The sequence below is a fragment of the Corylus avellana genome, chromosome 7 (genome assembly GCF_965113065.1).
Source record: "Corylus avellana chromosome 7, dhCorAvel1.hap1.2, whole genome shotgun sequence".
Lineage (NCBI taxonomy): Eukaryota > Viridiplantae > Streptophyta > Magnoliopsida > Fagales > Betulaceae > Corylus > Corylus avellana.
The window spans coordinates 13,613,710-13,685,798 of NC_142496.1; the positions used below are offsets into that span (position 1 = coordinate 13,613,710).

A 72,089-nucleotide genomic window follows, 5' to 3' on the forward strand; every position below is an offset into this window, starting at 1 on the left:
TGGAAGTTGGACGTCAACTGCAAACAACTGCTCATCTAGGAAATTTTCGTTCAATGGAAGTTCCTCTCCTTCTTCTTCATGAGGTAGCCGAGATAGGTGATCTGCCACCACATTGTCACTGTCCTTCTTGTCTCTAATCTCAAGGTCAAATTATTGCAGTAATAGTACCCATTTGATCAATCTAGGCTTTGCATCTTTCTTGGCAAACAAATATCTCAAAGCAGCATGGTCAATGAATACTAACCTTAGAACCAGTCAGGTATAATCTAAACTTCTTCAAAGCAAATATGACAGGTAATAATTCTTTCTCAATAGTAGAATAATTTAGCTGAGCATCATTCAATGTTCTAGAAGCATAATAAATAGCATGAGTTACCTTATTGATTCTTTGACCTAGAACAACTCCTAAGGCAAAGTCGCTGGCATCGCACATGAGCTCAAATGGAAGGCTCCAATCAGGTGCCATCATTATTGGTGCAGATGTGAGCTGCTTTTTCAATGTGTTAAAAGCAGTCATACATTCTTTAGTCCATTAAAATTTGGCATCCTTGGCTAGCAATGTACAAAGGAGTTTAGAGATCTTGGAGAAATCCTTAATGAATCTTCTATAAAACCCGGCATGTCCAAGAAAACTTCTTGCACCCTTTGCTGTCGTAGGAGGAGGGAGTTTGAAGATGATGTCAATCTTGGCCTTATCCACCTCAACGCCCTTACTGGAAATAGAATGACCCAACACAATGCCTTGTTGAACCACGAAGTGGCATTTTTCTCAGTTGAGCACTAAGTTGCATTCTTCACATCTCTTGAGGACACTCTTCAGATGATTGAGTTATTCATCAAAATTAGAACAAAAAAGACTAAAATCATCCATAAATACCTCAATGAATTTTTCCACCATATTTGAGAAAATGCTCATCATGCATCTTTGAAAGGTGGCTGGTGCATTGCATAATCCAAATGGCATCCTTCTGTAGGAGAATGTGCCAAAAGGACATGTGAATGTGGTCTTCTCTTGGTCCTTTGGTTCTATTGCAATCTAGTTGTAACCACTGTACCCATCCAAGTAGCAGTAATATATATGGCCAGCCAACCTCTCTAGCATCTGATCAATGAAGGGTAGGAAAAAATGAACTTTTCTGGTCACCTTGTTCAGCCTTCGGTAATCGATGCATACCCTCCAACCAATGGTTATTCGTGTAGGTATCAGCTCATCATCTTCATTCTTCACCACTGTGATCCCACTCTTCTTTGGAACAACTTGAACTGGACTTACCCATTTACTGTCTGAGATGGGGTAGATAATGCCAACATCCAACAGTTTCAATATCTCCTCCATGACTACCTCCTTCATGTGTGGGTTGAGTCTTCTTTGTGCATCCATGGTTGGCTGTGCTTCATCTTCAAGGAAGATTTGATGCATGCGTTTGGCTGGACTTATCCCCTTGATGTCAGCATTGGACAATCCTAAAGCTGTTTTATGCTTTGTATGAATTTTCAACATCTTGTTCCCCAAAACTTAGATTGGCGGCAATTATCACAAGTAGTGTCTGATTCTCTCCCAAATAAGCATATGTCAGATGCTCTGGCAACTGTCTTAATTTCAAATTTGGTGCCTAGACAATAGGAGAGACAAGAGTAGTATTAGTAGGCACAAGAGTCTCAAAGGGAGTGGATGCTTTGGAGAGGCCTCAAGAAGGTGCACGGTTTCAATGATGTCATCAGTAACATCTTTAGATTTTGGCTCAATGTCCTGCCTTGTGAAACTATGGGTGAGGGTGGCCTCCAATGGATCATTGTGATGGACCAGAAATACTTTATCAACAACACCATGAATCGTACAGACATTAAAGCATTCCATATCATTTTGAGGTAACTCCAATGCATCAAATATTCTAAATTCTACCTTCGCACCATTTAACTTCATATTTACAGTACCCTTTTTCAAACAAATTTTTGTATCAGCAGGTTTCATAAAGGGTCTTCCTAAGATGATGGGTAAGGGCAATGGCATAGGAGATTCTTCCATATCTGTTGTGCAAATTTATTTAACTCGCAAGTGCACGAATCGATTGTAGTTTAATGGATTGCAAGTGCGAGGTCGAACCCACAAGGAATTGTGTTTTTGAAAGAGCAATTTATATCTAAACAAATTAAATCCTAACATAGTTCCAAAAAGGTTTTGAATTTTGAAATTAAAAGACAAACATAAACTAATTAAAATAAACTAAGAGATAAAATACTAAGGTTTGGGAATTCACACTCACCAAATCATAACAACATACTTCTATGTTTATCAATATTAATCTGAAGTTTTCACAATTAAAATCTTAGATATGTTTTACTATGCTTCAAACAATTAATCAAAACCATCACATGTATCCATTCATTGCACAAGTCACAAAAGGAATCCAATATCAATTAAATCATCAGATGTATCCGTAAATCACAAAAGATATCAAATCTTAATTGAAACACCAAATGTATCCTTAGAACAAATCACAAGGGATATCCAATTATTTAGGCAAATAAAATCAAGCAATCAATTTTGTGAAATTATCTTAAATTATCAAGTGTATCCTTGAATCACAAAAGATATCCAAGAATCACTCCACACATTGAAAAGAAGTAAAAAAGTTGAAATATTAAACCCAATAAAATCAGATAAATAAAGACTTACAAAAAAGTATTGATGTTCTTCATCGGTGATGCTTCATCCCCAACCTTAGTTGGGAATTGAGCTACACATAAAAATAAAATCTAAATCTAAAGAAAATCTAAACTAAAAAGAGAAAAACTTTAGAATTTTGCTTTCTGGACTTCTATATCTTTTCTTGAATGCAAAGAAGTCTATTTATAGGCCTAGGGAAGTCCTAGAAGCGCAAGTAAACCTAGATAATTCAGAGGTCTGTCTCCCAGTCAAAATAGAGGTCTGAAATCGGAATAAGATTCGTCCAGATTTCTGTTCTTATATTGCGAGGCTATTTTGGCATAGTAACCATTCGAATTAGGAAAATCTTATTTCCCAACTAATTGTAGTATTTTGAGTTAGCTTTCCAATGCCGTTTGAATCACTTCAATCCAACGTTTGAATAGAAAGTTATGGTCAAAATACTGAGATGTGTGCAGAATCTTAATTTGAATCCAATTCGAAATTTTATCCAATTTAAACTTTAATCCAATCTGATCTTTAATCCGTTTTAACCTTTTCTTGGATTTGGTTAGACGTAACCACATAATCTAGGTCTTCTCAAAGTATGCTTTCTTCCAAACTTTGCATTTTTCCCTTTAAAGCTGTAGTTTTTCTTTAATGACCTACAAAACATTAAAAACACAAAACTAACACAAAATATTAAGTAACGACACAGCTAAAGAATTAACTAATATAAATAAAAGGGTCCAAATATGCAATATTTGACACTTATCAATATCGAATACAGTAAAATTAGCAGGTAAAATAAATTCACCTACCTTTACCAAGACATCCTCAAGTATACCTCTTGGTCGTTTGATGCTTCTGTTTGCCAATTGCAAGGTAATAGAAGTTGATTGAAGCTCCCCTAAACCTAATGTCTCAGATATAGTGTATGGCAGCAAATTGACCCCTTCTCGTAGATCCAACAATGCATGCTCAAAAAGATGGTTTCCTATCCTACAAGGGATTGTAAAACTTCGTGGATCTTTTAACTTTGTTGGTAGTTTTCTTAACAACACCGCACTTACCTCCTCTATTAAAGCCACTATTTCATGCTCTTGAAACTTCCTTTTATGAGTGCAACAATCCTTTAAAAAGTTAGCATATGAGAGAATTTGTTTAATTGCGTCTAATAAAGGAATGTTAATCTCAACTTTTCTCAAGGTCTCAAAAATTTCCAGAAGTTGTTTTTCTTTCTTTGGCTTTACTAACTTTTGAGGGAAGGGTGGTGCATTCACCTTCTCTATTTTACTTACCTCAGATGTTGAGGCTTCCTCTGGAGATGCTTGAGCTGTCTCTTCTCTTCCTATGATCTTGCCATTTCTGAGAGTTGTGACAGCTTTCAATTGCTGGTGACCACTTGAATTAGGTATTGTTTGGGATGGAAATTCACCCAGCTCTCTTTCACTCAGCTCCTTAGCCATTTGCCCCCTTTGTACTTCCAGTCTTTGAATAGCTTGCTCGTTCTTTGCATTAGCTTGTTGTTGCGCAAACACAAATTGTTGTACAAGACTTTCCAGGTCATTCTTCTTCAGCTCCTGAACTGGTTGGACTGCTTGTTGGGGAGTCCTCTACTGCCCTTGAGGGTTTTGAGCATTTCGATTGTTACTCCATGAGAAATTGGGGTGGTTACGCCACCCTGGATTGTAGGTGTTGGAGTATGGATTATTCTTGGGAGGATAATTGTTTTGTCCCACATAGTTCGCTTGCTCTTGATCTACAAATGGATACAAAGGACATGTCTCAGTGGTGTGATCAAAATGAGAACGTATGGCACATACCTGGAGTTCTACATCTTGTTGACTAGGTGAGATGTTTTGATCAGTCATGGGTTTGACAATCATATCTAGCTTTCTTTCCATAGCAGCCATCTGATTTGGTGATCCACCATTTAGGTTCACTTCATACATGCCTTTACTTTTTACTCCTCGCCTTCCTTCGGAGTAGAATTGTTGGGAGTACTCACTTAGTGTTTCGAAGAGCTGCATGGCTTCCTCACTGCTCTTTTCCATAAGTGCACCTCCACAAGCTGAATCAATCATTCCTTTGTTAGTGTCATCTAACCCTTCATAAAAAATTTGTACCTGATCATCTTGAGGGATGTTGTGATGTTGGCACTTCAAAAGCAGCGCATTGAAGTGGTCCCAATCTTTAAAGAAAAGATCTCCATCTCTCTGTTGGAACGTTTGAAGTTTCCTTTTAAGCTGCCTTGTCTTTTGAGCTGGGAAAAACTTCTTTAGGAAGTAAGTGGCTAACTCTTCCAAAGTATGAATGGAATCTACAAGCAAGGAATTGTACAACAATTTTGCATTATCTTTCAAAGAAAAAGAAAAGAGGACTAACCTGAGTCTCTCCAGAGTTAGGCCCTGTATGTGCTGAAGCTTGCATAGATCAAAGAATTCCTTAAGATGCAAGTTAGGGTCCTCAGTAGCTATGGCCTTGAAGTGGGTCAACGCATTGAGTATTTATGGGGATATATAGTAATTGCCTTCCACCTCTGGTTGATAAGCAATGCGTGATGGCTGGTTCTGTTGTGCTAGGCGCTAGATCGCAGGTGCCTTGCGCTCGTGGTCTTCGTCTGTAGTGCGCTCGATCATAGCTCCCCTGCGATCGATCGCATTACCAGAGCCTTCAATATTTGTCAAAATCCCTCTTTAAGTCCGAAACTTCTAAGATTGCTTCATTTTCTTCCAAGGACCTACAAAATCAAGGAAAACACATAAAAGAACTACAATGGCATAAATTAACCAAAACTAACGGATTAACACATGTAAGTTAAGGGATAAAATATAAATATTTTGACACTTAACAATGCCTCAATAGTACTGAACGCACTCTACTTTTGGGTTGATCTCTGGATAATACCTGGATGTACGCTACAGGCTTTGGAGTGCTGGGTAAATAGATCGGACATACACCCCTATAGTACCAAAAGTCCATTACTTTTCAAAGTAATTGGTGAGCATCTCCAGCTTTTTTTCTCTATAAATACTAACCCTACCCTCGCCCTTTTCTCATTCAAACTCGCCCCCAGGCTCCCAGAAACCCTTTTGTGAGTGTGTTCTTGTGAGATTGTGTGTTTTGTGGAGAAGGAGAGGCATTTTTTTGAAGGTTGCTTATAGGAGGTAACCCTCTGCGCTTAACTTTTCTTTCTAAGTTGTTATGCTCTTTTAATGCTTTCTAGAGTAGCTTAGACGTTAGTTTGAAACTTTAGACATGTTATACCATTGATCTTGCTTAGAGTTGGGCTTAGCATTCCATTGTGTTTTCTATTGCATGGAGACCTTATTTGGAGATAGGAGGTCTTAGAAATCTATTTAGATGGGTTTAGAAGCAGTTTGGGAGGATAGGTGGACGTTTGGAACAAACAAGGTTCTACCTGAAACTTTTTGGGCGGATGGACGGCCTCGAGCCCAAACTTATGGTTAGAAGCATTTTCGGGGAAACGACGTTTTGACCGTTATGCAAATATCTACCTAAATTAATAGGCAAATAATTGTACGTTTTACCTGCAAGTGCACATGGTCAACATAGTAGTATATGGTGCAAGTACGGGATCATTTCCACGAGGATTGCTAAATTTTGTTTAAAATAAATTGCATAAGTAAAACAAAACAAAGATTGATTTTGAGTTGATAATAATAAAAGATAGGGCTTTGATATCCACCACTAATTGTACTTAGATAATATAACAATATGCCAATGCTTTGATCATGTTATGCATACTTAATGTTTGTCAACCTAAGGGTATGGATGTCTACTCCTTAAGCTATTGATTTTCCTAATCAATGAATTAGGCATGGGTGTCTACTCTAATTCTTTTCTTTCTTAAAGGATTTATTGCTCCTCCATGCATTCTTGGTATTGTTGAGGCCAATTGATGGGAGATGCACTCAGCTCTTTGGCCAATTGTCCCATTTGTACTTCTAGCCTTTGAATAGCTTGATCGATCCTTGTATTGATTTGTTTTTGATCAGTCATAAGTTGCTGTTGCGAAATCACTAGGGTGCAAAGCATACTCTCCAGGTTATCTAGCCTTGGCTCTTGCTCCTAAGCTGCAGATGAATACAAAGGACAAGTTTCAATAGCACGATCAGAATGAGAACATATGGCACAAACCTGGAGTTGGGTGGCTAGCTGAATGGGAGAGATGTTCTGAGTAATCATGGAGTTTACAATTATATTTAATGTCTTCTGCATGGCAGCCATCTGATCATAGAACTGCGGATATGATTTATTATGCAGTTCATTAAATTGTGGAGTATGATTTCTAGGAGCTTAAGCTTGCCATGAGAATTTTGACCGTTGGCTCCAGGTTGGGTTGTTGGAATCAAGATAGTTGTCATTCCCTGGTCTAAAGAACAATATGTTTTTATGCCCATTAATTTTGTTAGAAATTTGTCTCACTGTAAAACATTTTCTAACATGGTGATAAGGGTCATAACATAATGAACATGGTCCATAGGGTGTCGGAATACCTCCCTACATGTGTGAAATTAAAAATAAAATAACAAAAAGTTAAAATTAGAAGGAAAAATAAAAACAAAATTAAAAATAAAACTTATGAAGATCCTGACTCAACTGACCCTGCATGAAATAAAAGAAAAAAAAAATCAGATCTATAATTAGTGCAGTAACTGTGCTGTTCTATGGATGTGCGATCGATCGCACCGTGAGGTATGCTCGATCGCCCTGGTTGGGCACTCTAGCGCACCTTCAGAGGTAGAACAAGAACTGCGGAAAAAAACTAGAAAAACAGAAAAAGAAAATAAATAAATAAATAAAATAAAATAAATAAATAAATGAATTAATTAAATTAAATTAAAAGAAAAAAAATTCCAAACAAAATCAAACAATCCCCGGCAACGGCGCTGAAAACTTGTTGTACTAAATACTAGGGTAAAGTCCAAATAACCCCCTCAAACTACCACCTAATTAACAATGTCTCTCACAAACTTTTAATTGTGACAATGACCCCCCTAAACTACCAAAACATTGTTAATGTCCTCCCCAAGAATAACAAAAAGATCAAAATGCTTTTATATATTTCTTAATAAGACAAAAATACCCTTCTAAATTAAAATAATAATAATAATAATAATAATAATTAAATTTAAAAAAAACAAAAAATTTTAATTTCAAAAGAACATTTTTTTAAAAAAAAATTAGTTTTTAAACTAAATTTTTTAAATTTTTTATCATAATATTTTTTTAAAAAAAATGAATATATTTTTTTAAAAAACTGAAATTTTATTTTAAAAAACAAAATAAAAAACGAAATTTTTATAACAAAAAAAATCGAAAATCGAAATTTTTTTTTTATAAAAAGGATTTTTTAAAAAAAAAAAATTAATTTTCTACCATTTGGATTTTTTTTATTATTAGTTTTAGGTTTTTTTTCTAGAAGTTTTATTATTTTTTGTTTTTATTTTAGTAAGGGTAGTTTCGTCATCGGGGGGAACATTGACAATTTTTTGTAGTTTAAGAGGGACATTGTCACAATTGAAAGTTTTTTTTTTGGGGGGGTGGGGACATTGTCAATTTGGTGATAGTTTGAGGGGGTTATATGGACTTTTCCCTAAATACTATCTAAATTAATAGATAATATTTAGTATGTTTTACTCGCAAGTGCACAAAATCAAATGATAGTATAGTGCAACAAGTACGAAATCGATTCCACGAGGATTGTTGAATTTGTTTTAGAATTGATAAAAGTATCAATTTGTCACTAAATTGATATTGTGAAAAAGAAATAAAAAGATATAAAGATAAATGAAAAGCTAAAGGTATGGCTTTGATATCCACCACTAATCATACTTCGATAATATAACAATATGCCAATAATCCAATCATATTGTAAATACTTAATGTTTGCCAACCTAAGGGTATGAATGTCTACTCCTTAAGCTATTGATTTTCTTAAGTAATGAATTAGGTATGGGTGCTTAAAGGATTTAGCATGGGTGTCTACTAAGTTGTTCTTTAAGAAAACATAAATCTGTGAAAATTGACAAACACATGAGGCCTAGGGCATGGTGTCTATTCCCGGTTCCCCATGTTGATTAACCCAAGAACCCGGTGTGGATTTCTTTTGTTACTCTTATTAAACCCAGGACTCGATCATCCAAAGTGATTTAATTAACTAATCTATACCACATGCATATGTTGATCAGACAAACACATATAAGGAATTCAAGAAAACAGGAATTAATCAAGCTAAGCAACACAATATGAATATCACAAAGGCACCAATATTAAAATATTAAATAAGCATAATTAGGGCTTCAATCTAACCCTGCTAAAGAGTTAGTTACACATAATAAAAATAAAACTAAAAAGAAAATGGAAAGAAAGAACCGAAAACTGCTCATAGAAGTAGCCTCCAAATTCCTTCCCCAAAGTTGTGTCTATTCAAGGATGATTATTCTCAAGGTTTAGAAGTTTATTTATAGGGCTTTAGAAGTCCTTGTTACACTAGTAAACCTAGAAAATTCGTAGGGTTTAGTTCTAATACAAGTGAGACTTGAAAAACCCTAATATGGAAGGAAAAGAAGCCTGGTCGTAGCTCTTTGTTCTCTAGCGCACGGGTGCGATCGATCGTAACCCATGTGCGCTCGATCTACGGTCGATCCTATGTGTGAGGCGCTCAGTCACAGATGCGATCGAGGCTGTTGCTTGCGCGCATGAGCGCATGCCTTGCGCTCGTCTGGTCCTCTTGCTTGTAGTGCGCTTGATAGCAGGTCTCCTACGATAGATCGCACTACCTGAAACTCCAGCTTTTCTCAATTTCTCTTTTTGAGCCCAAATATTCTAGATTTACTTCATTCTCTTCCAAAAGCTTACAAAAGCATGAAAAACACATAAAAGAACTAAAATAACATAAATTAACAACACTTAAGGAATTAACACATATAAGTTTAAGGACTAAAATATGAATATTTTGGCACTTAACAAGAATTGTATTCTTGAAAGAGCAATTTTATATCTAAACTAATTAAAATAAACTAAGAGATAAAATACTGAGGTTTGAGAATTCACACTCACCGAATCATAATAACATACTTCCGTGTTTATCAATATTAATCTGAAGTTCTCACAATTAAAATATTAGATATATTTTACTATGCGTCAAACAATTAATCAAAATCATCACATGTATCCATTCATTGCACAAATTACAAAATAAATCCAATATCAATTAAATCATCAGATATATCCGTAAATCACAAAAGATATCCAATCTTAATTGAAACACCAAATGTATCTGTAGAACAAATCACAAGGGATATCCAATTATTTAGGCAAATCAAATCAAGCAATTAATTATGTGAAATTATGTGAAATTATCAAGTGTATCATTGAATCACAAAAGATATCTAAGAATCACTCCACACATTGAAAAGAAGTAAAACAATTGAAAAATTAAACCCAATAAAATCATATAAATAAAGACTTACATAAAAGTATTGATGTTCTTCATTGGTGATACTTCATCCTCAACCTTAGTTGGGAATTAGCTCCACATAAAAATAAAACCTAAACTAAAGAAAAACTAAACTACAAAGAAAAGCCGTGGATTACATTCTGTCTCCAGACTTGTCTCCCAAAACTAGTCTTTGGAATTCTCTTCTTTTCTTGAATGCAAAGATGTCTATTTATAGGCTTAGGAGAGTCCTAGAAGCCCTAGTAAACCTAGATAATTCGGAGGTATGTCTCCCAATCCAAATAAAAGCCTGAAATCAGAATAGGATTCATCCAGATTTGTATCCTTCTATTGAGAGACGATTTTGACATAGTAAACGTCCTAATTAGGAAAATCCTATTTCACAATTAATTGTATCATTTTGAGTTTCCTTTCCAATGCCGTTTGAATCATCTCAATCCGATACTTGAGCTGAAATTTATGATCAAAATACTGAGACGTATGTAGAATCTGAATTTGAAAATTTTATCCAATCTGAACTTAAACTAATTTAGTCTTTTCTAGGATTTGGTTAAACTTAATCACATCATCTATATCTATTCAAAGTGTGCTTTCTTCCAAATTTTGCATTTTTCTCTTTTAAACTGTAGTTTTTCTTCAACAACCTATAAAACATTAAAAACTCAAAACTAAAACAAAACATTAGATAACGATACAGTTAAAGAATTAACTAATATAAATGAAGGGGGTCTAAATATGCAATATTTGGCACTCAGCACTTAATAACCGGGCTTTGGATTAGTAGTCTTTTGTGGGCTAGCGTCAATGGGGCCTCTTTATCTGGCAATGTTCAGTTGAGTGGGTTTATTCCCAAATTTAGGAATATAAAAAGATGCACGTCCATTTGGTGTACATTTGTTGTACATCTCCTTACATCAAATATGCAAATCAATTATGTGGGTCTCACAAATTCAATAATTATCAGCAGAACATATGTACGTAAAAAAAAATTGAAAAAATTGACAAAAAAAAAAAAAAAAAAGAGGTAATTCTCATATGAAAATGTATTTACTATATAAAATATCTTGACATAATCTGTAAATGTTTTGTAATTTTTGACCCTATATGTAGTGAACCATCCAGCAACCAAGGCGCACACAGCCCAAGTTTGTTGTAAATCTGTAGCCTAAAAAGTGGTAAACTGAAAACCAGGGTAGGGCACAGAAATGCGACTCTTGTGGAACAGACACGGGCACGTGACTTGACAGTGTTCGGTGACTTTGGTGTGCTTAAAAAAAAAAGGAGAGCTATAAAAGTATAGGCTATGTCCTATGTTGCTACTGCCGGACGAAGAAGAGGAGCGTGCGCGCGCGTGTGAGAAAGAGATGTGCAGTTATTTTCAGGCTTTGTTCTCTCACTCACAGGCGCAGAGGGTGGGCCATGGGAGTAGACCCCCCAACTCACGTGCAAAACAACAAAAGTACGTGCGTGATTACATAGACAGTGCTTGCGATGGGCCAGCCAACCAACCAACCAACCAAATTCTATCAGCCCCCCGGCTGGGTCCCTTTCAATGTCTGGAAGGCCCAACTACCTCGGGGAAAATGGAATAAACCCAGAGTGAGCCAGGAACCAAAAATCTGATTATCAATTTCCTTTTTTTTTTCTTTTTTTCTTTTTTTTTTATATATATATATATATTTTACAAAATATTATTTATATCATATTATTACCTTCAGTAGACACAGTAGATTGTTGTACTATTACATGAGTCAATGCTGCACTATCGTTCGCTACATAGTTGTGTTCATCCATCATTATTAAAAAAAAATTGAAAAGTTGTTAGTCACTGTTACAATAGTTAAATGAAATAAAGGTGAGATGAAAACATAATATTTAGCATTTATTTCTCTTAACTAGATTCCTAGAAGTCAAACCTTATCTAGCTAAATTTTTGGATTTTAGTATTGGGTTTTAACATCTTTTTTTTTTTTCTTATCTATATTCTGTATTTACCTATAAAACATGTATTATATATCTATGATACAAAATGAAACTTAGGTTGAAAATATATATATATATATATATATATATATATATATATATATATTAAAACCCATATACTAAAAAAGTATTTAACCCATGTGATTCAATGGATTGACGTGGTTGTGTTCATTGATCATTATTTAAAAAAAAAAAAAAAAAAAGAGTTAATGGGCACACTGCTACATCAGCCTAGTAAAATAAAAGTGAGATGATAATATAATATGTAGCATTTCTTTCTCCAAACTAGATTACTGGAAGTCAATCCATATCTAGCTAATTAATATAATATATATGGTTTATTTTGTTCTCAAATCGCCAAACTATGAGGCAGCCGTTGAAAGTTTCAATCTTTCGTAGACCTTGCAGAAGAGAGTTTAACTAAGAATGGAACTGAAAACGAATCTTGTTGTTGAAACACAAGCTCTTTTGAACAAATTTTAATATTGTTTTGTTTTTTCTAAGTGCCCATATATATAACATTGCGTTTGATAGGTTAACGTTTGTCCATTATCCCATCACCAATTATAAAATTACCTACTAACAATTATTAAAACTCCAGAGTTTCTGAGAATGGCAACGTATACTATATAGTACATTTTTCTAGGCCCTACATACAGAAAAAAACAACCTAGAATAAAGTAATAGAAGATTCCAGTACACATACAGAGACAGCACGCTAGGTTCATGCACACAGGTAGCACTGCTTTTCCAATTAATGATTTCTTAATTTCCTAAGTTGTTCGTGTTTGATTGTTGATATCTTTTTTTAAATATAAATTAAACATGACAAGCTTTTTCCTATTAAAATCATCAAGGCTTTACATATTTCCAAGTACGATGAACTAATTAATCCGTTCCTTCTCACTCTGAGGCACGATAAAAATAAATTTAAAAAATATATAAATATTTATATATCGTCTCACAAAATGATTGAAATAGGTTGCGCAAGTCTCACGTCTGAATTAAGTGGGACAGCTTGACAATATATAGCCAACTCATGTTTGGGATTTAATTAAACACATGCCCTTTTCAAATTCAAAGTCTTGCTTTCTCCAAAATTACGTTAGTGGTTTGTGGGTTTATGATTATCGACTCATGGATCACCACATGGCCCTTCTTTGGTTATTATAGGATGTTACTCCTACGTACCTACGTGAAAAAAAATAATAAATAAATAAATAAAAGCTGAAAATAGGAGTGTTGCTTTATTGGTGAGGACAATGGAAAAAAAAAGTTACCTGTTTTGTGAAGAAGCAAAAGCGAGCGCGGAAATAGCGGAACCCAACAGTGCCAAGAGATGTCTTTAATGATTATGGTTTATCCCCCTGTGCGCTGTAAACATGGACATTCCCTGCCTAAAAGGAATCCGTTTAGGGATCAGTTAACTAATCCTATATTTTTGCGTGCCTTAATTTGGATAATACATATTATTAATTTTTATTTTATTTATTCTAAAGACGCGCACTAATTAAATTATATATATATATATATATATCGTGCATTGAAAATGAGACACGTGTCAGTGTCTCCGCGGAATCCGCACGTATCACGTGATTAAAAATGTCTGCCTACCACTTCGTCACCCTCCCGAATCACGTGGCCAACTCACGTCGTGATGTTGGTGGCCCCCACCAGCAGTAACCCATCTCCTTTCTTTGGGTGATTTTTTTTTGTTTTCTGGTGCGCGGTTGGTTGGTATTCTTCACTTAAATTTCATCAATTCGACCATTTTGAAAGGGATAGATGGCGATGTGACAATACATTATCAATTTTGTATTTATCGCTTTTCACTTTTATTTTCTAAACAAACTACCTTCTGCTTCTCCTTGTGAATTATATATATATATTATTCATCTCTCTTAAAATATTCTGTCTTACACATTTTAATTTTCTTTGAAAAATTATACTTCTTTATATGCTTTATTTAAGTTCTAATTAAAGAGGATGGTTTTTTGTTTTTTTTTTTATTATTATTATTTATTAGTCCACAACCTACAATAAAAGAATTATTTTCATTTTTGAATTGGAAAATGCATGCATTTTTGTCAAATAATTTTTAAAAATAAATGTAATAGAATAGCTTAAGAAGGATGCTATTGCTAACCCAATTGTCAAATGAACTTTTTTCTTTTTTCTTTTTTAAAAAAAAAAAAAAAAAAGTAGATGAGAGAGAAGCCTTCAGTTGGGAGGTGGTGGCCATGTGATACGCAAACGTCTATGGCATAATGACGTGACGGGACCCCCTTCCCATGAGTGAGAGAGAGAGATTGGTTATTAAAATACTTGGCCCGTGGGCGTAGTACGCAGGGCACGTGAGGGGGCAGCACTCACGTGCGCCCATCCCCTACCGTTCATCTGCCACACAGCCTGCCGGCTCGCGTGCGGTGGGGACCCCTCCCTCTTTCCCTACGCTTTCAACTCTTTCCTCTATTCTATGTTCCGTTTAATGTTAACGTCGTTAGTTGTCGTTAACGCTTCGCCGTTTACGGGCGTGCGAGTCCGTTGAATAATGCTGCCAATATGAAATGCCTAAAATCTCCTTGTTATTTTTCGCACATCATCAGTCTCGTGTGTTTAGGTGTCATCCTGGTGGACTTCGGGCGGTTCCCGAAAACTGTACCAACTCCACATCCAAGAGAAATGTTTCGTCAGCTTTCAACTCTTTATCTTCGAATAGGGAAAAAGAAAAAAGAAAAAAAAAAAAAAAAAAAAATTCTTTTATCTTCAATTGCAAATTTCTGTTAAAAACTAAAAAGTGTGCATGTAAAATATTTTTACGTCCAACCTCAACCGACCATAACCATTTCATTGTTCGAGGGATTTTCGTACTCTTTAGTCTATATTTAGATTAATATTTTGTTGGGGCCTGATTTTTTGGGACTTAAAAAGGGGGCCCACATTTGCTTGAAGAACGAAATGGGCCCAATACTAAAGGAGGGTTCTCAAGCTATGTCAACGAGCTAGTAAGAGCACTTCTTGTAGTTTCACCAAAATCACTTTTCAGTTATTTTAGTGAAGTAATTTAATTAAAATGACATAAATATCTACTTTTCAGCCTCACTATTTTAACAAAATAATAATAATAATAATAATAATAATGTGAACAGTACTAATCAAATTTAAAAATTACTAAATACTCATCTATTGATTAAACAACTCATTTCTCTCTCTTCTTTTTGGTTTTTCGTTTCTCTCTCTTCCTTTAATAGTTAAAAAAAGAGAATAAACAAATCTTTAAAAAATAATATTTAAATGGAATAGTGAAAATAGATTGTTAAAATAGTGAGGCTGCTGAGGTGCTCTAAAATGTGATTTGTTAAAATAACTAAAAGAGTGTTTTTTGTTATTTTTGTGAGTAAAATTTGGTGAGGCTGCTAAGAATGCTCTAAAAGAGGGGCTTACGTACGTGGACTATTTTCAATAAAAAAATCATTAATATATTGTTGTTGCAAGGCCACAAGGTTGCAGGACGAGCACAATCCCATAGAGTAGCATTGAAGAAAGCTTAAGGGATTGATGTTGCACAATCGAAAGGCTATTGAACGACCATAGTTCCGCCAAACAACACAGGCAGAGGCCTACTATGATCCGGGTTGAAAACATGATTTTGGGTCTACAAATACGAAAAGCTACATGATCAATTTTCCTAAATTTACCTATCTTGACAAAGTGAAAAAGAAAATAGAGTATTCGAGGTAACCTTTACCTCCCAAATTGATGAGAATGCAAAATGTTAAACTTTTCTCCCTTAATGTTTAGTCTTTTATACTTATTTGGTGCCTAAATGTACTCATTATTCTTTTATTTTGATTTAGGATGCAAATGGAGGCATTAAATGCAAAAGAAAGCTAATTGGGCGGTTTTGGACAGTTTCGACATCGCTTCGTAATCTGGGCCTAACTCTCTCATCCAAGCTCCGATTAAGATGATTCAAGATTCTATGGAACACCAAGAAAAAGTTATACAACTTTCATGTTTTGAGTTTTGAGAGGTACTGACCACATCAAGGTCGAAATCGGGCTTGAAGTTGCGGCATCTACACTGTTGACGTTCTGGAATGTTCCTTAGCATGCAAATCTAATATGTGGATCTGATGCAGTTTATTTGCGGAAGTTTTGATCTGGTGCACGAAAATTCCAGCTGCAAATACCACCTTCTTAGTTATATTAGTACTTTATTTTATTTTTAATATTTTCTTTAATTAGTCAAATTTGGACATTGTTATTTTAGGATAATATTTAGAATATTTTTCTAGGAGATTTTGGAAGCTTCTAGTATAGGGCATAAACGTGTATAAATAGGGGAATCATTAGACTAGAAGAGCATCTTCTCCCCTCTTCTCTAACTTCTCCTTTGAGTTTTAATCATGGCCTTGCGCGGCTAAACTTTCATAATTGGTCGAAGGAAACGGAAGCCTCGGAATCAATAAAACTGTGAGATCTAATTTGTTTTTGTTGTTCAATTTATGCTTTGAGTATTTGATGTTCTTCTGTGCCTATTTTTATGATTGTCTCGTTTAATTACTAGGAGGCCTACTAGTTTATTATTCGTTGCAATCTACTGCTAGGTTAGATATCAAATCCGTAATTGTTTGATCCCTCCAATTTATGAAGCAACTAAGATTTAATGATTTGCTGCGTCAGAAATTATTAGATTTTAGGAAGAACGTTCGACGAAATTAAATGCAACCGCTTGTGCTTGTGCTTGTGTTGTTTAGCTTCATCGATCTCTCTAATTCTTAAAGCTGCTACTAGATTAAACCCTTAGCGCTTGTCTTGGGTTGTTTAGTAGTTAAGGTTAATTAGATCGTTTATTTTCTAATTAATTGCGACTAAGGAGAGATAGGAAAATAGTTCCAACGGTGAATATTCAAAGTATGAATTGATATATATTTGCATCGATGATCAGTTGTAAAATTCCGATGGTGGATGTTGACTTAGACCAATGTTTGTTCTTTTGATTGATTTCAATATTTTAATTTGAATTGTTCCTTAGTTGTTCTTCTTAAAATTGTTTTCGTTATACTAAAACCCCCCATCCTTGTTCACGTAGCATAAAATTAGGCTAAATACTCTCCGTGGGATCGACCCTTACTCGCACTACTACATGTATTTTTAGAAGTATAGGTTTTATTTTTGGGTGCCTACGACAGCACACCACAAATCAACTAAATTAGTTGAGCAAAATGCTTAACATGTTGGATTGGATGACCGAAATTTAGGTGTTTTGGGATTGGATTGTGATGATGCTGATGGGTTTTTTTTGGGGGTGTTGATTCTCTGATGAGGATGGATTCTGGCTGATGTTTCGGTTTGTTTTGGTTAGTCATGATGACCAAATCAAATTTAGGTGCTGTTTGTTGATTGTTGGTGGAGTGGGCCCTGGGAAAGGCCCACAAAGAAGTGCCCAACCCGCTAGACCAGACCTGCGGAGAAGAGCCCAAAAACCACACAACCCAGCGCAACCATACTCTTAGCTTGGCCAAACCCGTAGAGTAAGGAGCAAGCATCGTTCCCTCCAAATATGCCATTCAAACAGGTATCTCTCAAAGGCAATCCAGCGTGAGATCCTGCCCAATATGGCAAACACATCTCTAATCTCGCCCCAAGAAAGGAAAATCAAGGGGCCCAGAGATCAAGGAGGCAAGTGCCATCTGTTGTGCTAAATACTACCTAAATTAATAGATAATAATTGGTATGTTTTAACTCGCAAGTGCACAAGATCAAAATAGTAATATAGTGCAACAAGTACGAGATCGTTCCCACGGAGATTGTTGATTTCGCTTAGAATTGATTAAAATATCATCAACTTTGTCACTAAATTGATATTGATATATTGAGAAGAAATAAAGATAAATGAAAAGGTATGGCTTTGATATCCACCACTAATCATGCTCAAATAGTATAACAATATGCCAATACTCTAATCATATTATGAATACTTAAAGTTTGCCAACCTAAGGGTATGGGTGTCTACTCCTTAAGCTATTGATTTCCCTAAGCAACGAATTAGGCATGGATATCTACTCTAATTCTTTTATTTCTTAAAGAATTTAGCATGAATGTCTACTTAGTTGTTCTTTATGAAAGCATAAATCTGTGAAAATCGACAAACACATGAAGCCTAGGGCATTGGTGTCTACTCCCAGTTTCCCATGTTGATTAACCCAAGAACCCGTGGTGAGGTTCTTTTGTTACTCTATTATGCCCAAGACTCGATCATCCAAATTGACTTAAATAACTAATCCGTACACATGCATAGAATGGCCAATCACACGTATATGAGGAATTCAATAAAACAAGAATAAATCAAGTTAATCATCATAATAAAATTATCACAAAGGCGCCAATATTAAAATATTAAATAAACATAATTAGGGCTTCAATCTAGCCCTACTAAAGGTTTAGTTACACATAATTAAAATAAAACTAAAAAGAAAAGGGAAAGAAAGAGCCAAAAACGATTCCTTGAAGTAGCCTCCAATTCCTTTCTTCAAGAGTTATCTCTAAAGATGCTCTCCCGAATTATGAGGCTTATAGGTCTATTTATAAGCTTAGGAATACTCTAGAAATCCTAGAAACCCTACTAAACTCGTAGTGTTTTGTCCTAGTGCAACTAGGACTAGAAAAACCCTAATATGGAAAGCAAAAAAAGTTTGGCCGCAGCTTCTGAAATTCTCCAACGCACGGGTGTGATCGATCGCAGCTTGTGTGTACTCGATCGCATGTCTACGATCGAGTCTCCTCTTGTGCGCATGAGCGCATGCCTTGCTCGCTCGCCTGGACCTCTCTAGAAGTGCGCTTGATCGCAGGTCCCCTGTGATCAATCGCACTGTCAGAACCTCAAGCTTTTTCCAATTTTGTCCTTTAAGTCCGATACTTCCAAGAATGCTTCCTTTTCTTCCAGCAGCCTACAAAAACACAAAAAACACATAAAAGAAATAAAATAGCACAAACTAACAAAACTAAGGAATTAACAAATATAAGTTAAAGGCTACAATATGAATATTTTGGCACTTAACACCATCCTCAAAAAGAAAATAAGATAATATCTTTCTCCCTCAATCACGCCCTCACAGTACGGTGGGGCACTCCCCTCTAACCCTAGCCCTAGCGATAAAGCACTTTGGGCTAGGGGAAGGTGGACATGTGCTACTATTTTGTTATGATACTATTTATGTCATCTAACTTAGGCATCAGAGATAGAGTGTGTTGTGCAAGGTTTGTGTCCTGCATTGAGAAAGTATGAAGAATAAGAGTGGTTAATATACCTAACTGGACTCAAGCCCGTTAGTTTAGGCATTAGGGCAAGAAGTGGTGTTCTAATATATGTATATTAATTTACTCTTGTTTGACTCCCTTAGTGTTTCTCTCCCAACAATTAGTATCAGAGCCCATAATTAGCTTCCACTACTGCTAATATGAGTGTCTTGGTTTGACTCTGGTAAAAAGTGTGTCATTTCTCTAGGAGTACGCATGACACTCTTGTGTGAGAGAGAGTTTGGTCAATGTGGTAGAGACTCACAAGTGAGGGGAGATTTGTTGTGCGTGCACTTGTGGGGTTTGTCTCCCACATTGAGAAAGTATAAAGAATAAGAGTGGTTAATATACTTGTTGAGAAAATATACTTCCCATTCTAGCCCCATAAGCCAAGGGCCCACATCCTAGTAACAAAGCCGGGGGTTAAGTCCTAACAAATGTAATATGTAGTTGATAAAGGTCCGGCCCACAAAGGTTGGCAATGGGGAGAGAAGAAAGATATCACAGAGGCTAGGTCACCCAAGGATTAGTCACCTGAGGATTGATTCCTCGAGGCTGTCAATCCCTTTAGCTTATCGGGGGTGGGGATTATCTTATTACTATGATAAAGCATAATTGTTGAGCCAACTTCTAGTAATCAATGGTTGACTCCCATTGAGTTAGGGACTCCTTTCATGATTATCCAATATCATAAGGATAGTGTTAGAGTGTAACACCCCATAAATTAATTAACTAGTAATTAACTCCACGGTTCATGTAATACTCCAAAAATAAATTAGGGTTAAGTACAATCTAATTATGATGCTAGGGTTGGTTCTTATTTGGTTAAGTGTAGGACCTTCGACTTTTTAAGAATCTATTGTTGCACCGAACGTTCAACAGAGGCACTGATGCCTGTAGTACTATAGAATCAGCTTATACATGGTAACCAATGAGTATGTGACCAATTACGGTGTGAAGGTTAAGGAATAATTTCTAAAGGACGAGAAAGCATTGGAAACACCATCTTAAGAGAGAAATCTTATATTTTCAAATCCCAATAAGACACTCAAAATATTAGAATGGATACCATGACATTCGTATCGGAAAGAGCTTTTCGGAATGGGGTCGCATGCGCAATTCCGAGACCCATATCAAAAGTTATGACTGTTTTACTAATCACTGCATTCTAACTGAACATTCACTGAAGGACTCAACGTTCGGACAGAAGTACTGAACGTTCATTGACTCTATGTTAGGAAAGTACAGACAAGATCTGCAGGCGTAAGTCCAAAACTACACCAAACATTCGGTGGGAACCACAGAACATTCATTGACCAATTTTTGGACCGTTGGATAAGGACCGAACGCCTGACAAAAGCTAGAAATAGTACCCGAACGTTCGGCCTATAGTACCAAACGTTTGCTACTTTACAGGACAGCTCTTGCAATGCCCAAAGACTTTCTAACCTTATAAATACCCCTCCCCACTCGACCCTTAAGCCTCATTATGTCCTTGTTACCCTCTAGAACCTCTTCTTGAGTGATTTTGTGAATTGTGAGAGTTCTTGAAGGAGAATGAGAGATTTCTTGAAGGTTTTGCTTCAAGGAGGTAATCTTTTAAGCCTAGCTTGTTCCTTACTTATTTTTTATGTTGTTTAAGTGCTTTTCATAGTTAGCTTAGTTGGTAGTTTTTAGCTTCTAGTTATGTTCTTGGCCTTAATTTTGGTTTAAGCATGGGTTAGCGTTTCATTCTTGTTAGGCATATTTCATTTTGTATGTAGATGTTATTTTGGGCTAGGAGTACATTAAGAACCTTGTTGTAGCCTTAGAACTTGCTTAGGAGTGATTAGAAGGCTATTCAGTTTGAAATGGATTTCTGGGAGAACGTTTGCACTTTCTGGCCAAATGTTCGCTAGGTTGGAAAAACGTTTAGGCAAAACCTCAGATCGGACATTTTTAGGTTTATGACTCGTTTTGGTCTTTTCTCAGTATTCGAGGTTATGGAGCCTCAAGGAGATTTTATGGAGGAGCCTTACTGTAGTGACCCAAATAATTAACTAAGCTTAGGTAGCTTAGTTAGAAGGTTAATTTGGACTTTGGGTTACTAGGAATAGCTGGGAGGGCATTTTGAAAATTTTAAACTTTCTGACCGAACGTACGCATGGGGCACAACACGGACATACGCCTACAAATAGTACGCGGACGTACACATGGGCGACCACGTGGAAAGAAGAAACCAAAAATGACTCCTAGAAGTAGCTCTAAATTCTCCTCTCTTAAGTTTTCTGTTTTTCTGTGAGGCTTAGAGGTCTATTTATAGGCTTATGAAAACCCTAGAAGCTCTAGAAAACCTAATAAACTTGGAGTTCAGACTCCTAATACAATTAGGATTTGGAAAACCTAACTTAAGGTAAAAAAAGGAGTCTTGCCGCATTTGAGCCGCGCAAGTGCGCTCGATCCCAAGGTGGTGCGCTCAAACGCATGTCTATGCTCGATCCTAGCTTTAATGCACTTGAGCGCTGCTGCGCTCGAGCCTAACTTGCATGCGATCGATCCCAGGCCTCCATCTTTTCCCAAATTGCCCTTTAAGCTTATAGCTTTCAAAAAATGCTTCATTTTCTTCAAAAACCTATAAAAAGACAGTAAACACAAAGAGGAAATAAAATAGCACATAATTACAAGACTAAGAGATTAGCAAATGTAAATTAAGGAGCTAAAATATGTATATTTTAGGGTATATTTTAGCCCTTATTACACCCCAAAACTTACATATTGCTAATCCTTTAGTAATACGAAACTAAAAATAAAAAGAAATAAAACCAAAACACTCTATCTCCACTGTCGTAGGAAACATGATTGCATTTAGCATATGTAACAAGCCTTTTAAACCCCTAGGCATCCCTAGTAGGACGAGTGAAGTCTCGTGAGGGTTTAATAGAAATGTTACCCACAAAGATTATGCAAAGTTCATGTTATCCAAAATATTAAGGTATCACTCAAAAAACCATGATTTTCATTCATTAGCAAGCTTAAAAAGATAAACTCTATCTTCACAATGAATTGAAATTTTAAAATCAAATTACTTATAAAAGACAGACAGAGGCATCACAGGTTCAAAACAATGTAAGGTGAACTAGCACATAAATATGAAGCTTCCAATTATGTACAATGACTCAATATCTCAAAGTTCACTAGGATTCCCATCGGATTGAATAATCATGGCATAACAATAAGAGCAATTTTTTTCTTTTTCTTTTTTCTTTCTTTCTTCTTTTTGGTCAAGCTATGCAATGCTTAGTTTCCTTAAGCTTTCTAATTGTCACATGTAACGAGTGTTAAGCTAATGACTCCCAAATCAGATGGTTTTAGGGCACTAGGTATAACAACACTCCAAAGGACTTACTAACTCAAGTCAAAAGGGCTACGAAATCAAACTATCCATGACATCAATCAAATCAAAATTTTCATCTTTTGACGTGAACACTCATTTCTTAACGAGGCAAGAGGTGTGGTTACTTAGTAAAAAATCTCACAATGATCAACTTTTTTTTTTTTTTTTTTTTTTTTAAAAAAAAAAAAAAATTATTTTTTATATATATGCCAAAGTATCTATTCAACAAGTCACCCAGCTTCACCCAAGACATTGAAACATACATGATCAGATTCTCATGTCATACCTCACAAAATGTGTTAATGTGCTTGTGGCAAATCAAATCAAATAGGTGAATTCTCAATTGCCTAAAATAAGTAATCAAACTTAGAAACTCTATCATCAAATCATGTGTTCAAAATTTTAAGCTCACCAATGAAAATCAAATCACAATTTTCCAAATCAACCAAACTCTCAAGACAAACATGAACATTTTTCAAAAATTTAAAGAAATTAAGGATGTGTGTGTGTAAATTGTTTCAAATACCCCCAAACTTATATTACACATTGTCCTCAATGTGTATATAACATGGAAAGATCTTACCAGGAAGATAGGGATCTGGTTGGAACATGTATGGCTCATAGCATACCCCCAACCTTAAATGCAAGCACACTTATCCTTGAAAAACAAACTACTAAAATAACAAAGGAAAACAAAAATAAACTAAAAATAATCAACAGTAAAAAAATGAAATGACAAAAAAAAAAAAAAAAGAGGATATGATATGGGGTTGCCTCCCATCAATGCTAAGTTTAACGTCTTCAGCTAGATTGCTCTGACTTCTCTTGGTTTAAATTTGAAACTCCAATCTTTTCTTCTATTGCACTAAAGAGAATGAATTATTCCTACCGCAGGATGATTCCAACTGCCTTCAAATCTGGGCAGATCACTCTGAGTATTCTCAAACAGTTTCTCATCTGGAAGGGAATCGTGTACTGGAATAACATGAGAAGAATACTCAAGAGATTTTTCTACTTTGATGGTCTCTTTTTGCTCACCTAAAAGCTCTAATCGACTGCTCTCCTAACCCCTTGGTAATTCGGTAATAGGAGTTGGTGTTGAAGAAGCCTCAAGGAAGTGCCTGGTTTCCACGATGTCATCAGTAACATCCTCAAATTCTGGCCATGAAATATGTCCAACTCAAAACAACGTCTTCATACATAATGAAATATGTCCAACAACAATGAAATGCTAACCCATGCTTAAACCAAGATTAAGGGCAACAACATAATAATAAGCTCAAAACTATTCCAAATGAATGAAAACGTGACTGAATTGGTCCCAGTTACTCTTCGGGGCGGAGTGGAGAATTTTAGCAATTCCAATCGACTAGGCGTATTATGTCGATTCTTTTGAGTAATATATCTGGAAATACCAATACTCATTGATTCCTTATTAGCACTATTTCGATTAGCACTATTTCGAGTACAATTGGTACATTCCAAAATAACGGTTACTCGAACATCTTTACCCTTGGCCATGAACCTCCTTTGGATTTTTGAACTCTTTCATTCTTTTTATGTTAAATAAAAACAAAAAATGGGCAATTCTATAAGGTTGAATAAAAATTCAATTGGGCTTGGGTCTCTTTCTTGGGCGGGGCATCAAGTACATGTATCTTTACCTATTACCCAATTTCTAAATGCTGGAGTAGATCCTAAAGAGATCCCACTTCCTCATGAATTTATCTTGAATCGGGATCTTTTGGCTCAACTTTATCCCAGTTTTGCTGAGGGAGCAACCCCATTTTTCACCTTGAATTGGTCAAAATATGCGGATGCTACATAGTTGGTTCTCATCCTTCAGAGACTACGAGTGTAATAGGAGCATCCGTCGACAAAAGGATCACCCTAAGATGATCATCTCATGGCTATTGAGAACGAATCAAATCAGATGGTTCTATTTCTCAATCTTTCTGACTTGCTCCTACGGAACCAAGGTCGAAAAGATTAAGAAAAATAGGTCATTCAATCGAATTGGTATGCCCTGGATCTGACATGTCTCTTGGTAGAAAGAACATGAAGCTCAGAATTATGGGTGTATTCAATACTCCCAAATAAAAAGGGGAATTGGTCTATGGTCTATTCACTAACAAATAAATAGGAATTTATAGTTGTACCTCGTGAAAAAAGAGGCTCAGAAAGCAAGGAGAGTAGAAAAGCCAAGCACAGATATAAGATCCTTTTAGCATTAAAAGGATTTCCGTACTTGTAAAGAACTCAAACGTGACAACGGTATGATACTACGATATGATGACAATGCTGCGGTTCTTATTGATCAAGAGGGAAATCCAAAAGGAGAGAGATACTATTTCACCAATCGAGTCACAGGTCTCTAACATATTCATACCTAACGATTTTCCACTCTTAACGGTCAAAGCGAACCCTTTCATTCCGAATTAAAGAATTCGCTTAAAAGATAGAACTTGACCAACTCTTTCTTTTAACCAACCAGCAAAAAGCATTAAAGCTGCAAAGACCAATGCCATTAAGCTGAGCTATCCCGGTCCAGTTGCCCATATCTTTATTCCGAATCCAGTCAATCCTTTCCATCAATCGATCAGAGGTAAGCACTAGAGGCGAACTATTCATCTCTTCCAACCGGTTCAATAGTAAAATAGAAAGAATTTGGAGGGGGTCCCTATGAGAATTTAGAAATCCGATACTTTGATAGAGAAAGGTATCCAGAATGGCATGATTTTGAAAAACTGGTGAAAGAAGAAAATTCCCCGACAAGCTTTATCGGGAAATAGTCCTGATATTGGTGTTTATGATACCTCGCCCTAGAAGCTCCAGGAAAGTCGAATTATATATTTTATTTGATACATACCCTTTTTTTTTTAGGATCCGCTGTAATAATGAGAAAGATTTTTGCATATACGCACAAATCGATTGATAATATCAAAATCCGATAAATCGGCCCAAGTCGGCTTACTAACGGGATGCCCTAATGCGTTACAAAATTTCGCTTTAGCCAATGATTCAATCAGAGGAATAATTGGAACTATTGTATCGAGTTTCTTAGGAGCATTATTTATTACAAATGAATTTTCTAGCATTTGACTCGGCACCATTGAAGGATTTAGTGGCACACTTGAAAAATAACCCAAAAAGTCGAGGGAATGCTTGGATAATTGGTTTATATAGATCCTTCCTGGGTGAGACCATACATAAAAATGACATTGCCATAAACTGACAAGGTAATATTTCCATTTATTCATCAGAAGAGGCGCCTTAGGCACGGCCATACATAACATAGAAATCACACTTGGAAAGGGTGGACAATTAGTTGTACCATCCATTCCAGTGTGGTTGGATTCTGTTCAACAGCCCAAGGACTTGGAGCACATCTTTCCCCTTTCTGATCTGGCGGACCAATCACTCCCCAAAAGAAGCTAATTATGAAAAGCACTTAAACAACATAAAAACTAAGTAAGGAACAAGCTAAGCTTAGAAGATTAACTCGTTGAAGCAAAATCTCCAATAAATCTCTCATTCTCCTCCAAGAACTCTCACAACTCACAAAATAACGAAAGCAGAGCTTTTAAAGGGCAACATAGGCAGAATGAGGCTTAAGGGTCGAGTAGGGAGGGATATTTATAGGGTAGGAAAAGTTGTGGGTGCTGCAAAAGCTGCCCTGTAAAGTAGCGAGTGCTCGGTAGTACAGTGCCGAGCGTTTGTGTACTGTGCACAGCTTTTGTTAAGCATTTGGTCCTTATCCAACTGTCCAAAAATTGGTCAGCGAGCGCTCGGGTGGTCCCCATTGAGCGTTTGGTGTACTTTTTGGATTTACGCCTGAAAAGCATGTCTGTACCTTTCTAGCACACTAATAGCGTGCGTTCGGCCAAAACCACCGAGCGTTCAGCTAGGAATAGTAGCGAGCACTTGGCCAACTCTTGCGAGCTTTCGTAGTTGACTTTTCAGCAATTAACCGATTGCGTAGTGTTCAGTAAAATGGGCATAACTCTTGCTACAGGTCTCAGAATTGCGCATGCGACCCTATGCCAGAAAGCTCTTTCCGAGATGAATGTCATGGTATCCATTACAATATTTTTGAGTGCCTTCTTGGGATTCTAAAATCTAAGATTTCTCTCTTAAGACGGTGTTTCCAGTGCTTCGTCGTCCTTTAGGAATTATTTCTTAACCGTCACACTGTAATTGATCCTATACTCATTGGTTGTCATGTATAAGCTGATTCTTCAGTATTATAGGCATCGATACCTCTGTTGAACATTCGGTGTAACAGTAATTTATTAAAGAGTCCAAGGTCTTACATTTCACCCAATGAAAACCAACCCTAGCGTCATAATTAGAGTGTACGTAACCCTAATTTATTTTCGGGGCAGTACACTCTCCCCTCCTTATAAGAATTTTGTCCTCAAAATTCTCCAAAACACAAGAAGGAATAGTAACATCACCTTAACGTCCGTAGTCTTATAAGGTTCATGCTCAGGCCATCCTTGAGAAAATCTTATCCCATCAATTCTTCTGGCACTGAGCTCCTTTGTCCAATCTAAAGCGATCCACGTCGGCATCCTCAAAGTTGTAGCAAATTAACTTACAAGTCACCAAAGAAGTCGTAGTCGATGTTACCCACACTGTATCAACCATCGTCAAACTTGAAGACTCCTAAATTCATCAAAACAAGTAGCTCCACATGTGGTTTATTAAATACCACCACTTATGACTTTTTGTAAAAGTTGGGGTGTCAACTCAACCCAAATCCATCATGATAGCTACATAACGTCTTCTTGACAAAACGTCATAGAGACTCCAAGGTTTTATCAAGTACACTTCATCGTTAGAGCCTTCTAATTAGGGCTGAAATAGCCTCTCAAGACGGTGCGGTTAGCGATTTTAGGATTTGAAAAAATCACTAATCGTTAACCTCTAACCTTTTAAATAGAGGTTATCGATCGGTTAACCGCCTTGGTAGTTAACGGAGGTGGTTAACCGATTTTACTAATTGTCTAGGTGGTTGCAGTTAACGGTTTTAACCAATAACTGCTAATCGTAACTGTCTTTCTGCCTGTACTCTTAACTGCTTCATGGCGGAATCGATCAAAACCCTCTAAACAGAACTTTTTTCGTACCAAAACTGTGATATGAAAAGTAACAAAGGGATTAGTTTTGTCACACGAATAAGTAACAAATTATTTTATTTTATTAAAATGGATGATCATAGAAATTTTACTTGAAAGGAAAAATAAAATATATTAACATTTGTTTCAAGGAATAAAACAATATAGATAATTTTTTATTAAAAAAAAGAAAAAAAAAAAAAGATTGGTGGATTTTTTTTCACGTCCTGTTACACGAAAGAGACAACTATTTATATCTTAATGAATCTATCCTAATTGAAAATTCTTAGATGGGCAATTTACCGAAAAGTGAAGAAAAAAAAACCTGAACTGGACAGAGGGGGCAGTTTTGGAATGAGGAAAAAAGAGTATGGGCGATTATGGCAACAGTACAGGAAAGCACGTGGGGTGCAAGAGAAGGCGGTGCGGCCTCTCGCTTTCTCGTGACGGTGTCACGTGGGGGGTGGGAGTCAAAAAGAAAAGAAAGGCAAACAATAGTGGGGGTATGTGCACAAGTGACCTGTCGTTTACGGGTCATTAAAATATGAAAGGGAAAGGGGCCTCTCCTGGCGTGGCAGACTCACGTGCGCTTTTGGGTGGTCCTAGCACATGGAACGTGGACCCACTTGTGGCGGGACAAGTGTCTCAATCAACTGTAGCAGCCCAGATTCGGAAAGGAGTTCCCCGTCCCCGTATGGACATAATGGACTAGGTTTCAACTTTTTGAGCCCCATTTTAGCCTATTGAATTTCGAGGTCCCCCATCGTCATTTGACACGCAGGACCACCTGTTCCAAGTTTTCAGTGCCTTCTTGGGCCCCTAATTGGGCTCACAAGCACTTTTTTTTAGATGGCTCATAAGCACATTAAACCCTAAATAATCTGGATTCCGCCAGGGAAACAAGGAAAAAACTCTCTTAAATATTTTATTATTGGAAACAATTAGATGATTCCTATTTATAACCGTTAACAGACTAAAATTTAGAGATCAAGTAGTTGGTTCGGAATACAAGGAGCTCGAATAAAATGATTATTCATTTTATTTAGTTTGATTACAAAACACGATTTTATACTGAAATTGAATCACAATTTTTTATAAAATGATTATTCATTTTATGTAGAAGGTGATCGGCTACCCATAAAATGTTTTGAGTTCTTTATTCATATATTTTTATTATAAATTTAAAAAAGTTTGCCAAAAAAATAAAAAATAAAAGTGTCTTATTGGAAAACCCATTTCTTTTTCTTAAGGAATAGCTATTCCCCTCTCCTTTTTTTTTTTTTTTTTTTTTTTTTTTTTTTTTAATTCTTTGAAAAACTCGATGGTTTTTAGTTGGGTATTAAATCATTAAAGTTTGTTTCTTTGTTGATTCAAACGTGGTTGCTTGAACAAAGTTGTGATCTGTTGGGTTAAATCACATGCAATGTCTGATTGTATAGACCTGCATGGGCCGAGCCCACAAGGCTCAAAAGTAACGGCCCAATTTCCAACAGAAGCGTTGATCGGGTTGTTTCAGTTGAGTAGCAAGCAATGAGAAGACTAAAACAAATAGAGTTACGTGATCCAACTGACGTTTTGCCAATTTCTTTCCACTTTATTCTGATTCTACTGCACGTCAATGGTTGTTGGACAAACTCAAGCTTCAACTGAATATTGAATTTATGTGTGAATAAGGCCATTTAAAATAATATATTAAAAAAAAAAGAAAAAAAGCCACTTCAAATAGGAAATATAATCGCCTTGGTTATTTATTTAACCAATTTTAGGCACTCTCTGAAGAAGAACTCAACTTATATATAGAAGGAATAGATGATCAGGTTGAAGTCTGCTCAGCGTCATCTTCTTCCTCTTTTACAAGCCAAGTAAAGCTTCCCTTCTCCCAAGATGCTCAAGATCCCTATGGTCTTGGAGAAGATTAAGTTGAGATTGAAAAGTTACTATTCATAGCACAGTGCTGACGGAGTAACCCAATAGGTTACTATTCATCTACAATGCAGTTGTCGCCGAAAGACGGTTTCTTTTCCGATATTATTCTTCAACAGCATAAAAGTAAAAGTTTTTCACCCCTCATTTCGGCTTACATCATCTTCCTCTTGCCTATTTATATGAACATTTTTAATGGAAACGGCATTCGGTTCTTCTGGAACTAGAATACCTCTCTTCTTTTCTCCCTCTCTTAATCTTGGCAATAACCCAAAATATCAAATTCAGAATTTTCTTCATGCATTATAGAATGTTGTTTCAAGTAATGAACTTTCAATCTTCAAGTTAATTCAATTTATTTTCGGCAAAATTCATTATGTTCATTTATGAATACATAATTTCTTTTTATTTAATTGCATCATTATACGTTGTATTATAAGTATACTTATTTATTTATCCTTGCAGAAGTCCTATCTATGTTAATCCTCATTTCTTTCGAGTATTCTAATGGTATCAAAGCCAGTTATTTATAATTCTCTTATCAAATATATATAGAATCGAATGGTATATATATAAAAGAAGCATATACTGTATAACTGTTGATAGTTTATTTACTTTTTAAATTTTTATATGACTCATTAACTACAATTATTACTTATATTAAGATGGTTCTTGAATTTTCTTTGCGTCATATATTTTTGTGCATTCTCAAATTGGTAGGGCTGGGCACTAGTCGGTAACGGTAGAAAATTTTTGCTTCCGCTCTAAAGTCAGTAAAGTTGGTAAATTCATTGACTTTTTCCGACCATGATTTGTACCGCCACCGACCATCACTGACAAAGTCGGTTCGGTGTCAGTCGGTAATTTTTGGTTCGGGCTGGGCCACAATTAATGATGGGCTATTGGAAAATCAAGTCCAAACAGCAAGAAAAACATTTTTTCTCCACTTTCTTGGCAACGAAACAGCAAGAAAAAGAATTCAAAATCAAATTAAAAACACAACTTGAACCAGAAAAGGTACAAAAACTCGAAGCAAATCACTGTCTAAAACATACTTAGCAAGAAAATACCTCTTTTCCTCCACTTTCTCGGCAATCAAACAACAAGAAAATACAATCAGAATTGTATAAAAAAACACAATCAAAGACCACAACGTGAACCAAAAAGGTAATCAAAACAGAGAGAGGTGGGGTCATGAGTGAGAGTGAGAGAGAGGCGGAAATGAGGGTGAAGAGAGAGATCCAGAGATAAGAGGCTCGCGGCTAGGGTTAGTGAAACAATGGAAGTATATATATATATATATATATATATATGGGCAATCAAAACGACGTCTTTTTGAGTATAAATATTATATAATAAAAAAATTAATATATATAATAATATATAAACATTAGGCACCCAGCATGGTGCTCAAACCCACGACCATAAGGCAAAGAGCCTTGCGCTCAACCAACTAAACTAGACGAGAATCTAGCTCCTATTTTTGTTAGGGAAATATAATGAATAATTGACTAATATTCAAAAAGTCATTCTGACATATCAATACGTCATTTTGAAAGTCGGTAAAAGTCGGTGTTGGTCGAAAACCAACGTTCCTAAAATTCCTTCCGCCTACCGAACCGACAATGTCGGAATAGAAAAATCCTTTCCGCCTACCGTTCATCATCTAGTCGGTCACGGTCGGTTATGGTCGGCCCACGGTCGGTACGCGGTGAATTTGCCCAGCCCTAATTGAGGGGGCCGGGGGTTGCGGAAGGAAATGATAGTCTTGCCTTCCATCTGCTGCATAACTAATAATAATAATAATAATAATAATAATAATAAAAAGAGACCACAAATGAAAGACTAATTTAAGAACAGGTTTGTAGAAAAGCTGCTGAATCAATTTATACAACTCATCCCAAAACTAATAAAATAAATATTACATATTCTTTCCATAAGAGAGGGTTCAAAAAATAATTGAGCAGCATTAACCCAAATTGGAAGAGACCTTAACTTGAGTTAACACAGGCTACTTTCTCAAGCATAACGGAGTTAACAACATCCATTACAAAAATACAAAAGCATTCTCTGCAAGAATTAGGCATCAGAGTGGACTTGTGGAGCTGCTGGATATGTTCAGTGTGGCTGCACACTGAGCTGACCGGGAAGGAGTGAACACCAAGCTTCCGGTGCTCTAAATCACATGCGGCCAGGATGGTATGAGTGGCAAGCCTTGCTATTTCCTTGAATGCTGATACTCCTGCATAAACGAAATTTCAAGTAATCTCTGGTCTTTATACAGTACCATTAAATGTATGGAATAGAAAACTAAGTTCATTACCTAACTTTTTGTCTCTGCTTAGGAGCTTCAAGTTCAGCTTGACAAGAGATTGGATCTCACTTTTGGCATCATCATCTTTTCTAGCATTGCTTTTAGTACAACCCTTGCCCATTCTCACCGTTTCCTTAGAAAAATCAACCTTCCTGGGAGGAGATGTTCTGAGCTCTGCTTTGGCATAAAGTGAATCAGAAGCTCCTGGTATTGACCCAACCAAATTAATCAAACAAGCAGATCCATATGATGAGGCCCCCTTTACATGTTTCTGTAACAGCCTAGAACTATTTTGATAATAGACATCACTTTGAATACTAGGCCATCCGTTGCTAGAGAATGAAGATTTGAAAAAAGATCCTGATGAATTAGTTGTGAGACCCTCACCAGACTCTACACTCCCCTTAGTACTAACACTACTCTTCTTTTGTTTTTCCAACTTAGGAGATCGATACTTTCCTATTTCACTATTACAAGAATAAAATTCATTATGTTTCTCCAGACCCTTGGCTCCAAATTGTTGATTTTTCACTGTACCGGTTGCATCTTTTGAAGCTCTTCCAGTCTTCAAAGGAAGTTTTGAAACCTGATTCCTACAGCTGGTACTTTCATGAGCACTCTCTATTGACTTTGCCTTAATCATCATTTTCCATGCCTTCTCAATATCATGTGAGCCTCTGTTCTGCACAGAACTTCCAGCAAAAGCATCTTCAGCTGTCGAGTGCTGACAACTAGTGGAGGATAAGGAATGTTGTTGACCTGATCTAGCATGCAATACTGCACTAACGTTCCGTTGGTACTTTTGGCTGCCAGATTTGAATGAACCAGAAGAGAAGCTCAGTGACCCATTACGAAAGGCATTCCAGTTCTTACGAAGCACCTGAATATGGCTGTGCACATCGCGACATCGTTGCAATGTTCTTGCACCCGATTGAGTTTCTCTTTCAGCAACATTACGAAGCATTCTTGCACCAGGAACATTTACTTCCTCTGCAACACTGTTTTCCACATCAGGGGCAACAGCAGGTGACAACTGGTTTGGATTTGAAGAGATTGCTCTAGCTTTTCTGTCAGCCACAGGGCTACTTGATTCTCGTACAATATCAAGGATGGTAACATGTTCCTCAGCGGTTGTCGTTACATTTTCAATGTCACAATCAGTATGCATTTCTCTATTCATATGTTCAGTTCTACAGACGGTACAGTCATGGCAAAACCAATCACCTTCAGGTACAGTAAAACCCAGGCCAATGCAGTATGTGTGAGAAGCTGAATCACAAAGATCACAAAGTAATAAAAGACTCTCATCTGTCATTTGATGACACACACTACATTGAACTTGTGAAAAAGGTTCAAAAGGCGCAGTTGTGTTTGCATAACAAGTATCAATCTGCAAAAGAAGCATAAGTAGGTTTATGACATTGGAGTTGAGTTGAGTACTATTAAAAATGAAAAAAAAGGAAGAACTAATCCTGCAATTTACCACGCAGAACAGTTGGCATAACCTCACTCAAGATCAAAGAAAACAAAGGTCTAACTTGTGATAGAGTTCTTAAAGCCTATAAATGAGGCTTCAGACGATAGGCCTCCCAAACCAATTAGGTTCCAATAAAGTGCACACCAACATCAAGTTTTAGGAAGTATGATACAATCACGTTATTACATATAATGTAGATATTTAGTTGTACAGTATACTTATGTTTATCTATATCATTATTGTGAGTATCAGTATCAAAATTATAAGAATTTTAGCCAATTCTCTGCATAAATAGTAAGCAATTAACCATAACTCCATGATCTCCTCTTCATTGGATGCTTCTGCAACATCTGATGCTGGTACAAAAGGAAATGAAGCTCCAAAAGGCAACTTCAGCTCCTTTACACGACAGCCTATTTCCAACCATCCAAGGAATGCAATAAGACCTTTATGGAAATTATCTCCTCTGCTCCTTTGTCCTCATGCTCCAGCTCATGTCAAGATATCAAAGGAAGGTGTAAACACCTACATGGCACTCCAATACCTGTGAATTGTGCGGTGAATATGTAATCCCAAGATTTATGTAATCATCCCTTGTAGAGCTATAGCCATGCGTGTATATAAAACGATCATGTATTATTGAAATTGCATTGAATAAAATCAATTTCCTCCTATCTTGCATTTTATTCTTTCAAAGTATCAGAGCGTTTCAGCTAACACTTCTTTGTTTTGATCCTGCTTTCTTCTTCAGTTCCTATTACCTTCTTCGTCAATTCTTGTTCTTCAAGCTCTACTGCTGCTACCTTTTCTGCCCCCAACATCGGTCCTCTTCTCCCTACTAAATTAGATGCTTCAAACCACCTCGTATGGTTTTCTCAATTCAGTCCTGTATTTTGTAGTCATGACTCGAAGGGTTTCATGGCTGGTTTGAAACCGTGCCCAATCAATTTTTTCACTGATGATCAAGGTAAAATCACCTCTATTTTCAATTCTACTGATATTCTCTGGAATAAAAAGGACCAGTCTGTTCTCATTTTGCTCAATGCTACTCTCACTTAGAAGATATTCTCTACTGTCTTTGGCCTCAACACTGCAAGATAGGTTTGGTTTTCTTTATGCAATTGCTTTGCCTCTCAATTCCAGTCTCGCATTACTCGTCTCAAACGTTAATTACAAACCTTACGTCAAGGTTCAACGAGCTACACTGACTTCCTTGAAACGGCAAAGCACTGGACAGCCCAGCTTGTTGCAGTAGGCATGCCAATTGAGGATGATGATTTAATTGGCTATGTTAAGGGAGGGTTGAATGCAGCTTTCAATTTATTTATTACCTCGATGTCCTCTGCTACCCAGGGCACTTCTTTCTCTTTTGAAGACTTTCAAGCGCTCTCCTATGAATTGCTGCTCGAAAATGAGAATCAATCTGTCACCTCAAAGGCTCATCAATTTCCCATGTTCTCTCCTAAGCAACCTTTGATAAATTCAAATGCTTAGCAAATTGCCATCTTCTCTCCTAAGCAGCCGAATTAGTCCGTTCACAGGAAGCCCAAGTATCCACCGAGACAGCCACAACGCGAGTTCCATTCCAACAATTTTGGTGGGCTCCTACCTACACCTTCAGCCAAGCCAAGTCAGCAACCTGTGCAGCATTCTTTTCCTACACCAAAGTGTCCATGCCAGATATGTGGTAAGTTGAGTCACAAAGCCCTTGGTTGCTTCATAGCATGGACTACTTGTATCAGGGTCGTCATCCACTGGTTCAACTCGCTGCCATGGTTGCTCAAACCAACTCTTTCCAGGGTGATGACACTTGGTTTCTTGATAATGGGGCTAATCAGCACATCACTTCTAATCTTGAACAACTCACCTTACAGCAACCTTACACCGGTTCTAATGTTGTTGCCATGGGTAATGGTGTGGGTCTGCAAATCAAGCATACTAGTTCTATTTCCTTTCGCACACCTCACTCCACACTTCATCATAACTGTGTTGTGTTCTTCATTGTCCCCAATCTTTTGCTAACTTGCTTTCTATAAATCAATTTTGCCATGATAATAATTGTTTTTTTTTTTTTTTATTCTAACGGATTCTCACTACTTTATCAAGGATTCAAGCACAGGGGTGACAATTCTGGAAGGGCAGAGTGAAGGCGGTCTTCACCCTCAACGGTTGCAGCATTTTTCTCTCAATAAACAACCTAGCTTGGTTGCTCTCATTGGAGTAAAGGTTCCTCTTCGCATCTGGTGAAGATTAGGCCACGCTTCTTCTTGCATTGTATCCTTAGTTATTAATTAAAATGTTGTCCCTCTTGTAGGATCCAAAGGCAAAGAGAGTGCTTGTGAGCTTTGCCAACTTGGCAAGAGTAAACAATTCACACTGATGTATGGTCTTGTTCAATAAAATCAAATGGTAATTGTCGTTAGAATGTGCTCTTTGTAGATGAAATTTTCCGTTTCTCGAGATTGTATACTCCATAAAAAATCTAAAGTACTTGCTATTTTTTTGTCAAATTAGATCTTTAGGGGAAAAAACTAATCTACCAAAATTAAGCAACTACAATCAGATGGTGGTGGGGAGTACATTTCCCAAAAATTCAAGTCTTTTCTTTCTCTTAACCACTGTATTACTAGTCCTTATACCGCTCAACAAAATGGGCTTGGCTGAGCATAAGCATATAATGGAAATGGGATTGACTCTTTCGGCTCAATCTCATCTTCCTCCCTCATTTTGGGCGGATGCCTTTCTTAACTCAATTTTTATCATCAATTGGTTGCCTACTCTCATTTTGGACAACCACACTCCATTTTCTAAATTATTTGGGTCTCCTCCTAGGGTAAATTTTATAGTGATTGCTTGTTGTTTGGTAGCTATTTCTTTAATTGTCTCCTCTAATTTTCGTGGGTTTAATAGAGGGGCCTGTTAGAGGGATGAAAAAGACCTAAAAAGTCGATATAGTTGAAGTCTAGGTCCTAGCAAAATCTGGCCAGCTGTCTTTTTCCCCCCAAAGGAAAGTTTTCTTGCTAAAACAAGTCCTAATTGTAAGTTAACAAGTCCCTATTTTGTAGGAGTTGTTTTCCCAAGTTATTTCAAATAGAAAAAGAAGTTTGGTTTGAAAAGGAAACCAAATTTTATTGCTACTAGTTTTATTGTCCCAAAAGAATAAGGAAAAGAAAGTGTTTTAAAACACGTGGTTTTTTATTGCTGCCCTAAAACCCTAGTTGTACTAAAACCATAAAATTCCCTTGCAGCTGGTTTACCTTTTTGCTGCCAGTCGATTAAAAACCCTAAAACAGCTATAAAACAGCTGCTTGTTTACTCCCAACAGTCTCATGTCAGATTTTGAAAATAAAGGAGATTTCAACGCAAGTCTCTCTCTCTCTCTCTCTCTCTATTCGTCCAAGCAAAAACCTTTTTTTGTTTTTTTTGATAGGTAATAGCAATTTATATAAAAGCGCAAAATGGCAAAACATACACAGGAAGTATACAATAGAGCCCCCATATACAAATACCCTTAAGCTGAAAATGAAGCACATAAGTCTAAGAATTCCATAAGCATTGAAGCTTGCGACAAATGCCACATTACTCTCCATGAGAACAATGTTTGGAGCACCATTTTCTTCAACTCTATGAGTCCAAGTTCACGATCTTCAAAACTCCTTGCATTCCTTTCTCTCCATAAGCACCACATTACACACAAATGAGTCATTCTCCAAATTTTCAGAACTGTACGATTACCCCTTTGTCCTCTCCAACTTCCCAAACGTTTCTTCATCCTACCCAGCATCACCCATGTAACACCAAACAACTGAAAAACCATGTTCCAAACCTCTATAGCAACCTCACAATGCAATAATAAATGATCAATTGATTCAGCACTATGCTTGCACATACAACACCACTCCGTCACTATAATGTTTTTTTTACATAAATTGTCCAATGTTAATATTTTCCCCAGCACCGCCGTCCACACAAAAAAAGCCACTCTCGTAGGAGCTTTACTCTTCTATGGACCAACCACCAGTGCCGAATTAACCCTTACCTAATAGTATGACTTCACCTCAAAATTCGTTCTCTTCGATGGAATCCAACCAATTTTATCCACCAGACATGCCTAATCTATTGGGAATACAATAACTCGAAAAATAGCGAAACCTCTTCCATTTCTCAATCATGAACAGGTAAAATAAACATTACATTCCAATGAATAGCACCATTTGCTATATCCATATTCTCGTCCACCCATGCCTCCTTTGCGCATGCTATATTGAACAAAGCTGGAAACATAATCTTCAATGGTGACTCCCCACACCACATCTTGCCAAAACAATACTCTAGAACCATCTCTTGCCTCAAACCGCATATGTTGCTTAAAATTATCCCACCCCCTTTGAATACATTTCCACACTCCCACCCATAGGGTCCCCCTACTTCCTTGGAGCACCAACGACCCCTCATCGTATCATATTTAACCTCCACTAATTTCCTTCACCAAGCATCACCCTCATTGGCAAACCTCCGCAACCATTTACCTAACAAAGCTCGATTGAACTAAATCAAATTCCTTACACCTAATTCCCCCACCTCCGTTGGCATGCAAACCTAGGACCAGTTTACCAAATGAAACTTGAATTTGTCACCTACATCTCCCCACAAGAAGTCTCTTTGTATTTTTTCTATACGCTTCGCCACTCTCGCTGGAATTTGAAACAGAGATAAATAGTATGTGGGAATGTTAGAGAGAGTGCTTTTTATCATCGTTAGCCTACCACCCTTAGATCAATACATCCACTTCCACCCTGCCAACTTAGTCTCCATCTTCTCAATGACATTGTTCCATATAGATGGGTCCTTATAATGAGCACCCAAAGGTAAACCCAAGTACGTAAATGGCACCAAATCCACGCCACACCCAAGTATTCTTGACAAGCCTTCCACATCTCCCACCTCACCTATAGGGACAATAACAGACTCTGACAAATTTATTTTCAACCTCGAAACCGCTTCAAAACACAGCAGCAAACATCTCAAATTACGAAGATGATCCACCTTTGGCTCGCAAAAGATAAGTGTGTCATCTGTGAATAATAAGTGCGACACTACCATTAAAACAGAATGTCGCGAACCCACCGAAAATCCAGATATAAGATCTCTCTCCACCGTTGCATTCATCATCTTGCTAAACGCTTCCATCAGGGGGGACAAAGGGTCCCCTTGTCTCACTCTTCGAGAGCTGCTAAAGAAGCCTGTAGGCGCTTCATTAATGAGAATGGAGAAACGTACCGTAGAAACACAATGGTAAATCCAACCTCGCCATCTATCCCCAAAACCACACCTCTCTAACATATATAGTACAAAGTCCCAGTTGACATGATCATAAGCCTTCTCCAAATCCAGCTCGCAAATAAGACCTGATTCCCCATATTGAATCCGATTATCCACACATTCATTCGCCATTAAAATAGAGTCCAGAATTTGCCTACTTGGAGTAAACGCATTTTGTGTATGTGACACAAGTTTCCCCAACATTGATTGTTTGAGTTCAACCGACTAACCAGTACCTTCGAAATGATTTTATACACCCCACTTACAAGACAAATAGGGCAAAAATCCTTGATCTCCATCGCTCTAGCTTTTTTTTGGAATAAGCACAACAAATGTAGCATTAATGCTCTTTTCAAAATTTTCACTCTCATGAAATTCCTTGAAAACTGCCATCATGTCCTCCTTTACCACCCCCCAACATTTCTGAAAGAAAGCCATAGTAAATCCATCAAGGCCAGGTGCTTTGTCGCCCTTCAACTTCCTCACCACCTCCCATACTTCATTTTCCTCAAATTCTCCCTCCATCCAAAGTCTCTCCCCTTCATCAATGGAACTAGAAGCCTGATTTACCATCAATGGAGCTAAAAGTCTTGTTGGTCTTCCCTAATACTGTTCAAAATACAGTGTTTTATAAAAATGTACAATATGATCCTGTATAAGTACTGGATCCTCTGGCTTGCTCCCACCCACCATCATGGCAGCAACTGTGTTATTTCGCTTATGCGAATTGGCCAACCTATAGAAAAATTTTGTATTCTAATCTCCCTCTTTCAACCACAATGCCTTAGATTTTTGCCTCGAACTCACTTCTTCTTGATAAAGAGTCTTCTCTAGGTTGTTAGAACACTTTTCTCGCTTAATTATCTCCTCCTCCGTTAAAGCTCTACTTTCTTCAATGCGATCCAGCTCACTCAATCCCTCCATCTCCTTTTTCCGTTTCCTTACATCTCCAAACACCTCCACATTCCATTTTTTGAGATCACCTTTCAAAGCTTTCAACTTCCGAGCCAACACATAACTCGAATTACCTTCAAAGTAATAAGAAGCCCACCACCTCTTTACTTGCTCCACGAAACCCTCTGCTTGTAACCACATATTCTCAAACCTAAAAGGTGTTTGACCCCTTCTTCCTGTTCCACACTCCAATACCACCGGAAAATGGTCCATTAGTACCCTATGAAGCCTTTTCTGACATACATCTGGAAAATATTCCTCCCATTCTATAGATATCAAAAATCTATCAAGTCTAGACCCCGCATGCCGATTAGACCATGTTATCCTCCCCCCTACCATTGGAAGATCGATAAGCCCTTGCTCAAAAATAAAATAAGAAAAATCAATCATTGCTTGCGTGTGTCTGGATGCACGAAATCGTTCTCCTAGGTTTTGAACTACATTAGAATCCCCTCCCATGCACTAAGACCTTTCCCACAGATTCATTAATCCACCCAGTTCATCCCAAAAATTGCTTCTAACGCTATCATAATTTGGCCCATAAACACCAGCAAAAGCCCATTCAAAATTTTCTGTAACACTTCTAAAGACATAGGCCACTACAAATCTCCCTATACATTCCTCAATCTTCTCCACCACTCGCCTATCCCACATGAATAAAATACCCTCGGATGCACCCGTAGATCCTAAGTACAGCCAATCAACATAAGTACACCCCCACACTCCGAATCACCTCTATATTAATGACCTCCATTTTTGTCTCCTGCAAACACACAATATCAGCCTTTTCCACTCTCGTAACCTCCTCCTAATCTTCATTCGTTTCTCAGGCTCATTCATACCTCTCACATTCCACGAAAAAGTTTTGGCTTCATTAACAATATTTACAAGCCCTCCCCTTTCAAGTCGATTTAGATGATCCCTTCACATCATAGTTCACCATGCATTCCAACTGCTTTAATTCGCGATTTCCTCAATTCCCCGATTTGTCACTCGCTTGTTGACTATTACCCATTACCCTGTTAGGTCTACCGGCCTCGATGGCAGTAAACAGAGCCAGCAACTCCTCCTCATGCCCATCACATGCTAGACCCAACGCATGATAGTATTCTAATACCCTCTCTAGCACCCAATTTGGAGACACTGGTTGAGCTCCAATTTCTCCCATAATGGCCAATGCAAAAACCTAAAATCCTACAAACAAAATCTTAATGTCACTGCTGTCCTAGAAGCTGCCATTGCTGCCCAATTTCCTTATGTAAGTATCTTCAATGATTTTTCAAGTCTTTTTGAGTTTCTTTCAATTAATTTGAAAAAAAGAAGTACCTCCTCATGTTTTCCTTAATCCCAACATCTGGAATATTTCAAAATCAATGCAAGAAACTGATTTTTTGCATCCATCAGTGTTGCTGCCCAGATTTCCATCTCTTTGTTTTCTCCCAAGTCACAGCTGGATTTTGCTAGGTACTAGTCCTAATAAGCCTTATAGTTGATGTATGGTTTTGTTATTATAAGAACCATAACAAAGACCTAATAATACGTTAATAACTGAATTATAGTTGAAGTTTAATCTTCCTATACATGTTGTCAACACTTAAAAAAAAAAAAAAATGGGGGCTGAATCCGATTTCTCTCTTAACTAACATGAACTTGGCTTTTACAACATGATTGAGTGTATTATTAGCATAACATGTGTATGGGCCATGGAGTGTGTTACATTGCATTGTAGGGACCAAACATTAGGATTAGGGTGCCACAGAATTTGCAGTCACCAAGAAAGGTGACTGTTGGGCCTTTTTTGAAAGGTATTTTGCTATAATTGGACCCTAAAATAAAACACTCTTTGAGTTGCCTTCCTAATGGTCCAAACCATGTGATCATTGGACACTTGTAGGGTTCACATTACTTCGCTAACATCTTGCTGGAATTACAACACACACAAACACATTAGTTCAACCTTGAGGCCTTAAAAACCTCTATTTTTGCCCAAGACCATACCGGTCTAGGGAACCTTGTGGTGACCTAAGGACCCTATTAAGACTAGTTATATCACCTACACTCTAAAGAGCATGAGAATAAACTCACTTTGCATGATTCATGTGTAGTAATTGAGCATACATGCATAGTATGATCATTCCATGACGATAATTGAACTTGAGATATGAAATAAGTGTCTTAAGAAGAGAAATCAGATCTGCCCCTTAGTGCGGAAAGTGATGCTTAGGAAGATAAAACAATGGAAAATAATAAAGAATTTATGAGAGCGTTAACAAGAATAATTATTGTTGAAAGATTACTAGGACCGTGTTCTACCTCTAATCACCAAATAATCAAAAACATGGAACTAAGCCATTTAACAAAATAAATCAAGTACAGCGGAATTTAAAAAAATCACAAACACAACACAAGATTTGTTTACGAAGTGAAAAACCTTTGTGAAAAATTACTAGGATTGAGTTCTACCTCCAATTGCCAAATAAACAAAATATGGAACTAAGCCATACAACAAACACAATACAAAGTGGAAAACCCTTTGAACACATCAAAGATAAAAACCACTCCGGGACAGCCAAACCCGAGAAATCATTATATGAAGATTCAGAGTTACAAACTAGACGATACTCACTCCTTAGAAGACCTCTAGACTTGGTAAGAATAAAAAGCTTCTTAGCTTGTCTCCATCCTGACCATCTTCAAGGGGTACATCTCCTCACCGACCCTTCGGTAGACTTCTTTCTTCAAGTACTCATAGTAGCAATATTTGTGTAGGTGAATGAATAGGCAACACGCCAAACAAGAGCAAAGGACAACCTAAAGCTTTATCACGTCCTGTCTTGAACAAACAACCCTAGAGACACAGCGCTCGTAGAGAACTTTGAGATTTCAGTGGACAGTGCACAGAGAAAATATTTTACCAAAAGTCTCAAAATGAATAGTGATAGGAAAATTATTTATAGGAGAAACATTTCACTCTTCGCGTCCTAACGGGATTCCTTTCTCGTTATGATGGGAAGAACAAATTCTCAAATCTAAGAATTCCACATCCTAACGAGAAAACAGTTCTGTTATGACGGGAAGAACAAATGTCTCCTCTTCGTCACATGCCCCATCCTAACGCACCTTCTGACAAGAAAACAGGGAGCTCAACATTGATCCCGTTACATGTCCCGTCCTGACGAGGAAACAGTAGTTTCAACTTTGCTCCAGTTACATCCCTGTTCTGACACAACTTTTGACGAAGAAATAGTAACTCCCCGTTACATGTCTCGTCCTGACGGCACTCCTTACCAGGAAACAGAAACTCCTCGTTACATGTCTCGTTTTGACGGTACTCCTAACGAGGAAACAATAAGCTCTTCACACAGTCCCGTTACATGTTCCGTTCTGACGGGATTCGTGAGGAGAATACAAAAAGTTCTTTAACAACCCCTGAAAGCCTAAGAGATATTCCCCAAAGTTTTAAACACATAAGAATTACAAGAAATATCATTGAATAAGGCCAAACTAAAACCTAACAATTGTGATTGCTTAGGTTGCTAAGTGAAGAGCATTGAACCATTCAGATAAGGAGTGAGGTAAGTAGATAAGATTATGCCTTCGTTTTCTTCCAAATGTCAATGTTATGTTTTCTGGAAAAGTTGTTTTCAAAGTTTCTAAATGCAATGTTAGCCTTTATTTGATAGCCCATTTTATGTGTCCTAAACTATATGTTGAAAAGTGTTTAAATGCAAATGATTTTATGTGAATGCTTTCGCTATGTTATGAATATGTTATAAATGTGTTATGATACTTGGTGAAAGTGAATGAAAAAAACAAAAGAAAACAAAAGACATGATTGTATGAATGCATGAAATGTTTTCAAATGTTTTCTTGGCCATATGACTAATTGTGCAATGGTACCAGAGCTAAAGAGGCGGGGGCAGCCATCTTCTATGGTCCGCCGAGAATGGCTCACTCGAGTGCATCATATCGAGTGATGTCCATATCCTAGATGTGGTTCCACCAGTGGCCACAAGAATGGAACTTGTGATTGCCAACCCTTACAAACAAGGTGTAATTGTGTGTTGGCCACCCAAGAGTTTAAAGGAAAGAAAAGATTTATGAGACTAGATGGTTTTAAGTTTTAATTATTATGAGACTTGGTTTTTATTTAATTTTTAGTTTATGGAATTCTTATATCCTCTTGTTTCTAATTATAAAATGCGTAATCACATAATGTTATTACAACTCATCTCATAAAACGTAAACTTTAAACATCTAGTCTTATTATAGAAAGTGTACTAAAACCAAACAACTAGTGTGCTAGGTCGATGTAGGACAAGTCAACAGACTGAACGGTCAGTCGGACAATAATTAATTAATTACTCATTGAGAATGAAGTCCAATAAGGAAAGAAGAGATTAATTGATATAATGTGGTTTAGAAGATATTCTGCATAATATCTTTCTTTAATTCTCCTGATTTTCAATCTAGAAGATTCCCATTATTAGTCTTTCTTTGGCACCAAGTATTTCCATATATTTGAAAATCCTTTGTGCCCAAGTAATCCCATAATTATTATATTATGCTTCTTTATTTTATTTCATTTGTTGGGAGATTTTATCCTTTAGGCTTTAGGGTTTCATTATAAATTAGTATCAGTTGTGATAGAATAAACAGCTTTTGATCAATAATATTATCGGTTTCTATTCTCTTTCAACATGTGTTGATTGTATGTGCATTGAGGATGTAGCTTCTCTTTCTATTCTCTTTCACAATTATTGATCAATGCATCCTCAATGTGAAAGAGAAGCTACGTCCTCAATGCACATACAATCAACACACGTTGAAAGATAATAGAAACCGATAATATTATTGATCAAAAGCTGTTTATTCTATTACAACTAATACTAATTTATAATGAAACCCTCAAGCTACTAAAGGATAAAATCTCCCAATAAAAGAAATAAATTAAAAAAGCAGAATTGAATAATTATGGGATTACTTGGGCACAGAGGATTTCCAAATATATGGAAATACTTGGTGCCAAAGAAAGACTAATAATGAGAATCTTCTAGATGGAAAATCAGGAGAATTATATGCAGAATATCTTCTAAAACACATTTTGTCAATTAATCTCCTCTTTCTTTATTGGACTTCACTCTCGATGAGTAATTTATTAATTATTGTCCGACGGACCCGACAAACCGTTCAGTCTGTTGACTTGTCCTACATCATAGGTGCACTTATTCCATTCCTCTCCTATGTGTGGGCTTCTGTCTCTAGTTCCCCTAGCCTGTAGAACCATCCATGACACCATCTGGTTTGGTTTAAAACATAAACACAAAAGGTGAGTCAAATACTCATTAAGTAGATACAACATTCAGTAAATAATGTTGGAAACAAGTTTGAGTTTCAAAACATTAAAATACAATTAAACATTCACCTCGGGTAACACACCTTGTAATCTACTGCTCTCGCCTCGACGCCCGGAGTAGATCAAAGGACATCCATGAAAGACCTCCCGAAATCGACCCCCAGAGAAGGAGCATCCATGAGAAGCCCCGCCGAAGATGGAACCCCAACCTCCGCCGTACCGGACAACTTGAACTGGGCCGCCAACAGTTGCCGAAGCTCTCCCGCAAAACGCCGCCAGCCCCTCCCAAAGCGTCCCTCCGGAAGCCAAATGACTCCCTTACGACCACCCTCAGCCAACACCGATACCTCCAAGAACCTTCCGGCCTTATTACCTCCCTCGTGGACCATCATGGCCTTATCACCCTCACGGTAAGATTTGGCGATTTCTTCCTTCACCTGAGCCTGAATCGCTGCTTCCACCGTATCCGCCAACCATGACGAACACTGAATGCTCACGAAAATATACCCCACGAATCCTTTTCTCCTTTCCTCCAGACGAAGGTTAGGACACCCAACCTTTGCCGAAAAGCAGAAGTTTTAGCTTCAAAAGAGAAGCTGCATTCCATAATAAGCACGCCGAACCCTAGCGCGCAGCACCAGCCGCGCCACCGCTAGCAAATCCAAAATCTTACTTCTCTTATTGAATTCAGGAAAAAGACGAGAGGGAAAATCTTACACTCTCAAAGATTTTTTACTACTAGTTTTATTGTCCCAAAAGATCAAGGAAAGGAAAGTTTTTTAAAACACACATGAGTTTTTATTGCTGCCCTAAAGCACTAGTTGCACTAAAACCCTCCTGCAGCCATCAGTTTACCTTGTTTCTGCCAGTCAATCAAAATCCCTAAAACAACCACAAAACAGCCGCTTGTTTACTCCCAATAGCCTCACGTCAGTTTTTGAAAAAGAAAAGAAAAAGAAAGAGATTTCAACGCAGCTTTCTCTCTCTCTTCCTCTATTCATTCCTCCAAGCGAAAACCTAAATTTCTACAAACAAAATCTTGACGTCACTGCTGTCCTAGAAGTTGCCATTGCTGCCCAATTTCCTTATGTAAGTATCTTCAACGATTTTTCAAGTCTTTTGAGTTCCGTTCAATTAATTTGAAAAAAAAAAAAAAAAAAAAAAAGGTGTCTCCTTTGTGTTTTCCTTAATCCCAACATCTGAAATATTTCAAAATCAATGCAAGAAACTGATTTTTGCACCATCAGTTTTGCTGCTCAGATTTCCATCTCTTTGTGTTCTCCTACGTCATGGCTGGATTTTGCTAGGTACGAGTCCTAATAAGCCTTATAAGTGATGTATGGTTTTGTTATCAAAAGAGTCATAACAAAGACCTAGTAATACATTAATAACTGAATTAAAGTTGACGTTTAATCTTCCTATACATGCTGGGGGTGGGTTGAATCTGATTTCTCTCTTAACCAACATGAACATAGCTTTTACAACACGATTGCATGATTTTCATGAGTGTATTATTAGCATAACATGTGTATGGGTCATGGAGTGTGTTACATTGCATTGTAGGGACCAAACATTAAGATTAGGGTACTGCAGAATTTGCAGTCACCAAGAAACGTGACTGTTGGGCCTTTTTGTAAAGATATTTTGCTATAATTGGACCCTAGAATAAAACCCCCTTTGAGTTGCCTTCCTAATGGTCCAAACCATGTGATCATTGGACAATTATAGGGTTTACAGTGAAGTAATCTTCGCTAACATGCTACTGGAATTACATTACACACACAAACACATTAGTTAAACCTTGAGGCCTTAAAAACCTCTATTTTTGCTCAAGACCAGACCTGTCTAGGGAACCTTATGGTGACCTAAGGACCCTATCAAGACTAGTATGTGTGGTGTTAAGAGCTACACTCTAGAGAGCATGAGAATAAACTCACTTTGCATGATTAATGTGTAGTAATTGAACACACATGCATAGTATGATCACTCCATGAAGATAATTGAACTTGAGATATGAAATAAGTGTCTTAAGAAGAAAAATCAGATCTGCCCCTTAGTGTGGAAAGCGATGTTTAGGAAGATAAAACAATGAAAAATAATAAATAGTTTGAGTGTTAACAAGAATAATTATTGTGAATGTTTGCTTAGGTTGCTAAGTGAAGAGTATTGAAGCGTTGAAGCTAAGGAGTGAGGTAAGTAGATATGATAATACCTTTGTTTTCTTCCAAATGTCAATGTTATGTTTTTCAGAAAGTTGTTTTCAAAGTTTATAAATGCAATGTTGGCCTTTATTTGATAGCCCATTTTATGTCTCCTAAACTATATGTTGGAAAGAGTTTAAATGCAAATGACTTTATGTGAATGCTTCCACTACGTTATGAATATGTTATAAATGTGTTATGATACTTAATGAAAGTGAATGAAAAGAAAGAAAGGAAAGGAAAGAAATGATTGTATGAATGCATAAGATGTTTTCAAATGTTTTCTTGGCCATATGACTGATGTGCAATGGTACCGGAGCTAGAGGGGCGGGGGCAGCCATCTTGCATAGTCCTCCGGGAATGGCTCACATGAGTGCACCATAGTATATCGAGTGATGTCCATATCCTTGACACGATTGTTTCCGAGGTCGTCTTGCTTTGAATCGGAGTCTGACGGTCTTGGGTTGCGTTCTACCGTGGATTGCTCTATGTTGGAGTGCTTGCCTACTCCGCTGGCGGTGGCAACTGGGACTATGAGTTCAAGGAAGAAGAAGAAGGGTAAGATCGGTATTAATGGGTTGTTGAGGCTTCTAGGGCAAATCCAACGTAAGTTGGACCGGGTCCGTGCTGGGGTTGCCTTGAAGCCCAATCGCAGGAGGAAAAGGGTTTGTATTTTGGGCCTAACCAATTTTGTTTTGGGTTGCGTTTCCGGGTTGGTCGTTGAAACAGGGTTGGGTCAAAACTCGGATCCTGGTCAATACTCGGATCCGGATCAAAACTCGGATCTAGTTCTAAACTCGGATCCGGGTTCGGAGCTAGGTTTGAATCTAGAATTTGTCTCGAATTCTTTGCCTTTGGAGCCTGTTTCTGCTGTTGCGTCGCTTTTGGTGCCTTCTCCGTGGCTTCCTTTGGTCTCTGAAGATGTTTTGGAGCCGTTGGCTAGGTCTTCTTTGAGTTTGCAAGTTACGGGTTTGGATTCCGGCGATGGATCTTCCCCGGCGGAGTTCTCTCTCTCTCTGGTGCGAGTTCTGGGCGTGAATGTTGGGTCTACCGGTGATGGGTCATCTCAAGGGGCTGCTCTGTTGTCAGATCCTAGTTTTTCTGTCCCTTCTGCGGAGGATTTACCGGCGAGCCCTTTGCACAGGGACTGGGAGGATTCTTTTTCTTCGGTGCCTGAAGCCCGCCTAGGTGCGCTTGTGTCTTCAAAGCTTTTTGATTCGGTGCGTCTTTCTGTTCTCAAAGAGGCCTTCTTTATTCCTCGGGAGGTGGACTTTCCGGCGAGCCCTCTTTGCAGGGATAGGGAGGTTCCTTTTTCTAGGGGGGAGGAAACTCAGGTTGTTCGTCCTTCTTCTCCGGTGAAAGGTTTGATTCGTCGTGGGTTCTTTGGTCCGAGAGCTGTCTCTCCCTCTCCGATGGTGTTGAAGGATCCTTCCTTGTCTTCTAAGGGAAAGGACCCTATTCCGGAAGTCTCTCCCACTTTGCCGGTGAAGGATCATGTAGGCTCTACTGTCTCGCCTACCTTTGGGGTGGCTGAGATGGGTCTTCATTCCCCTACTGCTGCCTCCTTGCTCTCGTCTCAGGTCTGCACTTCTCTCTCGACTACTTCCCTTTCTGATGGGGCGGCTGAGATGGGTAGGAGTCTTAGCCGTCCTTTCCTCGCATGATAGAGAGTGGTACTCCCATTTATTCCTCTGTTTCCATGTCCCAACTGTGGTATCACCGGAGGGTGAAGGAAAAAGTCGCAAAGCAGCTGCATAAGAACAAAGACCTGCTTGCCGAGGTTGTGGTTGATACTTCGGTGGAAGGGAAGGAGGGCTATTCTGATAGGGTGCTTGATGCGATGAGCCTCGCTCCCGTTGTGGGGTTGTCTTGGGGTGGTGAAGACAAAAAGCTTCGGGACCTTTTTTCCGACATTGAAAAGAGGGAGCCCGTGGTTGAAGCTTCTGCTCCTAAGGTTAAGGGATGAGGGAGCTCAAAAATCTGGATTGCTCCATCTCTCCGGTGAAGGGCCAGCATCGGCGGGGATTTTTGGGGTCGAAAAATGCATTTTCCTTTCCCCCTGAGGTGCACTAGGGTTTTTCTTGGGTGTTTGGTTGGGTTCCTTGTATACTTTCTTGCGTACTTAGAGGTTTTTCTGGGTTTTTGGTTTGTTAGGGTGTTTGGTTGGGTTCCTTTGTATACTTTATTGTGGAGGCGCTTTGCGCTCTTTTTTGATATATACTACATTATTTATCAAAAATAAAATAAAACTAGTAGTAAAATTAGGTTTCCTTTCCAAACCAAACTTCTTTTTCTTTTTGAAATAACTTGGGAAAAGAACTCCTACAAAATAGGGATTTGTTAACTTAAAATTAGGATTTGTTGGACACGCTCTCTTCTCTCTCTTCCATCTCCGCCTGAGAACAGGCGCGTGGGTGGCGCGTGATTACTGTTTGGGTGTCTAGCTTGTTGGTCTGGGTAGCGTTATGGCTGTTTCGAGAAAGTGGATAGTGGAGTCTAAAACTTTTGAGTTACTGATTAAGAGTGGGGCTTCAGGGGTGAGATTTTTTGAAAGAGGCAATAGAAAACAAAAAACCATCTTTTTGCAGAAGGATGAGCTGGTGTGGTTGGCACGCATTATAGAGGACTTGGTGACAGTAGATTCTTCTAAGGTTTTTTGGGACCAATCCAGAGCAAGGTACCCATGGATAATTGCACAAAAATGTGCTAACAGACATGGACGGTTCCTGACAATAGAAGAGTATGATGGCAGGCATAGGAGTGGCTCGATCATTATACCAGAAGGACGTTATGGTCAAGGATGGACACGTCTCATTTCGGAGGTACGTCTGGCGAAGTCTTCCCTGTGTGAGTCTAGGGAGGTCAGGGAAGTTTTATAAAAATTATGATGTAGGGGGGAGAAGGAGGATATATGTGGAAGTTTTGGGGTCATCGCTGAAGTTGACAGAGGACTGTTTCAATGATTTCGCTGAGCCAATAGCCAGGGTGCCAAGGTGGTTGAAGGAGGTTTCTGCAGAGAAGGAGAAGCAAGTTCAGCTTTCTACTATACAGGAGGAGGGTTTGCACGAGTCCTTAATCCCGGTGAAGGAGGGAACGAGCAACCCAAAGGCAGGGAAGCCACTGGGTGTCCACGGCGGAGCTCCGGCGAGCAGGTTCCCGTCTCCGGCGAGCAGGTTGATCACCACGATGAGGCTGACAGCTTCGGAATGTGGCGCTGATCACGTGAAGGGATGGGAGGGGGTAGGTAGCCACAACGTGTAGGCCTGGTTTCGTGTAAAAGATGATCTAATTAATGCAAAGGAGTCGTTGAGAAGACTGAGAGGCGAGGTGGACGTGGGGCTTGACAGAATTGAAAGGGCTATCAGTTTGGAGGGCTTGAGTGTTCTCTCTAGGCCTGGTGGATCGTACGATTATGGGCTGGCTGGAGGGGGAAATTATAAGAAAGGAGTAGCCCAGCCCAAGAAGGTTACTAGGGGAAGGCCCAAGCATGGTAAGAGTCTTCAGCCGGTCAAAACGTATTTTAGGAGGAAAGCTGCTCGGCCTGTGGAGAAAGAGGAGGCATCTGTTAGAGGTCCGAAGCTTGTAGAGGTGCCGGACAGTTCGCTGGGAGGTCCTAACGCTCCGGTGGGCTTTGCCGGTACCGCTGTAAGTCCCGAGGATAAGTCGCTAGCCTGTGACAGGGAGACCCATGCCGGTTCTGTTCTGCAGGTTGACTCTACGTCTCTGGCAGAGGTGCCGACAGAGGTAGTTAGGTCCAGTGAGGGGGCGGCAAGGAAGAATCCGGCAAGGGATGGTGGTCTGGGAGATGCTCCGATGTTGGGTTCTCCGGTTGGTGAGCTGGTCTGCTCGACGGAAGATCAAAAGACTCTGGTGGGAGTTGCCGGTAACGCTACTAGTCCCGATGGTAGGTTATGTTTCGGCGACAGGGAGGCCCATGTCATTTCGGCCCTGGAGATAGCCTCCACACCTCCGGCAGAGGTGCCGACAAAGGAAAATTTGCCTAGTAAGGGGGCGGCGAGGAAGATTCCAGCAAGGGATGGTGCTTCGGGAGATAAGTCGACAGTGGGATCCAGTTTCTAGGATACGGCGATGATGGAGTTCAGAGCTCAAGTGTTGGGCTCTCCGATTAAGATGCAGGGGCTTCCTTCCAGGCTTGCTGACCAAAGTTCTCTGATGGGGGTCTTGTGCGACTCTGGTCCAAGGATCCTGGGTAAGCAGCCTGGTAAGGGGGTGTCCTCGGAATCCTCTGGGTCTACTGCCAATGACGGTGAGGAGGCCAGGAGGGGAGGTTCTCTGGGTATTTCTGTGTTGGGTATTTTGGGTAAGGAGCTGGGGCCTTGTATATCACAGACGGATAACTTGGGTGGAGTTTCTACACCAGTGGAGGGTTCTAGTTCCCAGGAATCTTTTGTCCCAAATTCTGTACAGGAGGTGCAGTTCGAGGTGCAGGAGAGGAATTTTATCATTAAGGCATGTAAGGAACTTGGCCTATCTTGTGATGGAGAGGAAGGAAAGCTTGAAGAGACCATTGGGGTGCTTATGGCTGACAACAAAGGCAAAGAAGTGGAGAGGGAAGTGTGCTCTCCTGCAGTCATAAAAGGTAAGAGGGAGCTAATAAACTTGCAGTCCTCTGTTAATTTTTTGGGGCTTTCGTCAAGGGACAGAAATAAGGGGAGGGTCAGTCGAGTTAAATCATGAAGCTTAAAATTCTGTCATGGAATGTGAGAGGTTTGAATGAGAGGGGATAAAAGGTTGAGGGTTAGGAATTTGCTTAGAAGTTGGAAGGCAGATGTGGTTTGTTTCCAAGAGACAAAGATGGACTTTATTTCGTATAACTTAGTGAGGAGCTTATGGGGATGTCCGTATATGGAGTGGTGCTTTGTTCCTTCCATTGGGGCTTCGGGGGATATTTTGCTCATGTGGGACAAGAGGGCTGTTGAGAAGGTGGATGTAGTGTTGGGAAGTTATGTGGCAGCTTGCTTTTTCAAGAATGTTGAGGATGGTTTTGAGTGGGCGTTTGCGGGGGTGTATGGTCCTAACAGAGTAAATGCTAGGCGTTTTCTTTGGGAGGAGCTGGCAGGGGTCATGAGCTGCTGGGACATGCCGTGGTGTATCGGTGGGGATTTCAATGTCACCCTTTACTCTAGTGAAAGGTCAAGGGGAGCTCATTCATGGTCGGCAATGAGGGATTTTGGTGAGTTCATATCGAAACAGGGTCTCATGGACCTTCCCTAAGTGGGGGGGATTTCTACTTGGTCAAACAATAACTCTTGGTCTAGGCTTGACCGGTTTCTTGTCTCCCCGGAGTGGGAAGCCCGCCATCCGGACTTGTGTTAGAAGAGGATGCTTCGGGTTTGTTCCAACCATGCTCCTATTATTTTGGATTGTATCTCTCCTGGGGGAGGTAAAAGACCTTTCAAATTTGAGAATATGTGGCTCAAAGTGGAGGGTTTTGTGGATAAAGTGCACAGCTGGTGGGACTCGTATCATTTTCAGGGCACTCCGAGTTTCATTCTTTCCAAAAAGATGCAAGCTCTAAAGTGGGATATTAGGAGATGGAATGCTCAAGATTTTGGCAATGTGGGGGTTTGTATTAAGGGTCGCATGGAAGATCTTAAAGCTCTGGACAGGTTGGAGGAAGAGAGAGGTTTATCCTCGAAAGAGATTGAGAAGAAAAGGGTGCTCGCTAGAGAGTTAGAAATTTCCCTCCTTCAAGAAGAAATCAGTTGGAGGCAAAAATCTAGAATCCGTTGGTTGAAAGAGGGCGACAAGTGTACTAAATTCTTCCATCGGATTGCTAATGCCAACTGCAGACAGAATTATATTGAGTCTCTGAACATTCATGGCACTACTACCTCTGATCAAGAGGCTATTAGTAATCACATTACTCGCTTTTATGAGACACTCTTCACAGAGACTCTCAGTTGGAGACTGAGGTTGGATAATCTTCATTTCGATATGTTGGAGGAGGAAGAGTCTTCTAGTCTAGAAGTTCCTTTTGAGGAAAGGGAGGTGTGGGAGGTGGTCAAAAAAATGGATAGGGATAAGGCTCCAGGCCCGGATGGTTTTTCTATGGCTTTCTTTCAGGATTGTTGGGAGGTGATCAAAAAGGATGTCATGGCTGTTTTTGTGGAGCTCTATGATCGAGGTAAATTCGAAAAAAGTCTCAATGCTACGTTCATTGCTCTTATATTCCGAAGTCGCATAGGGCATCCGATCTGAAGGACTTCCATCCAATTAGCCTTGTGGGGGGGGATTTATAAGATCATTGCGAAGGTTTTAGCCAACAGAATGAGGGGAGTCATGAACCGGGTCATTTCCAACCCGCAAAATGCCTTTGTCAAAGGTAGACATATTTTGGATTCGGTGCTTATTGCCAATGAATGCCTGGACAGCCGTCTCAGATCTGGGGATCCCGGTCTCGTGTAAGTTGGATATGGAGAAGGCTTATGATCACATGAACTGGAAGTTTTTGCTCTATTTATTAAAAAGATGAGGCTTCGGTGAGAAATGGTGCTCTTGGATTGAACATTGTATCTCGTCGGTGCGGTTCTCGGTGTTGATCAATGGTTCACCTTTCGGTTTTTTTGTGAGCTCGCGTGGGGTTAGACAAGGTGACCCTCTTTCGCCTTTTTTGTTCATTATGGTCATGGAGGCCTTTAGTAGGATGATTAATGCCTCTATTAGTAGGGGTTTCATCAATGGGTTCTATGTGGGTGCCAGGGAGCATGAGCGGGTTTCGGTTTCCCATCTTTTTGCTGATGATACGCTGGTGTTTTGTGAGGCAGCTTCCGAACATGTTAGATTTATTAAAGCTCTCATTATTGGCTTCGAGGCGGTTTCAGGGCTAAAAGTTAATCGGGTCAAGTTTGTTTTGGTCCCAGTAAGAGATTCGGTTGAGACGGAGGAGTTGGCTGGCGTTTTGGGTTGTGATACTAGCTCCTTACCCTTGAAGTATCTGGGTCTTCCATTAGAGGCTTCCTTCAAGCAGTTGGCTATTTGGGATGACATGTTGGAGAAAATTGCTAGAAGGTTGGCCTCTTGGAAGCGTTCATATTTGTCCAAGGGGGCAAGGCTCACCCTCATCAAGAGCACTTTATCCAATCTCCCCACCTATCTTTTGTCTCTCTTCCCCATCCCTATTTCCGTGGCGAATCGCATTGAGAAGATTCAACGGGATTTTTTATGGGGAGGTTTCAAGGATGAGCCTAAGTTCCATTTGGTCAGTTGGCACGAGGTTTGTTCCTCGATTGCTGAGGGAGGCCTAGGGATTCGGAGCTTGCGTCTTTTCAATCAAGCTCTCTTGGGGAAATGGTTATGGAGATTTGCAAATGAGGAAGAAGCTTGGTGCAGAAGTATCTTGGTGGCTAAGTATGGGGTGGTTTGGGGTGGTTGGCATTCAAATGTTCCTCGTGGAACGCATGGGGTGGGGTTATGGAAACACATTTGTGGGGTTTGGAGGTCGTTTCGGTGCCACTTCAGATTAGTTCCTGGTTTCGGGGGGAAGGTCAAGTTTTGGGAGGATTGTTGGTGTGGCGAGACGTCTCTCAAAGATGCTTTTCCGGGTCTCTTTAATATTGCCTGCAACAAGGATGCTTCCATTGCGGATATCCGGGAGTGTGTAAATGGGATGGTTCACTAGAATGTTACTTTTACCCGTAGTATTCATGATTGGGAGGAGATGGCATTAGCCTCTTTTTTCTCGCTCTTGTATTCATCTTCGATTCGGGGGGAAGGGGAGGACCGGATGTGGTGGATCCCTTCAAGTAAAGGGAAGTTTGAGGTTCACTCCTTCTATAGGAGGCTTGCCTTTAAGGAGCCTAACCACTTCCCGTGGAGAAGCATTTGGCGTACTAAGGCTCCTTTGAGAGTGGCGTTTTTCGCATGGTCGGCTGCCCTTGGGAAATCTCTCACGCTGGATAATGTTCGGAAGAGAGGTATTGTTGTGATTAATCATTGTTGTATGTGTGAGGCGGATGGGGAGTCCGTGGATCATCTCTTCCTTCATTGTGGGGTCGCGCGCAAGTTGTGGGATGTTATCTTCTCTCGCTTTAACATGAGTTGGGTTATACCTAGAAGCGTAAAGGAGATGTTTGCTAGTTGGTGGGCGGGAGGTAGAACTAGTAGTGCCGTGGTATGGAAGATGGCTCCCCTTTGTCTTCTATGGCGTCTTTGGAAGGAAAGGAATGCGAGATGCTTCGAAGATTTGTCGAGGAACCTTGAGGACCTTATTCACTTCTTTTTGTACACCTTATTCACATGGACTACAGGTTGTCTTGCTCCTTTAGTGATCAATTTTCCTGATTTTCTCTTTATGTTCTCTTCTTCTTTCTCCCCTACTTAATTAGTCGCTCTCTTGTATACTCCCTATTTGGGAAAAGCAAGAAAACTTTCCTGTTTGGCAAAAGACAGCTAGCCAGATTTTCTTAGGGCCTAGACTTCAACTATACTGACTCTCTTGCCATTTTTAGGTCTTTTTCATCCCTCTAACATACCCCTCATTAAACTCATGAAAATTAGAGGACAATTAAAGAAATAGCTACCAAACAATAAAACAAATATAAAACAACAAGCAATCATTATAAAATTTACCCTAGGAGGTCTAGGGTGCTACATGTTTCCCTCTTCTGCATCCTTAGACTAGTCATAAGCTTATATTTCGTAGCAAATGGTGTTTTTCTTGGGTATAGTTCACATCATAAGGGGTATAGATGTTTAGATCCTTTGTGTCGTAAGGTCTATATATCAAGGCATGTTGTTTTTTATGAAAACTCAGTTCCTGTGAAGAAGGGTGCCCTGTTTGCTGTTGCTTCCTTAATATCACAACATGCTACTATACCTGTACCACTTCCTCTACATATTTTCTCCCACCTCAACTCCACGCCCCTCTACTCCACTTGCCCATGCTGATTTTTCATCCCCCCAGACTGACACTCAGCCTGATCCACATCTCCCAGATTCTCCTTCTTGCCCCCACTCCCTCATCTACTGCTACCAAAAATTCTCTTGATTTCACTTCTCCAACTATTTCTCTTATTGAACCAACCCAATCTGCCCCTGCTCCTATTGCTGACCCTCCAAACCCCTCTCTTCTTGTGCCTACCGAACCCGCCCCTTACATCCTTTGTTGACAAATACCTCTCATTCTTGTCAAATGCTTACTTGCCCACAAATGGAAATTTGAAGCCTTGCTTTTTTCTTGATTACTAATTGTTTTTCAGCACCAAACACCCCTTTTGTGCCTTTTCCAATATGCAAATTCCTGCTGAACCCACTTGTTACTCACAGGCTTCCTTGTTCCCGGATTGGCAAGCTACTATGGGTGAAGAATTTGAAGCCATTCTTGCTAATTGCACTTGGTCTATTTGTCCAAGGTCGTTACATCAGCATGTTATTCGGAATAAGTGGGTCTACAACATTAACATAAGCAAGATGGGTTCTATTTATCAATATAAAGCTAGGTTGGTTGCCAAAGGATTTGATCAAGAGGATGGGATTGATTTCATGGAAAAATGTAGTCCAGTTATTAAACCTTCTACTATTCGGGTTATTCTTGCATTGGTTGTCAATTTTAATTGGTATATCAGACAGCTTGATGTCTGTGGTCCTTCACGGAGTGCTATTGGAGGAGGTTTACCTGGAGCAGCCTAGTGGTTTTATTGGCACTCGGTTTCCTGATCATGTTTGTCGCCTTCAAAAGTCTCTTTACGGTCTCAAGCAGGCTCCTCAGGCTTAGTTTACAAGATTATCCACTACCCTTCATGAGCTTGGATTTTATTCATCACTGATTGATAGTTTTTTGCTCATGTTTCACAAGGATGCTATTCATATTTCCATTCTTATTTATGTGGACATCATTTTAGTCACTGGCACACATCGTTCTCTTATTTTCTCATTGATTAAATGGTTGCAACATGTATTCAAAATGAAAGACCTTGGTGACTTGAATTATTTTCTTGGTAGCATTTTGGACCTCTTCTGGACTTCATCTTCAGCAGTCTAAATTTATTGTTGATCTTCTCAATTGGTCCAAGATGCTGGGTGCTAAGTTCACCATGTGTGGCTGGGTCTAAAATTTTAGCTCACTTGGGCAATCCTCTTTCTCCCCATGACACCACGGTTTTCCGCAAAACAATTGGAGCTTTGCAATAGTGCACGATTACCCAGCCTGATATCTCCTTCGCAGTGAACCAACTATGCCAGCACATGCACCAGTCCACTTCTGGCCTTTGGATGGCAACCAAGAGGATTCTTAGAGATTTGAAAGGGCACTACAAGCCATGGTTTGTGGCACACAAAAGGTAAGATGCATTTGCAAGCCTCTGTGATTCTGATTGGGGGGGTAATCATGATGATTGCCGGTCTACTACTGATTATGGCATCTTCTTGGGGCCATGTCTTATTTCCTGGATTGCTAAGAAACAATTCGTTGTTGCTCGGTCAAGCACTGAGGCAAAATATCGGGCTACGGCCCTCACTACCACCGAACTATATTGGTTGCGCATGTTGTTCAATGACATGTAGATTCCCCTTTCCTCTTCACCAATTATGAGGTGTAGTAATGTAGGAGAACTTGTTCTTGCCTCCAATCCGGTTTTCCATGCCTGGCCCAAGCACATTGAGGCGGATTTCCATTTTATACGTGAGAAGGTTCATAACAAGGATATTGATCTCACGTACATTAGTTCTCATGATTAGATTAAGGATATTTTGACTGAAGGACTGACTTCTGCTCACTTTAATTTTTCCCGTGGCAAGCTGATGGGTGGCTCTCCCTGCATCAGCTTGCGGGGGGCTATTAAACATATGTCCCTGACCCCCTCTCCATTGGATGCTTTTGCAATATCTGATGCTGCTACAAAAGGAAATGAAGCTCCAAGGAGCAACTTCAGCTCCATTTGCACAACAACCTATCTCCAACCACCCAAGGAATGCAATCAGACGTTTATGGAAAATATCTCCTCTACTCCTTTGTCCTCACGCTCCAGCTCATGTCAAGATATCAAAGGAAAGGTGTAAACACCTACAAGGCATTCCAATACCTGTCAATTGTGCCATGAATATATAATCCCAAGATTTATGTAATCATCCCTTGTACAGCTATAGCCGTGTGTGTATATAACAGGATCATGTATTATTGAAATTGCATTGAATAAAATCAATTTCATCCTATCTTGCATTTTATTCATTCAGAGAGAGAGTATTCTCTGTTGGTTTTTCAGGCCCCCTTCAATTGCTTCTTGATCGACAAACATGCCTTGAGGTCTTTTCATGAACTAGTATTGTAATAAAGTTCACTAGAAGTATTAGGATGAGAAAAAGAAAATGCAGGGCAAAAACTCAAATTTAAAAAACAAATAAAAAAGGGAATGAATTACAATGATAACCAGTTAGAGTATCCTCTTTTACTTTTTTCCTTTCTTTTTTCTTTTCCTAAAATGTACTTTTTGGATAAGTTATAATTAGTATATTACCATCTTAAAAGCTTAATACACGCAATTCCATAGAAGTAAATCATCAAACCAGGATAATCACAATTTCTGCAACAAACTCAAAAGCAGGTATCACACCAAAGATATGCTAAGCACATTCAATTCAGCCTCTCGTGCCGAATCACTCCGCAACATCTTACAAGCCAAAATTCTCAACAAAACCAATATTAAGAGCAGAAAAAAGCAGTTACAATATAAAAAGGTGCCCTTAGAAGCTAAAATCATTAAAGCAAAAACATATCAAATCTCATGTTACGAGAATGAAGTTTTATGTGGAACAGTTATTAATATTAGAATATATTAAAATACATGATATGGTAGGATATTTTATTTATGTTAGAATCTATGTTATCATAGAATATTTATCTTATAGAATAATTACCTTTTAGAGGAATGATTGTAATTGATGATAATCAAATCATATAATTTGATAATATGATTTGACTATCATACTTATTTTTATTTCCACCTCTACCGGTTGTAATATTTTCTATTCAAGTCTGATGAAATAATGAGAAAAGAAACAGAAAATTATTCCAAATTTTGTGTTTGAAAAGGTTTTAGGTCCCCTTTAACGAATCTAAAGGGTTTAGGTTCCCTCAAAACCTAACAATATATCCCGTTGCATGTTTGTGAAAGCATTCACGTAACATTGGTATCAGAGTTAAGTTGTTTGATGGCGGACCAAAGAATGGATCGTTGGGAGCATCAAATGGATCATTTGAAAACATGATGGAACGTGTGATAAGGAAGTTGGAAGAAGCTAACGCCAAATTTCGTTAAAGAGAACCTAAAACCTTTTCAAACACAAGGTTTGGTATAATTTTCTACTTCCTTTCTCATTATTTCATCGGACTTAAATAAAAAAATTACAACTGGTAGAAGTGGAAATAAAAATAAGTACTATAATTTAATTACCATCAGTAATAATCATTCCTCTAAAACGTGATTAATTCCTCTAAAAGATAATTATTCTATCATAACATATATTCTATCAGAAATAAAATACCCTACCATATTATATATTTTAATACATTCTAATAATAATTATCGTTCCGGATAAAACTCCATTCTAGTAACATCTCACAAATCAAGCCAAGCACAAAATTAAGATCAAATCCACAGAAATTAGAATCAAAAGGACACAAAATTAAACACAACCCAGTTCACAAAACTCAAAACCCATGTCAGAAAAACATTAATCAGTACCGAAGTCGCTCTCACCTGGTCGCGAAGTGGGACCCTGACAACGCGTTCAGGGGCAAAGACACCGTCCTTGAACGGCCTACGAATGGTGATGAACCTGCGCTTGCACGCGGGGCACCGGGACTCGATCTTAGCCCACTCCATTATGCAAATAAAGCAGAAGAAATGGTCGCAGCAATCGATTTCTCCTCTGACTGATTTCCCACAGTCGGATAAGCAGATCATGCAAGGGGAATTGGCCGTCCATTGTTGCTGCTCTTGCGATTCCTGCTGATTGTGATTGGCGTCGTCTTTAATTTTGGATTTGGAGGTCGCGGATAAGGTTTTGCGACGCTTGTTTGGGGAGAGGGGAGACGAGCCATATGAGTCCGTCGCCATCGATGCTGAGTCGGCGAGCGAGTTCCGTTAGTTATTCGTATTCTTGGGCTTCGCTTTCCCACGCGAAGGCGGTTTAGGTGCTAAACAAAAACAAAAGCCCCAAAAACAAAAATCCTCTATCGTACGCATCACTATGTCTATGTTTGTCTCCCCAGTCCTCCAAATATAAGTTTCAGGAAATTACGTTTTTTTATTATTATTATTTTTTTTTCAAATCCAGGAAATTACGTTTAAATTGGCACTCTATTTGCGTAAATATCTATAACTTCATATAACTTTATTTGGTGCCGGAGCCAAGGATTTTGGTCCTGGGGTTAAAGATTTTTTTTAAAAAAAAAAAAAAAAAAAAAAATTGATTACAAGTATTAAAAAATATACCTAACAAAATATAATTATTATTTAAAACATATAAATGTAATATACAATTTATTTTTTCACTCTTCAAATTTAGTCTTTATCACTAATATGGTTGTTGTTACAATATCCGGTACGATGGACTTAATATTTGGAAATCCAAGCCACTCCTTTCTTCTTCGCGCTTCATGTCAAACCTACAAAAATCAGAGCACACGTTAAGAGGATACGTCGGGGGTGGCTAGCAGTTCTTCCTCCGATGCTCAAGTCAGTGTTTGTGTAAACTCGGTATAGAGCTTAGAGTTGTCCCTGTGTACCTCTGGAATGAGGTCTTTTATAGTTGACCATGGGGATGTGGCTATGATGACCGGGCGGAGGATCCGAGATTTGGGCATAATGGCCGACAGAGTTAACATTCGTGTCTCCTATCATTATGATCGGTAAGAGGCCATTACCTATGTTGATAGGATTCCGAGGATGGCGCGTAACTGTCAAGAATCTTTTAAAGGTAGGTCATAATCGTTCCGATGATCTTGCCATGTGTGAGTTGTTCATATAGCTAAGTTGTGCCTTGACTGTGACAGACGCATCTAGATGTTAAGTGTGGGAGATTCGTTGTGGTAGAGTAGTTGGTCTTTGGTCAACCGAAAGAGTAACAAACGACGTCGCATCTGCTATTTTATGCTGGGTCACATTCATAGGGCCTATTCGGAGGTATCGGGCTTATTCGGAGGTATCGGGCTTTCTTGGGACGTTGGGCCTCTAACCCATGGTTTCAAGTGATGGGTTTATGTGTAATAGTTACCCCCCGAATTCCTTTTGCCGAGACTTCGGGAGGAGAGAATTCAAACTTTCGATCTTCTTATAGCGTTCCTTTCTCAAGGATAGACCGTTCAAGTGCCGTACTCTACTTAGCTCCTCTTAGCTGTTGTTCTTGGCGTCTTAACCATTTATGGAGCTTGACATTTATGCGCCCCGGATTTTCAGCAGTCTGTTGCACTTTTTTCGTTTCTTCAAAAAAATTTTTTTACAATTGATGCCAAACGGTTGGCATTATTTTCTGGCTATGCTTCTGTTGTGGCCTTCCATCTTCTCGGGGAAGACTCTGTCGATCCCAGAATTTCTAAACATATATGGACCCCATTTCTATCTTACTTCCAAGACGGTAATTTTCATGGTTCGCGGGAAGAACCAATTTATCTAGCTCGGGAGGACATACTCCAACAATAAGCATTGGGCGGAGTAGTTCTTTTACCTCTCTGGAGCTTGGGAGGCGTCGACGTCCAAGGTTCTGCCCTTGCAGTATTCCGTTCTCCGAGAGTGGGGTACCTCCCGAGAGAGCTATAAGTGCTCTCAGTTTTTCCTATCTCTTTCTTTGGCATGCTTAAAACGTTCTTATTTCCTTTTTCTTGGCAGGGAAGGAATGCCCTATATTGAACTCGAAGCTGCAAGGCCGAGTTAATTACATCTTGGAGTACTCTCAGCTTCCCGAAAACGTGGACCGGATGCTTTTTGGTAACATTGTTACTGATTCCGCTCTATGTGAATGTCTGGGGTACCAAATTCCAGATGACAAGGTTGTTTGGGATTGTCAAGGGAATCCTAAGAGACCAAATCCATCTAGCAACAAAGCGGTTCCGAAGTTGCTTGCTCCGGCCTCCAAGCAAAAAGAGTTAAGCACATAAGAATGTCTCCTCCTCAAGCAAGCTGATTGTCACTGCGGTTCCTGCTCCGAGAGATTCGGATTTGGCTCCTAAGTCTTAATGCCCCCAAGTTCAGGGTTTGGTTTTGTCGGTTCCGGTTGTCGAGACTTGCTCGTCGGCGCCCAAGAGAAGAGCTGACAAGGGCAAAGCGCCTCTAAAGCTGCTTTCGAAGAAAGGATGTGTGGACAAATCGAGGGAGCTTCTAGACGTGTTGTTTTCTGTTCGATCTGATTCTGCTTCGATAACCTTTGGTCCTCCTCGCAGCTCGGATGAGACTTCAGAGCCTGTCTCTTCTTTAGTGGGGGCTGCTCCTCTACTCGTAGTTCATTTGGACGCGCGGCCTCGGGAGCCGGGAGAGCAGTGGCCACTTGAAATGAGACCCATGCTCTGTCTTCTCCAGAGGGTAGACCTATGGACCCCCCGACTGAATCATCCAACCAAGCTCCCGTGTATCAGGGGCAGCTGCTTAGGGGGCATTCTAGAAAGAGTTCGCTAATAATCAGGTCCTTGGCCTTGGGTTTGAGTTGAACCTTTTGTCTGCTATCACTAGGTTGCTTCCAGCTGATTATGCCCGAGGAGAGGGTTGGCTTACTCTGGAGATGTTTGTGGACAAGCTGATCCATTGTCATTACTCGATGAGTTATTTGTACTTTATTTTTCGGATGTCTTTTTTGTTTCTGACGTGATTTTCTTTTGTGTAGTGCTCTACTCTCATTGCGGGCTAGTACAAAGAATTTCAAGAAGGCCAGCGGGAGTATGCTGATGAGAGAGCCACTCTTCGGGACTTAGTCCGGAAGATGAGCAACCGGCTAGAGGCCTCTGGCTCTCAGGATCCTAACTCTGAAGTGGAGAATCTTCACCGTCTGTTGGCCATAAGGGAGAATGAGCTCTTCGAGAGCAAGCTGAGGCTCAGTGAATTGAAGTCGACCAATGTTCAACTTTCGAGATGCCTAGATGTTGTCGACCGAAGGAGCCAGGAGTTGGCAGGATGTGCCAAAGAGTTTGAGCTCACAGCTACTCAATTGGTTGAGGAAAATGAAAAAATCGTGAAGGAGCTTCATCAAGTTCAGGTTTCTGAGGAGGGTTTCCAGAAACTTTCTGAGATGCTTGAGGTTCAGTTATCCCAGTCAGAAGACATTCGCAAGAAACTTGTAGGTGATTTAGAAACTTCCTGGGCTAGGTGTAATCAATTTCGCCAAGGGTACCGCTACTAGAAGGCTAAAGCGGTCTGTTATCTTATGGAGCTGTCGTTTGTTCCTTGGCTTCGGGATTTATTGTGGGCCCATGGATTTCATTGGGATTTTGAGAATCATCGGTACCTGACCATCCGTAGGGATCAGTTTGATATTCACCCTTCCATAGTGGAGCCGAATTTCTTGGAGGTGCCTACTGCTGCTATTAACGAGATGGCTGCAGGTAGAGAATTGATTCCTGATGCTCCGAAAATCAACGTGCACGGGTTCCGGCCGGAAGTGAACTTACCCCCAGAGCCTTTTGGTCTTGAGATCATCATAGATGATGATGCTGATGATGTGGGAGCAGCTCCCCAGACTTAAATCTCTTTTATTTTTGCTTGTATTCGCTTTGTGTATATTCGAACCGCCTTTGAACTTTGGTATTTCTGGATACTTTTGAATGTCTTTATTGATGTACTCTATGTGTTGGGTGTTCTACCCCCCCTGGCCGAGGATTAAAATGTAATTTTAAGCCTCGGTCATTAAATTCTCCATGAGCCTTTTGGTATCTTGTCATTTCAGATTTCGGAGATCATCATTGTCTTGCACGGCCTTCCATGGAAGGACACATGGTGCATTGTCATTCGAATTTCATGCTGCATCGTTTGGATTTCAAAGGCGGCTCTGCGCGGGATGTCTTCTCGCATTTAAAGGTGACTTTTCGTTTCCAAAGTTTTTTGTACTATAAATATCCTTTTGGGTGTAAGGTATTTCCACTTAACTAACTTTGATTTTTCTCTTGCTTTGATTTCTTTCTTCATGGCTTTTGTTTCTTCATCTAGGAGCTTGCCAAAGACGGAGTCGTCGGCTGCTTTTGCCGCCTGTCCTCCTTTGGGGATGTCTCATCCTGTTCACCATCTAAGCGGCTTCATTCTCGTGTTCCTCGTGGTTCTGAGGCAGAAGTTGCTGAACTACGTTTGTTGTTGGAGGCATGGGAACAGTGCTTGGCGGACAGCTCCAATCAGTTGACAAAGTTGATAGCCGATATTGAGGTGAATGACTATCAGATAACTTGGAAAGATCGGTAGTTGGAGTCATGAGACCGGCGAATCACGGATCTCGAGGCTTATCTTATCAGTATTCATGAGAATAGACGAAAGAAAGCCTCCGATTTTTACTCCTCCATGCGATTGTTTCTAAAGGAGGAGGAGAAATGTCGGAGACTCCGTAGAAAGTATCGGTTATGGAAGGCTAGGGCTCTTGAGAAACATGGTCCACCAAGTGAAGGTCACCGAGAGTAGCCTTCTATATAAATGGCAATGGCTTGTCAAAAGCCTTAAATTTCTTATTCATCATATTCCCAGGTGTTGACCCAAATGCGATTCTTTGTACAACGTCTTGCCAGATGTAGAGTACCAGGCCGAGTCTGGATGTGATGCTTTTGATGTAGTTGGGTTTGTATGCGGTGATAGCAGCTGAATGTTTTTGCAATGTTTGTGGTTAAGTCTGTTGTACTTGATTTTTCATGTAATGGCTTTGACTTGATCTTTTATGACTGTTGTAATTGAATCCTTTTGTAATGAAAAAGTCTTCAATGGAATGTTTACCTTGGATTCTGTTGATGTGTTACATGTTGCTTTTCCGTCACGATCTTTGCTGGAGTTGTTTGATGAATCCTTTTCTTGGCGTTGCTTGTTCGTTTGGTTGTGCTTGACGTAGAGTTGCCTCGGGTTGCCAAGTTGTGTCCAGGTGTTTGAGGAGTTTTGCTTACTGAATTTTTTTTTGTTAAGGGTTTATTCCCTTGTTTTCGAGACGAGGGATTTTTTGTTAAGGGTTTACTCCCTTGTTTTCGAGACGAGGGATTTTTTTTGTTAAGGATTTACTCCCTTGTGTCTGAGACGAGGGATTTTTTGTTAAAGGTTTACTCCATTGTGTTCTAGACGAGGACTTTTTTTTGCTAAGGGTTTACTCCCTTGTTTCCGAGACGAGGGATTTTTTTGTTAAGGGTTTACTCCCTTGTTGTCGAGATTACTGCAAGACAAGAAACTTGTCATTGGTCCCGATGGTCGTTTTGACCAAGGGTCCTCCGACGCTCAAGTAAGTTGTCATGAATAAACTTTATATTGAAATATTCAAGAATTACAAGAAATTAGATGAAATTGAATAATTACTAATAGTATTTCTTCAGATGATCCGCATTCCAGGGTCTCGACAGTGGTTTTCCTTCTGCATCCTGTAGGTAATAGGCTCCTTGTCGGTGACTTCGAATGACTTTGTATGGTCCTTCCCAAGTCGGTCCGAGTTTTCCTGCCGTTGGGTCCCGGGTGGCTATGCTAACCTTTCGAAGGACCCAGTCCCCAGTCTTGAATTGTCTCGGCTTGACTCTTTTATTGAAATATCTGGCCGTTCTTTGCTGATAAGCTGCCATCTTCGTTTGAGCATTATCCCTTTTTTTCTTGGAGCAAGTCCAAGCTTAAACTCATTCCTTTTTTGTTCATCTCGGGGTTGTAGTGCTTCACTCGGAAGCTGATCAAACCAATCTCTACTGGGATGACTGCCTTGGATCCAAACGCCAGAGAGAAAGGGGCTTCTCCTATTGGCATTCGGATGGTGGTTTTGTATGACCATAGCACTTATGGAAGAATTTCTACACATGCTCCTTTCTTATCCTCAAGCTTCTTCTTTAGAGTTTTCATCAAAGTTTTGTCTGTCGCCTCTACCTGCCCGTTGGCTTGAGGGTGTCCGGGAGACGAGAAGTAATTTCTGATATAAAGCTCGGCACACCAATTTCGGAAAGGTTTGCAATCGAATTGTTTGCCATTGTCGGCCACGAAAGCGTGCGGGATACAGTATCGACAAACAACTACTTTCCAAAGGAAACTCCTTGTGTTTTCAGTGGTTATGGTGGCCCAATGCCTTGGCTTCTGCTCATTTAGTAAAGTAGTCAACGGCGACCACAACGAACCGACATCCTCCATTTCCTATCGGAAGCGGGCCTACTATGTCGACCCCCCATTGCGCGAAAGGCCACGAAGCTGAAACCGGGCTTAATTCTTCGGGCGGATTGGCCAATATTCTATCAAACCACTGACATTTGTCATAGTGTCTGATCATTTCATGGGAATCTCGGTTCATTCCTGGCCAATAATAGCCCGCTCGGACAGCTTTGTGAGCTAGCATTCTTCCTCCCGAGTGGCTGCCGCATACTTCTTCATGAATTTCTCTCAGTATGTTTGCAGCCTCATCCTTTGATAGGCACTTGAGCAAAGGGAGGGTGTAACCCCTCGGGTATAGGACCCCGTCGACCAATGTGTAGCATGCCGCTTGGATGCCAATTTTTCGAGCCAACATGTTATCGGATGGCAGCTTGCCCTCCTTAAGAAATTGTAGTATATCATGACCCCATTTTGGACAGTGCCCTTTCTCCTCAATGCATGCCACTTGATCCACTTGGATAATCGAGGGCTCGGTTAACTCCTGAATCGGACTGTCAATCGCTGTGATTTCTTCCTCGATGGCCGAGCCCATACGAGCTAAGGCATCCGCCTACGAGTTTTCTTCTCTGGGCACTTTCGTGAAAGTTATCCTATCGAAGAATTTCATAATCTCTTTTACCTTTGTCAAATATTTCTTCATTTTGTTTCCTCGGGCCTCGTATTCTCCTCGAACGTGCCTGACCACTCGGGCCTCGTATTCTCCTCGAACGTGCCTGACCACCACTTGGGAATCACTTCTGACCTCTAGGTTCTTCACTCCCATTTCTCTTGCCATATTCATTCCGGCAATTATGGCCTCATACTTGGCTTCGTTGTTGGTGGTGGTGAATTTCAACTACATAGTTGCTTTGCATTCTTCTCCATTGAGTCCTTGTGCACAACCCCAGCCCCACTGTATTTCCGAGTGGAGGATCCATCTACGAATGCTACCTAGGCTTCCCCCAGATGCATTTCTTCTTCTTCGGTGGTATCGTAGAATTCAGCCAAAAAGTTAGCTATTGCTTGCCCTTTCAGAGATGTTCTCAGATGGAATTCTATATCAAATTCCCAAGTTCTATGGCCCAGTTGACCAGTCTTCCCGATAAGTCTGGCTTTTGCAAGATTTTCCTCAAGGGGTATTCAGTTAACACCTTGATGGTATGCGCTTCCAAGGAACTTGCCCGAGGATACTCCAAATGTGCCTTTGGAAGGATTGAGCTTCATCCCATAGCGCCTCAGTGTGTCGAATGCCTCGGCCAGGTTTGTGATGTGGCTAGCCGCTTGTATTCTCTTTACCACCATATCATCCACATACACTTCCATATTCCGCCCAATCTGCTATCAAAACATCTTGTTGACCAGCCGTTGATATGTAGCTCCTGCGTTTTTCAGTCCGAATGGCATGACTTGGTAACAATATAGATCTGTGTCTATCATGAAGGCCATCTTTTCTTGGTTGGACTCGTGCATGGATGTACCCCGAGAATGCATCCATGAAGCTCAATAATTCATGCCCCAAAGTTGAATCGACAAGTTGGTCTATCTGCCGTAAAGCATAGTTGTCTTCGGGACATGCTTTATTGAGATTGGTGAAGTCAACACACATTCTCCATTTTCCATTTGACTTTTTTACTAGCATCACATTTGCCAACCAAGTGGTGTACTGGATCTCTTTAATGAATCCGGCCTCGCAACTTTTTGACTTCTTCGGCAGCGGCTTTGCTTTTCTCAGCTGAGTACCCTCCCTGCCTCTGCTGTACAGGCTTGAAACTAGGATCGGTGTTCAACTTGTGCACCTTCACCGACGGTGCTATGCCCGGCATGTCCTCATGACTCCAGCGAATACGTCACAATTCTCGTGGAGGAAAGATGCGAGCTTTTCTTTTACAATCGGGTCTAACTGGGACCCAATTTTGATGACCCTGTTAGGCTTGTCGACTGAGAATTCCTCAAGATCTTCGACCGGTTCGCCACCCTTTAATTGCTATCTATCCTCCTTACAGTTGCTCCCCTGGGTTGAGGTCTTAGGACACACTTTCATAGAGATGTTGTAACATTGTCGGGTAGCTCGTTGATTGCCCCTTACTTCTCCAACTTTGTGATCCATTGGGAACTTCATCTTGAGATGCTGAGTTGATGTGATAGCTTTCAGTTCATTGAGAGTCGTTCTCCCGATGAGAGTGTTATAAGTTGATGGTTGGTTGACCAATAGAAAATGTATCATCACCGTTGCCTGCCTTGGGTATGATCTAGCCGTGATCGGTAGTTCTATTGATCCAACCGGTTGCACTTATTCCTCTGTGAATCCCATCAAGGGACAGTTTGTTGGGACGATTTTCTCCTGCCCCAGATTCAACTTCTTAAATGTAGACCAGTACAAGATGTCTGCCGAGCTCCCATTATCCACCAAGATGCAATGGACATTATGGTTTGCCACTGTCAGGGAGACAACTAGGGCATCTGTATGCGGATATGATATACCCACGTAGTCTTCATCCGAGAATCCAATCACTATCGCATTCCTCTGGGACTGCTTCATTGGTCTTCCTATGGTGTAGACTTCATGAGAGCTTTCCAGTTGCTGGGAATAGGCCTTCCTTGCCCTTCCTGACTCACCTCCCCCGGCGAATTCGCCGACTATGGTGTGGATTTCCAGAATGTCTGTTCGTTCTAAGGCTCGCGAGTTAGGCGGGCATGCCCTCTTCTATGCTTTTCCTATCTTGCTTTGTTCTCCTGAGGAGATCTGTTTCGATAACGTTCCTATCGCTGTTGATCCTAGGAATGGTGGTAATTCACTTCTCGGACGTAGTTTTCCCTAGGAGGGGCTGCTCTTCTTTGCTCTCCCAGGAATCGAACCAGTTTACTGTTCCTGATAAATTTTTCGATGAGATGCCGTAAAGCAATGCAATCTTCTATGTAATGTCCATTGACCTCGTGGAACTCACAATATTGATTTGAGTTTTGATTTTGTGGAGCCCCGGGAGGCCTTCAGTATTTCGGGTCTTTCTTGATTTCCATCAAGACCTCAAAAATGTTGGCATTGAGTGGGGTGAAGTTGTAATTGTTGAACTTTTTCTTGAAGGGCTTTGGAGCGTCGAGCCTTGAATGATCCCTCTTTTTCTTCTCTTCCAACTTCTTGGGAATTTTTCAAGCTAACCTCATTGCTCTAAAGGTCTTCGTCGTTAATAAATTCCTCCACCTTATCTAATAGCTCCTGGAAGTTGTTCAGCTGCCTTCTCACGATTTTCCTTGCTACCGGCTCCTCGGGTGAGATACCGTTGTAGATCGCGGGGAAGATTACACCATCGGTAGGATCTTATATCTTCAATTTTTCAGTGTTGAACTGAATCATGAACTCCTTCAAACTCTCCCCCTCTCGCTGGTGGAGTGTCAGGAGATACCCAAAAGGCTTCTTTCTTTCTTTGGAACCCAGGAAGTGAGTGAGGAAAATTCAAGCCAAATCTTCGAAAGTACTCACAGAGTTAGGTGCCAGGCTCCAGAACCATTCTCTAGCGTTTCCCGAGAGGGTAGTTGGGAAGGCTCTACACGCAATTTTGTCAAGTATGGCGTGCAACGTCAGGTGCATCCGGTAATTCTCCAGGTGCTCGGTCGGATCCCCAACTCCACTATAGGTCAAGATCAGAGGTGTTTTGATTTATTGGGGAGCAGGTGATCGATTACGTTTAGTAAAGGGCGTCTCTGTTCTGGCAAAGAGCTTGCTCACCACTATCGTTTTGTACTTCTCCTTCTTCTCCATAGCCTCAAGCTTTGTCTTTAGTTCCGCCAAGGCTTTGTCTACTTCACTTCGTAGAGCCACTATCGGTTGAGGTTCCACTGTGTGCTGGGAGTTTTTGCCTTAACGGGTGTGGTTGTGCAGGGGATGGTGACTCTCGCCTTGTTGGCTGCGATCATTAGAATGGAGGTCTCGATTATCAGAATGATGACCATGATTTCCTTGTCCTTCCGAATGTCCAGCCTGATTGATTTGAGATGGAGAGGGAAATCGGAGGTTCAGTTCTTCATTCTGCTAGATTAGAAGTGCCATTTGCACTTCAAGAGAAGCAATATGCTCCTTGTCTCCAGCATTTTGATGCGCTAATGGTGGCCTTTGATTGGCCTGGACTGGTGGTTCTTCGGTGCGGGCTTGGCTTCTTGACCTTGTGTTCACCATTTCTGCGTATATTTATTTTTGTAAGAACGGCTTAGTCGTTCCTACAGATGACGCCAAACTGTTGTTACAGTTTCTAGTACGATGGACTCAAGGGGAATCCAAGCCACTCCTTTCTTCTTCGCGCTTCCTGTCAAACCTACAAAAACCAGAGCACACGTTAAGAGGATACGCCGGGGGTGGCTGGCAGTTCCTCTTCCGGTGTTTAGGTCAATGTTTGTGCAAACTCGGTATAGAGCTTAGAGTTGTCCCTGCGTACCTCTGGAATGAGGTCTTTTATAGTTGACCATGTGGATGTGGCTATGATGACCGGGCGGAGGATCCGAGATTTGGGCGTAACGGCCGGCAGAGTTAACATTCGTGTCTCTTGTCATTATGATAGGTAAGAGGCTGTTACCTATTGTTGATAGGATTCCGAGGATGGCGCATCACTGTCAAGAGTCTTTTAAAGGCAGGTCATAACCGTTTCGATGATCTTGCCATGTGTGAGTTGTTCATATAGCTGAGTTGTGCCCTGAGTGTGACGGATGCATCTAGATGTTAAGTGTGGGAGATTCGTTGTGGTAGAGTAGTTGGTCTTCAGTCGACTAAGAGAGTAACAAACGATGCCGCACCTGCTATTTTATGCTGGGTCGCATTCATAGGGTCTATTCGGAGGTATCGGGCTTTCTTGGGATGTTTGGCCTCTAACCCATGGGTTAAAGTGATGGGTTTATGTGTAACAATGGTAATCAATTTTTTTTTCTTAAGCAAGGATCTACCGACAAATCCACTAAATCTTCTTCAACACTAGCTCATTTATAATTGTATATTCTCTTCTCTATTGAACCATGTTACATAGCTCTTTATTTTTTTATTTTTTTATTTTTATGTATAAAGAGGGAATGAGTAGTAAGCAAGAAATCCTAGACTAAACCCTAAAATACAATAAGGAAAGAAATCAAGGTATAATAATATTAAATATATTCTTAACAATGTGCATTGTTGAATGGCTTAAAAAAAATAGGAGTATTAAAGTATTTGATTAAATGATTACATTTATTTTTTCCTATTAGTTTAAACTTTTGAGATTATTGGTAATTTAATATGTCATCAAAGCTAAAGATCCCGAGTTTGAACATTATCTCAATCTCTCATTAAAAGAAAATGTGAACCCACAATAATTTAATATGTCATTA

The 72,089-nt window shown here is 39.5% G+C and overlaps 1 protein-coding gene across 1 annotated transcript; it reads right to left on the minus strand.

Annotated features, from left to right (window-relative positions):
- Window positions 1-31,674: 31,674 nt before the first annotated feature.
- LOC132185723 (uncharacterized) lies at window positions 31,675-60,676 on the minus strand. The gene is made up of 3 exons (XM_059599492.2): window positions 60,177-60,676; window positions 32,160-33,540; window positions 31,675-32,078 (listed from the first exon to the last, which is right to left on the minus strand). Exons 1-3 carry the CDS (start codon window positions 60,534-60,536, stop codon window positions 31,828-31,830), a joined length of 1,992 nt encoding a protein of 663 aa, XP_059455475.2. The 5' UTR covers window positions 60,537-60,676; the 3' UTR covers window positions 31,675-31,827.
- Window positions 60,677-72,089: the final 11,413 nt, after the last annotated feature.

What these genes read in the sequence shown, in the direction of transcription:
- LOC132185723 (XM_059599492.2), bottom strand. Translation starts at nt 60,536, where the DNA reads ATGGCGACGGACTCATATGGCTCGTCTCCCCTCTCCCCAAACAAGCGT. An exon ending in GGGTCCCACTTCGCGACCAG is followed by an intron (nt 33,541 to 60,176) that starts GTGAGAGCGACT and finishes CTTCTTTTGCAG; the next exon opens with ATTGATACTTGTTATGCAAA. An exon ending in AAGCAGAGACAAAAAGTTAG is followed by an intron (nt 32,079 to 32,159) that starts GTAATGAACTTA and finishes TCGTTTATGCAG; the next exon opens with GAGTATCAGCATTCAAGGAA.